The sequence below is a fragment of the Centroberyx gerrardi genome, chromosome 6, assembly GCF_048128805.1.
Source record: "Centroberyx gerrardi isolate f3 chromosome 6, fCenGer3.hap1.cur.20231027, whole genome shotgun sequence".
Lineage (NCBI taxonomy): Eukaryota > Metazoa > Chordata > Actinopteri > Beryciformes > Berycidae > Centroberyx > Centroberyx gerrardi.
The window spans coordinates 17,235,639-17,296,183 of NC_136002.1; the positions used below are offsets into that span (position 1 = coordinate 17,235,639).

General features: G+C 42.1%; 3 protein-coding genes across 7 annotated transcripts; all 3 read left to right on the plus strand.

Annotated features, from left to right (window-relative positions):
- The first annotated feature begins 11,166 nt into the window (after window positions 1–11,166).
- vps53 (VPS53 subunit of GARP complex) lies at window positions 11,167–40,650 on the plus strand. 2 transcript variants are annotated; one of them, XM_071900642.2, is made up of 22 exons: window positions 11,167–11,284; window positions 11,804–11,884; window positions 12,909–12,958; window positions 13,057–13,123; window positions 19,319–19,405; window positions 20,081–20,196; window positions 20,859–20,978; window positions 23,390–23,468; window positions 23,614–23,757; window positions 24,326–24,468; window positions 24,906–25,047; window positions 26,078–26,176; window positions 26,903–26,997; window positions 28,464–28,706; window positions 30,255–30,402; window positions 31,299–31,381; window positions 31,631–31,709; window positions 31,909–32,057; window positions 32,258–32,327; window positions 32,704–32,841; window positions 38,410–38,514; window positions 38,881–40,650. In XM_071900642.2, exons 1-22 carry the CDS (start codon window positions 11,198–11,200, stop codon window positions 39,049–39,051), a joined length of 2,496 nt encoding a protein of 831 aa, XP_071756743.1. In that variant the 5' UTR covers window positions 11,167–11,197; the 3' UTR covers window positions 39,052–40,650. The 2 variants fall into 2 exon arrangements, with proteins under 2 accessions (XP_071756743.1, XP_071756744.1); XM_071900643.2 differs by having other exon boundaries at window positions 26,081–26,176.
- A 149-nt stretch (window positions 40,651–40,799) lies between these two features.
- rflnb (refilin B) lies at window positions 40,800–44,484 on the plus strand. Its single transcript, XM_078284042.1, has 3 exons — window positions 40,800–41,455; window positions 42,058–42,152; window positions 42,569–44,484. Exons 1-3 carry the CDS (start codon window positions 41,258–41,260, stop codon window positions 42,879–42,881), a joined length of 606 nt encoding a protein of 201 aa, XP_078140168.1. The 5' UTR covers window positions 40,800–41,257; the 3' UTR covers window positions 42,882–44,484.
- A 1,656-nt stretch (window positions 44,485–46,140) lies between these two features.
- LOC139912747 (tRNA-dihydrouridine(20a/20b) synthase [NAD(P)+]-like) lies at window positions 46,141–56,429 on the plus strand. 4 transcript variants are annotated; one of them, XM_071900637.2, is made up of 12 exons: window positions 46,141–46,448; window positions 47,552–47,673; window positions 47,900–48,017; window positions 48,418–48,540; window positions 48,722–48,956; window positions 50,973–51,076; window positions 51,260–51,360; window positions 51,813–51,960; window positions 52,241–52,376; window positions 53,802–53,904; window positions 54,083–54,183; window positions 54,963–56,429. In XM_071900637.2, the coding sequence occupies exons 1-12, from the start codon at window positions 46,363–46,365 to the stop codon at window positions 54,996–54,998; spliced, it is 1,413 nt and encodes a 470-aa protein (XP_071756738.2). In that variant the 5' UTR covers window positions 46,141–46,362; the 3' UTR covers window positions 54,999–56,429. The 4 variants fall into 4 exon arrangements, with proteins under 4 accessions (XP_071756738.2, XP_071756739.2, XP_071756740.2 ...); XM_071900639.2 differs by lacking the exons at window positions 46,141–46,448; window positions 47,552–47,673; window positions 47,900–48,017; window positions 48,418–48,540; window positions 48,722–48,956 and adding an exon at window positions 50,198–50,308 and having other exon boundaries at window positions 50,970–51,076; XM_071900640.2 differs by lacking the exons at window positions 46,141–46,448; window positions 47,552–47,673; window positions 47,900–48,017; window positions 48,418–48,540; window positions 48,722–48,956 and adding an exon at window positions 50,202–50,308.
- The last annotated feature ends 4,116 nt before the right edge of the window (window positions 56,430–60,545 follow it).

Here is a 60,545-nt window from a genome sequence, read left to right on the forward strand (position 1 = left end):
TGTACTCTACCATCCTCTATTCTGCTATTATTACCACTACAGGATCTTCTGGGCTCTGATTACACATCCTGGCACACAGACACAAAGCCACAAACACACACACACCTTGCATGCAAGCATGCACCCCCACACTCAATCATACACACACCCCCCTTCACGCTCATTTGCACACACACCTGAATGCATGCACGCAAACACTCCCACACACGGTAATGTTCTGGTTTGTCATGGCAGTTTTCAGCCCAGTCGTATGAAAGAGAGAAAGGTAATTCAGAGGTGAAGCACTAATGTAGAACAGATAACAGGAGAGAAACAGTAACAAACAGTGGCAGGTAAACAAAAAAACAGGGAGAAAGATTCATTTGTAAACAGAAAGACAGAGAGATGGAAGAAGGAGAATGTGAGAAATGGGATTTGATGAAATAGAAATTGTTTTTCTTTTGATAGCAGAAGGAGGATTGTAGAACTTAACTGTCAATCCTGGGTTATGGAGATGTGATATATACTGTATGTGCATGCTTCACCTTTTGCACTTAAACTCTTTGATGCACTCAGGGTGAGGGATTTCAATCCCACCAGTGTATCTCACACCAGGTTTCTCCTAAGCATGTTGTCTGGCTAGTCCTTAATGTCCCTTATGTAAATACTGAACTTGGTAAAACAGCTTTCAGTATCTGCTTCAAGGACATGGAGGGTTGCTCAAAACAGCTTGAAATTAGTTTCACTTATCTCTCTGGGAGGATTCAAAATCTTCGTCCAAGCACTGTTGGTGGAGGAAATGGTATGTTTTTTGTGCTGTGCCTTGTTATAATATGACATACTGTACTTGTTTATTATTTCTATGCATGTTTTTGTTTTCTAAGTTTCAGCCTTTTCTTTGCAGCCAATGTTTTTTATTTCTTTCTGTGCTTTTGTCCAGGGCATCTTTGTAAAAAAAGAGACACAGGTCTCAATGAGTTTTCCCCTGAAAGAGGTTCGAGAGAGAAAGGGGAGGAGAGCGGGTTGAACCTTGCCCATGACCTTGATTTGATTTGGAATGATGCTATCACACAAACACACATATATTCTCACACACACACACAAACACACACACACACACATGCACACATACGCAAGTGTGCGCGTAGGTACACACACACTCTCTCAACTGTAACAGGTTGCTCTCTGTGAGGTCCTAAAAAACAAGGTCACTCCCCTCATCATGGGCCTGCCAACCCCACAGGCGACCATGCTAGCAAGGTTATTAAACTGGCCATCTGTCACTACACACACACTCACACACACCCAAGCACACTCACATGAGCATACAAAAGCACGTGCACGAACACACATGCACATGCATAAACACAAATACGCATATGTACATGCACACACAAATAAGCACACTCAAGCACATTTGTACTCTCTGTCTCTCTCTCTCTCACACACACACACACACACACACACAGGTGCAAGGTGTTAATTTGGGTCTTTAGGGTTCAGTGAATTTTTTTTCTCTCGCCTTACAAAAACAGACATGAACATGCATGCATAGACACACACACATATGCCTGTACATAAGCACAAACATAAGCAAATACACAGAAGCAAATGCACGTGAATTCACAAAGGGTGTTTGGGTCACAAAGTGTTCGTTTGGGTCATACAGTTAGGTCATAATGATATGGCCCCATCCTCAACAGCCTCACATGCACACATACACACACATACATGCACGTTAGAACCCATTGCAAAAAATCAAACATCATAAAACGCAGGTCGATGTGTAAAGTAAAAAATAAAAGTCTTTGAAAATGTTATAATGGCTTGATCAATTATAGTGTGGAGTGAGAACACAGGATACATTTTTGTATTAGTCTAACTTTACCATAACTTTACACACCATTCCCAAAACCGCTTCAAAGTATATGTACGCAAGGTGTAAACTGTAGAGAATGCGCAGCAGTTCTCAAGTCCAGATTTTTCTAAAGCCTAAACTTTGCATGGAAAGATAAATATCCTATACACACAGTCCTACATACAGCCCTGTTTGTTTGGGAGCCTTTGTGTTGTAGTACAGTGTGCCAATTCAGTTGTAGGCTACTTTTCAGCATTTGAAAAATAACATGGTGCATTGACTGTTGTTTTAGTAATGTGTGATACGTACAGGATCTGCCATGGTTACCACTGTAGTACAAATGATGGACAGATGCAGGATAGGGGGATTCATGTTGTCTGCCAATGAGCTGTAGCATTCAACGTTAGCATGCTAACCTTCCCCCCAGCTAAACAGATGGCTGTGTTTACTACTTGTTGGCTCTATTAGCATGCTGTTGTTAGCATGTGGCTAAGAGGCTAAACCTCCCCCAGAAAATGCTCTCTGTGGAAAAGCAGTTAAAATTCAAACAGTTAAACGTAACTGTTGCTAAGGCAGTTAAACAATAAAAATCCCCTGTTAAATTCAAACATGCACATCCCTGTATAGGTTTTAACTGATAGTTGAGAGTTAAAGCAGTGAAATTGTTGTTCCTACCTCTCATTTCCTCTTAAATTATCCATTAACTGTTCACTGGCCTATCAGAGTCGGTGAAGGTGGAGCTTGCCTTTCCTCTCAATTTTCAACATGGCCATAGCAACTAATTTCACTCATACACAGCTTCCCAGAGATGTAAATGAGCACCAGCCTACCAAATTACAAAGACAGAAACAGAATAGTATGGCCTGGCAGAAGTAGTGCAGCGAATGGTCTTCTAGGTTGGTTGTCTACTGTAAACGCAATGTTCAAATTATGAATCCTGATACTGATATTTCAGTTGGCTAGCAAGTGCATCCCTATACGGGAATGGCAATTGTCAAGATCCACATTTCTGTGTTTACAAATTATCTATCCACCTTTTTTCAAAAACGCCACGCCTCTGTTTCGTATTCAAGTCAGACAAAAAATGGAGAGTGACAGATCCATATACAAAATTCATACATTTAATCTGTTTCTGTCTGGCCGCTGCCTTATGCAATAATTTGTACTAATGAAGAGGGAGCCATCCTGCTGCATCCCATGCAGTAAATCTATAAATAAATAAATACATAAATAAATACTTAAAAAAGAGTAAAAGAGTTCGAACAGTCCCATTTTTGTGTGAGGAGTACAGATATTCACAATTATGTTGACAGTTAAAATGAACTATCGTTCTGATTCTCATTCTTTTTTTTTCTTCAGCTTCAAGACAAATATAGCACTAAATCCACCATGACAATTAATCTTGGCAAAATAAGGTGATCCCAGTGCTCTTTAAAGCCCCATATTAAATTTAACCTTGACATTTAAATCCGCATGTTAATTTTAACTGCTAATGTGTGGGTTAAAACCATATGTTCATGCTAGGTGTTACAGAGAGGATATAGCTACCAATGTCTGGATGTTCTTTTCTAAATTACATGGCTTAAGTTTAGCTTAGTTTAGCATGTATGCTGCACACTAGAGCTGTCACAACACTATTTTCACTGTTCAATTATCGTGGCAAAATATATAAGGATGATAATATCACAATATCTATAGCAGCAATCATTAAAAAATAATACAAATAATAATCACTCAAAATTAATCTTTAACTTTGTTTTTTGTTCTTTGGCTACATCCAAGCACATCTACTTTTGTTCAAATATAGAACAAAGAACATCAGTTTCCTAATACAATTTTTATTTTACTTTATGCCAAAACTTTTTCCAAAAAATCATCTTTTTTTTTTTTTACAATAGCACGGAACATACCACATTTTTAATATTTCTGATTTCTCATTCTGAAAAAAAAAAATCTAACTGATTCACATAAATTCACAAAAAATGAACATCACATACAGTATCTCTGTAAATTAATATATAATGAAAAAATTAGGGAGGGAGAGAGGGAGGTGGAGAGAGAGAGGGAGAGAGTGTGTGTGTATGCATTTGTAAGTGTGTGTGTGTGTGTGTGAGAGAGAGAGAGAGAGAGAGAGAGAGAGAGCTCATCTATGGCAAGTTCTTATGAAGGAAGACAAGCATGTTCAGATTGGTGTGAGAGAGAGAGGGAGAGAGCGTGTGTGTATGCATTTGTAAGTGTGTGTGTGTGTGTGTGTGTGCATGTGTGTGTGTGTGTGTGTGAGAGAGCGAGAGAGAGAGAGGGGGGGGCTCATCTATGGCAAGTTCTTATGAAGGAAGACAAGCAGGTTCAGATCGGTGTTCCCTGAAGAGCTAAAAACTCTTTCGGATGTAGCTGTAATGCAAAAGACCTTGCGTGCCAGTTTTGCCAGTCTTGGAAACTCTGCCTCACGAGTTTTCCACCACAGCAGTGGATCTTCACCAGTACTGACGTTGGGCATGGATGTGTACCTATAGAGACTTCTTGGATTGCTGTCTGTTCAACGTTGTTTGCTGCTTCCTCTCTCTCCTGCTGTCTACAAACTGTGATCATTTTGAAAATGCCAGGCAAGCCTTTTGGATCATGAGAGCTGGAAGCACTGTTCTCCTCTTCAAGCTCAACTTGAAATGAGGGTCCAAGACGCATGTGCCATGTTCATCACTGTGTCCATGTCTGCACCTTGGTATCGCTCTTGCAAGCCTGTGCGGATGCCATGTTTCATGTTGCTCACTAGGTTGCTGTCACTCATTCCTAACGAGAGGCAAGTGAGTGAATGGAACATGAAAACACGCAGCAAATTGTCCTCATCCGTCCAATGTCACTGGGGTACAAAGCGAGAGCCAATCAGGAAGCTTATTCGCTGTCAAGCTAGTTGGTAAAGTCGACAAATTCATTGAGTTTACTAGAAATACCCAAAACTTCAGCAACCACTCATTTTCCTTTCTCAAGACATCTTTGTAGAATGGATGCTGTCGGTCATACAGAATCCGCCCGCTCTGCACTTCTGTGATAAAATGTTCCTTGTCCATGTTGGTTTAGGAATGGAGCAGCAACACAAGAGGAGCATGTGGGATTTCAACCAGTGAAAACAATTGCAAACAGGCTGCAAAAGTTTGTACAAATAGACACAGAGCAACCGATTGAGTGTATTTGTTGACGCACGGCTTTGGTTAGGACAGGATGATTGAAATGAATGCACACGACTCTCTTTTCGCTCGTTTGCATCACTTTATATTAGGAACAGGTTGTAGTCCTCTTCAGTCAGGATAGACTCAGTAAGATACTGGAAGATTGGTCTTAGGATAGAGATTGTGAAGTAGGTCTCTGCTGCCTGGGAATCCTGAAAGCTCTGGGTGGCTCAGTATCTTAGATGTGTCCTCAAAGCTGGAGATGTATGTCCCCTTCAGTACAAGGTGTCTTGAGCATCTGTCTGCCATGAGAGTGGCTGCAACTGCAGTATGCTGTTCAACAAACCTGCAAGCATACAACAAATAGCATATATACACAGAATATTAAGTTAGAAAAATACTCAGAATCTATCGCAATAAGCTTGGCGACTGGAGTATGCAGGAAATATGGTGTGTGTGTGTGTGTGTGTGTGTGTGTGTGTGTGTGTGTGTTCAAGTAAGTGTGTTGCATGGTGGGATAACCATTATATTACTTGTCAAATAACATTATGCAATAAAACAAGATTCAGATTATGCCTAGATTATTATGGTCCAAGTTGTTGGGAAGAGGGTTTTAAATGCTGCCTTCATATTGGAGGCAGGGGCGGAAATCACGGGGGGGACAGGGGGGTCCGGACCCCCCCTTCCTGGGACTAACAGAGAGTTGTCCCCCTCAATATATCATTGTAAACATAACTATATAATTTTAAATAATATAATAATATGCATTGAAAGCACTTGTGCTAATTATAGACGCAAAACAATGCGTTTTTAAGTTTCGAAAGATTGAGTCCCCCTCTCATACGCCTCACAGTGGTTTGGTCCACTGCCTACCTGCCTCCCCGAACCCCCACACACACACATTAGCCCTCGGTACGAGTGTGTGTGGAGGATCTCTGGAAGTGTGTCAGTGGTGGCAGACCTCCAGTAAGAAGCTGAGGTTAACTTAAAACAAAGGATGTGTCAGACATTTTTCTTTACTTCTACCACTCAACAGAATAAAACACATTCACAGTTGTAACCAGACTACATTTTGTTCCGTTACCTCGCGGTTGAATCTCGTGCGTCAGCGTGTTGGCACGAGCCGCGTCTCCTAATGCATGTATGTGTATGGAGGCAGGAGGTCTATCCACAATTAAAATCGTCATAACTCACTGAATTTTCGACCGATTTTCAAGCGGTTTGGTTTGTTACAAATGCCAGACATGTATTTATGATACAGGATACTTGGTTAAATTAAAATGCGGGATTTCATACCAAAATACTTTATCTTTTGTAGATGGTAACAGTAATATTTCTATAATATAATATTTAAGATTAACTTGCCCTATGTAATTAGGTTCTAAGTATATTATTTTTTTCTTACTGCATGTAAAATGGCTGCCACTATGTTATTTTGTTCATAATTTTGGAAATAAATGAAGACTTAATTAATAAAAAAAGTCATAATTACAACAAACATTATGTTAAAATATAAGTAAGTTTCTGGCAGGCTTCATAGCGTTCTGGACTTTTACACATTGACAGCAAAACATTAGAGATCTGCTTTTTCGGGAAAACTAAATCTAATTAGGCATATATTAGCTTTAGTTCAGTTAATGGGTGTTGCATCTCACCTACTACTGTAAATAACCTGCATGCTGTGTGTGTGTGTGTGTGTGTGTCTATTTGTCAGCCAGCCAGGTCAGTTAAAATGGCAGAGAAAAGAAAAACAGACATCCGATCATTTTTCAGTGCACCGAAACGCCAAGTAGAAAGACCCCAGTAATATCAAAGGCAATTTGATAAAATCTTCATAAGAAAGGAATGAAGTGCTTATGGAAATGTTTCATAATGGACCTCTATATACATTTAATACAACAGTACTTTTGGCGGCACCTTTGGTGTCCCCTTCAGGAATTGCTCTTGAGAAATTTTTCTGTTTATTGTCCCCCCCAACAGTGAAATGAAATATCCGCCCTTGATTGGAGGCATTGTCAGTAGTGACCCATGTGCTCACAAGGATGATCCTCAGGTAAACATACTTGTTCAGAGATCAGTTGTAAAAGCGAAGCGTTCAGCGAACAGCCAATACATTTTCAACCTCAGCCTTGACTTGTACGTGTTTGGGATCTCCTTTTCAGCAAAGTGTTGTCTTCTTGGGAGACTTAAAGTAAGCCAAAGATCTTGTGATGGCTTCATCCTTACATGCACTAGCCACATCTGCCTTTCTCTTCTTCTCCAGAGACTCAGGCACATTTAGCTGACCTGACCCCCTCGCTTTAGTTTGACCTGACGTCATTTCATGGATGCTGCCTCGCCATCAGGAATGAAAATCAGCTGTCAGTGTCAACAGTTCAACCCAGTCAGGGTATCTTGGCAGTTGGCAAGAAATAAAGGCAGTCATGGCTAAGTGGTATCACAACGGTGGTAATCTCACTCTGTCTACCCTGCTTTCTCCAATCTGGCTATGAGCGTGTTCATATGTTTGGCTCGCTAGCCTGAATTTAACCTGCTCCGGCGCAGCATGTGTGTGTGTCACTTTTAATGGTGATGTAGCCTACACTGGTTAAAAGGGAGCCACCGTCATGAAAAACCTGAGGTTAAACGCTAACCCACAAATCCTGCTTCATGAGACAGGCCCATGGGTACTTAATAATTCAACAACAACGAATGCTAACGTTTGCAAGCATCATTCAAACCCTGTTAGCTGGCTAACGTTACAGTGGGCTGACTAGCTCTGGGTATTCACAAAACAAGCTTACATTACTAACGTTGTACTTGTTGAACTTAACGGAAGCTAACATTAGCTAACATTACTCTACAACTCTCTACATTGCTATGTTGGATGGTGATGGTGGAGATGACTAAAGAGATTGTGTTCTGTCCTTTGGCCACCACTGTAGCTCCACATTCCCTACAAAATTGGGGTGTCGACAATGACGCCATCTTTTTTTAGACCTGCTGTGGCTAAAAACAAAGGCACATGTGGTGTTGCGAGATGTCCCGCTCAGCTTGTGCGGTGCCTGTGTGTGTGTTGGTGTGTGAGACAGGAGAGGTGGAATAGAGACAGGGAGAATGTGAAAGAACTTTGATCAGAATAGTCGCTGAAAGCTTAAGATTTTTCGTTTGCAGCAACCGCTAGGCCCATTATATTATCATATTGATATTATCATAGTCAGATTACTGCATGATATTACCATCTCATTTTTTTAAATATCACAATTATCATATTGTTAAACATACACACACACACACACAAGCACGTACACATACACAGTTTTGTTAGATTTCAGTTCAGTTTTTTTCTCACCTTTCCCAACCTCTATTAAGAGCCCCAGGCACAAAAAAACCCACAAGCGCACACACACACACACACACACACACACACACACACACAGCTTGTCTGCAGTGTTGGCTGTGATCCCTAGTGAGTCGTACAATATGCTGTGTTTCCTCTGTGGGAGAGATTCTTATCGGCCTGCTGACAGCTGCTTTGTCCCACACTAACATAATGCCCCCCCTTCCTCCTCCTCCACCTCTTCGCTCTTCCTGCTCCTCTTCTCTGATTGCTTCCTCCACCTCGCCTGTCTCCCATCACCTCTCCATTCTTCCTTTTTATCTCCTCCTCTCTCATCCTCCTTTTTCTCCTCTCTCCATTTCCCTGCTACTGTCCTTCCCCTTACTCCTGTTCTCTCTTCAACACCCCCCCCAAAAAAAAGCAAATATACAGTATATATACATATTGCAAGACCATATCATTTTGAACAAACACCGCATCTTTCAAAAAAAGAATATTATTTTAACACTTATTTGCAAATGGCATATAATACAATTTAATACAAAGCACTTGTCTTTGTCCTATGACTCATAATTTCTGTCATTTTAATCTTCCCACAGAACACACTGCAAATTGCTTTCAATGTTAAAAACGAGCCACCACAAAAACTGTAAAATCCTAGAGGTGCGATAAGGACTTGCTACACCTGATCACCTCATCTCTTTTTCTCCCTCTCATTTTTCTCTCCACCCCATTGATTTCTAACCCTATAAATAATATCCACTAAAACCTGATACTGCCTCTCCTGTCTTCTCTCTTTTCTGCCCTCAATTCTACTCTCCTTTCCTCGCCTCTCCTTTTCTCCCATACTCTTCTTCCCTCTCTTCTCTCCATTCAATCCTCCTCACCTCTCCTCTTCTCTCCTCTCCCATCCCATCTTACTTCTCTCCTCTCTCTCCTTCCAACCCCTCCTCCGTCTTCTCTACGGCTTTTGTTTCTTCTACTCCTCTCTCATCTCCTCTCCCCTGCTTATTCTCCTCTTCACTGCTTTCCTTTCCTCTTCTCTCCTTCCCTCTTCCCTCTTCTGTCCTGTGTAGTCTTTTAAATACTGGACTTCAAGCTCTCTTATGGTTTTATCTGTTTCACTCTGTTCTTGTTCGGAATAAAACAGAACAGTGTAATGCTTAGAAGCTTAGGGTTTATGAAAGTGTGTGTGTGTGTGTGTGTGTGTGTGTGTGTTGTTCCCTTTTCTAACATTAGGGGGCACTGCTGCTCCTTAAATGGACATCTGCAATTGGGTGCTATGGGTGTCAGGAATATGAACATAATGCCATTGTAGGAGGCCAGTTTCTTTACGTGGAACATGTGGTAGAGACAATTTTAATATAGACATGTGTCATTGGAAAAAGGAGTAGGCACACTGTCAAGGGAATCATGATACAGGGGTAGGGCAAAGGTCATGAAGGATTAAGGTGAGAGGCGGCACAGGGCGAGCAGAGCAGCCCTGACGTCCTTTGCCCTTCCTCCACCTTCTCCTGGGGATCCCAAGGCACTCCCAGGCCAGCTGGAAGATGTAGTCCCTCCATCACAAAGAGTGAAGCCAGCCACCCTGCGAAGGAACTACATTCCAGCTGCTTGTGTATCTGCCATCTCATCCTTTCGGTCACTACCCAGAGCTTGCGACCATAGGTGAGGGTCAGAACGAAGATCAACCGCTAAATCACAAGCTTCGCTTTGTGGCTCAGCTCTCTCTCTCCCACCACGGTGAGATACAACTCCTGCATTACTGCAGCCAATGCACATAACCGCCAATCAATCTGACAATCCTTTTTACCCTCGTGACTAAGACCTGGAGATACCTGAACTCCTCCACTTGGGTCACTTATTCACCCCACACCTGGAGGGGACAGGTCACCTTTTTCCAGGAGAGGACCATGGCCTCACACTCGGAAGTGTTGATCCTCATCCTGACCGTGTCACACTCAGCTGCAGATTGCACACTGGAGATCATGGTCTGAAGACGTTGTTATCCCCAAACAGCTGCCACTCTAATGTCTAACTGGACACTCTCCTGACCTTGGCTACGTCTTGATATGTTAGAACACCACAAACAGGAGAGGGGACAAGGCGCATGCCCACCTTGACTGAGCTTGACTTCATGCCAAGAATGTGAACACAGTTCCCACTCCAAGTGTATAGGGACCAAATGGCTTGCAGCAGCAGCAGCCCTGGCACCCCATAGTCCCACAGCACCTCCCATAGGTTACTTCCTAGTTTGTAAGTTGTGAATATGACTTTTTGCACATTCTATCAGTCAAAAATAAAAGTTATTTTGGCCAGAAATAAAAATGGAAAATGGACCCTGTAACAAAAATAGTTTTTTGGTAGCTGTTTTATTTTAAAAATCAAGTGGCACAGAGCTACTTTCTGCTGCAGAGGCAGAATGAAGAGGAGAAAATGCACATCAGGCCTGTAATTGATGTATTAGGGTTGGTTAAAACAAACGTGTGACAACTTAAACAAAGAGTAAAATAAGAAAATATGAACATACAACAATGCTACGCTAATTATTTACATAGAATACCAAACAATCACATTATATAATAATACATATATATCTATCATTTTTACATCGGTTGTTGACACTGCCTCCATGCTCTTAACCCAATAACCGTCACATCTCGGCAACTGATTTATTATAGATTCTATATGATATTCCCGACTTTCTCAGTCATATTTACCACTTTTATTGGGTCACTCATGTGCGCCCAACCTGTGCATACGATTTCCGACTGCACGTGAAAGCATCGCTTCTCTTATGGCTACGTCGTTCTCTATCCCAGAAGCCTCCTCACCAGGAAGTGGTATGTTCGAGAGCTCTTTGGTTTTGTTTTGACAATGATGGAGGAGGAAGAATTGGAATTTGCTGAGGATTTGGAGGCTATTTTGCACCTTACCCCAGAGGTGCAATTAGCCATTGAACAGGTAATTATTTTTTTTCCATTGCAGTTTATGAGACATGCTGCTGATATCGCTAACCACAGCTAGACAGATAGCTGTTAGCTAGCCAAATCAGCTTGTATGCTTACTGGATGTGACACAGCTGGACGACGATCACTATAAAGTTTACGGAATTACCCATTACATTGACAGTGTTGAGCTTATAGAAAAATGTAACCAGCTTGTCAGACAGCTTCAAGCTTGTGAAGTAGCGTCAGTTTGAATTCATGACTAGCTTGCGAAGCTGTCTTTACCGTTTGCCCTTCGTCGATGGTCGTGAATGATTTGAGGTTCCCTTAGGAATTAATGGCACTCGACTCATAACATATATGTACTAATGTTAGTTGTGTGTGGAATGGTTGTCTCAGGTCATACATAATTGCAAGGCATCGTCAGTCTGCATGCTTTCAAGCCATACAAACTGCCGCTCATCACATCAAGACAGTATATGGCAGTCAGGCATAATTTACCGATGAAATGTGCGTTGTTTTGTTTGTGTCCCAGGTTTTCCCCAGCCAGGACCCACTGGACAGAGCAGATTTCAATGCTGTGGAATACATCAACACGCTGTTCCCCACCGAGCAGGTAAGACCGACTGAGCAACTCAAATGCTCCTGAAGCCTTTGGTCACACCTGTCACCTGATGCATCTGTCACCGTCATCTCCTAACACCACCAATATGTTTCATGATAGGACAGGTATAGACACACAATAACTGGTTTTCAGTTTTCTTGCACTGCTTTCAGATTTCACAGTTTGTTGTGCTCATATTGGGGTTTTAATTCCACATTAGGTTTAGTGTGCGGAAAACACTGATATCTGTTTTAGTTTTAGTATCAGCCCAGTATCTGATAGTAATACTGCCATAGGTGGATGTTCTCCTTTTCCTACTGTAATCTGGACTGCAAATGTGAATATCACTCAGAATTCAATGTTTTTTCATAGGCTGAATATAGATTACAAGGCAACAGCTATTTGTCTTTGTATGGATGAGAAATGAGTGTACTGACCTGAGGCGTTGCTGCTTATCGCAAGAAAATGTTGATGTACTCTTATCTCCATGAGGGGTCAGTGTAACCCTTTAGGTTGTGCTTGTCAGTGACAGTGCTATAGAGGGGCTTCATAGTGTGCATGGATTTGCACCTAATTAGGGTTTATGTGTGTGATAATCAAATAGGTGAGTGATTATGGCAGCCCTGCACATGGGGTGTAGATATAATTGAACTAATTTGTGTAATTTATCCATATTCAAGCTGCGAAGCAAAGTCCACTTGGGTTTTCTAAGCATGGTATTAAATCATACATTGTGTATGCAAAATCAGGGTAGACAGCACAAGACAATATAATAAACTATAATACCTATGCAAAGTAGGACGTGTGTGTGTGTGGTTGGGCAAGGATCTGTCTTGGTGACCTCAAAAGTGGCCAGAATTTAGTAATCCAACCTCCTAGGCCTCCCACACGGGGGCAACAGACAGTACAACATTTTGAATATGTACATCAAATGATTGTGATATTTCTACTTTATAAGCAAGACAAAGTTTTGATAAGTCAGGTATTTCATTTGCCTCATGCTTTCTTGATTTCCTGTCCTTGTATTTCTCCTCAGTCTTTGGCTAATATTGATGATGTGGTGAACAAGATCCGGCTGAAGATTCGGTGAGTAGATGTAACCAGATTATTGCCAGAGAAGCTTGACAGCGTTTTTTTTTTTTACCCACAATGTGACCGAGTGCCATTCTGTGTCATGCTGGCAGGCGTCTAGATGACAACATCAGGACGGTGGTGAGAGGCCAGACCAACGTGGGCCAGGATGGCAGACAGGTGAGTTGAGCTGCAGGTCATGAAGAGACAAGCAGAGATGACAAAAATGATTCACCTACAATCAGTTTCTGTCTATTTGAGAAATGTCACATCTTTCTATGTGTGCAAAAAGGTGGTAAATAATTTTGCTTTGATTTCTGCTATGTTATATATGGCTCCTGGTGTCAAATTTTAATACTGAGGAAGTTCTCTAATACTGCCACTTTATTTTATCCTGGTGTTGGCATGAGAGCCTACACTAATGTTGACATTGGTGCAGCCTTGGTGGCATTGGGCTGTGAGTAGGGATGTCCCAATCAAGTGTTTTTTTGGTCTCCCATCCGAGTCAATTACTATTGAACCTTCCGACACCGTGTCCCGATCCAATATTTTTGTCATTCACTTTTTTAAACAATTAAACAGCTGTGTATTGCAAGCATCACTCGGATTGATCTAAAATCAGTAAAACCAAACCAAGCATGAAGAATATGTAGCCTATAGCATGCCTGCATTTCTTTTATCTTTAATAGTCTTTGTCATTGTTACTATATTCAGAACGGCAATTGGCGCCAATTACGACAGTTGGCGTAAATGGAGCGGAGGGAGAGAAATTAAATAAATACACGGATAGGGATTTGATCGGGCGTCGTGTTGCCGATCAATCAAAATACGCTTTGATCGGGTCTGATTCTCTCGGGACATCAGTAGCTGTGAGGCAGCCTGAGGGCCTTTTGAAGAACAAGGAGAGCCAGCTAGTCAGTCAGAGTAAGGATGCTGAACAGTGGGGTTGCCCTCATCGTCTCACAGATATGATGATTGTGGTGGTCTAAGATGGAAAATGGAGTGTTTGCTATCACATGCTCTTTCTCGCTCCGTCACACATAATGGTAGATACACGGCATCTAGAGCTCACATGCCCTCATAGGGCAAGATGGACGCCCACACACACTATACATACACACCATCAGGCCTATTAAGTGTTCAAAGCAGCATCCTTCTCCTAAAGTTAGAATAGTGCCATTGGTTGCTCCCGACCTAGAAAAATCTGTTCCTCCCCCTCGCCTGCTCTTTCCTCTCTCCACACAGCTGCCATGGAAAAGGACAAGATGACTCAGATTCATCCCCACTGCTCAAACTGCCCCTTTTTACGGAAAACACGGCTGGGAAATAGATTCCCGTACGTAAATACTAAGATTCCTTTTAAACCCAGGCTTTTGAGTCTTGGCATTTTTTGTGGGAGCGCGTCAGAGAAGAAAAGCCCGTCCTGATTTAATCCAGGTCCTCGCTCTGTCAGGGAATGGTGGTTTAAAGGGAACATGACACCTGATGGGAGCGCTGCGTATGTTCTAACCAGTTGAGTTGATTAGGTGTGTGTTGTCGTCGGAGTGTCTGGTCTGGTGGTCCTGTCTTTCCCAGTTAGCTACCGTTTGGTAGCGGAAACGCTCTAAATCCCCTCCAGACCAATAACATTACACAGTCACACACAATAATTTCAGTTTGTGTTTCCAACACCACAAAGCCATTCCAACTTTTCCAGAGGGAAAATCCTTTCTGCAGACGGAAAGATGGAGAGGTGTTCATTTCAAGATGGTGATTGAGACACAGGATAAAGAGAGCAAAAGAATAAAGCAAAACTAGATCAGCACTGTAGACATTTCTCTACTGACTCAGCTCACTCTCTGAGCTAAATGCAATCCACGGGTTGAAACTCAAGATGGTAAAGTTTATGGAAAGGGATGCAGAGGGAATGATAGGAGGAGAGAGAGAGTGGAGGAGGTCTGGGGAATGATTTCTCTGGTGTTTGTTCTGTAGAGAGTCAGCCAGCCAGTCAGTAATATACTGCAGGGCTGGGTGGGTGGAGATGTGGCTGGCTCAGTGGCCAGACCGCAGGGGGCTAATGCAGCTGATATTTGGTGTGTGTCGGGGGGGTAGTGTTACTGGTAACATGCTGTTGTGTTTTGTATCTGTGATGTATTAGTTGAACATGCAGTGTTTCTCTAAGTAGCAGCTGGTAGTGGGGTTAAAGCTCTGTTGTAGGACCCGGGTTTGCTCCAGGTCCCATACCCAGTACCAGTTTCACTACCTGTTGTCATTAAAGATTGCACTGTAAATCCCTTATATTTGTGTTGGGTGAGCAATAAGCTGAGATGATCAATATAACATGACATGACATAACATTTGCTAGATGAATTTATCCAAAGCGCCTTACGTTGCCATGAGTACATACATTTTTTGCATGAATATAGGGGAAACACTGACATGCATATTGCAACCCATTGAGGCAAATATGCATACACATGCATGCCCACACACACAACCCACAAGCCAAATTGGTGACCCTATAATAACCTTTATCATTAACCAGGCTTTCTGACGGTGCTAGTTTTTGGGCAAACTATGTACAATGTACTATGTTCAAACTAATACTTCTAACACTCATTATTTTATTTGGTCAAAAACATCATAGATTTAATTTCTTCCTGCTTGGGAGAGGAAGGCTGATTTGGGGAGTCTCCCGGCCATTCTGAGTGTGTTGGCAGATGCACACATACAAACACACACACACACGCACACACACAAAAAAATATCTGTATCTGGTTGTGGTCTGCCAGCTGACTGTGTTTCCTACCAAGCAGCTGCCAGTGTATTCTGTTCTGGCCGGCCCGTTGCCATGGCTACGTGGATAACCACGTCAGACATGGTACACACCTGCTCCACAGCCCGCTCTTCAGTCAGCTGAGCTCAATATCATGGTGCCAGGGAAGACTTTATTTTAGCATAATGTAGGGCAGCAAACAATCTATCAACTTTCTTTTTTTTTTTTTTAGGAAAATGAAAGAGGTAAAGGCCTTTTGGTTGGATTCTAGATTCCGTGTATAGAAGCCTGGGTTGGAGAAACTCATTAACGAGACCAAACATTTGTTATCAATTACTGCCAGCCATTCACATTCCCGTTAATTTGATTGCTGTTAAGCTTATTGCCATAGTGAGCTGCTGTGCCCAGACACACACACACACATGCACACATTCTCACACTCACACATATGCACCCAAATACTGAGACTGTGCTTACTCCTCCCATGACCAGCGTTCATTTATGTGTGTTTTTGTAGATGTGTATATCCTTTTTGGTGCACAGATGGATGTCCACTTGGTTTTGGTTTTGAGAGGGACATAAGTGTGTGTGTGTGTGTGTGTGTGTGTGTGTGTGTGTGTGTGTGTGTGTGTGTGTGTGTGTGTGTGTGTGTGTGTGTGTGTCCATGTGGAGAGGTGGGGGTCTTCTTAAAGAAACGATCTAGTGTAAATATTTAATGTTAACTCAGGAAGGGTTGTTCACAGCTTGTTTTAGTTTCAGTGCTTTCATCTTCTCAGTGCTCTGTCTGTGGGTCTCTGTTGTTCTGTCTCTTTCTCTCTCGCAGTTTCCTTCTAATCCTCTTTTGTTTTTCAATCACTGTTTATAACTTTTTCTGCTTTCTTAAAAAAATCTGGGTCAATTTCTGCAGATTCTGTCAGACTGTGTGTGAATTATGTGTAGTACCAGTTGATCATTAGGCTTTTTCAGTGTAGTGAAGCTGAAATTGTTGTAATCAGCAAACACTTACTGTGCCAAGATGTTGGGTTGTTTTCCAGGATTTAATATGAAGGCAAAAATTAGCCAATCAAGGAAAACAAAAATGTGACACAAGCATTTGGGCTTCAGTATAGTTTGAATGCAGTAGGAGGGAATTGGCAAGTAGCATGTTTTTTATTTTTTTACATACTTTGTAAGACAGTGCTGCTACTTTGGATACTACTTTGTCAGGCTTGTCTATGTTTTGGACACAAGAAGTGATGCAGTACCCACCATTTACTTGGAAGTTATTTTTTCTGTCTAGTAGAACACCTTTCTCTCTAAGAAACTGTCTGCCTTTAGAAAAACACATGGTGACATATTCTATTGATGTTTAAATGCAACAACGTACCAGGGCAAGCTTCCAAGTTTTAAAATAATCTTGATAGTTTGATCTGATTTATTATGTTTGGGCCTAAAGCTAAAAGTCCTTAACATACCATTAAATAAGCCCTGGACTTTAGAGAGCTGCACCACGGTCTGTGAGCGCTGTAGAGAGAAGGAGGGGTTAAGTGTACAGTTATGAGGGCATCCCATGCCCACTCTGTCTTTCAAAAGACGCTCCCCACTCCTCTTTCCAAACCTCCCTAATAGAGTCTATATGTGCTGTGGAACGTGTCCTATTTCTGTTGGGGCGACACTTATGTGTGTGTGTGTGTGTGTGTGTGTGTGTGTGTTCGCGTGAGAACAGATAGCATCTCAGGCATGGAGGCGCCTGCTGGGCAGTGGTCTCTCTCTGCTCTCCTCAAGGCTAAATGCAGGAAATGAGCACTAGGAAGAAAGCCAGACTGACTCAGCTGAGCCTGTGTGAGCGACAATTGCAACCTTGGAGGGTCCAGGCTCTGCTGCATGCAGTGTGTGTGTGTGCCTCAGATCGCCTCCAGGGCACCTCTTTAAAGATTCAGTGGCACTCCCTTCCTCCTAACGACTCTCACATCAAAGAGTGCTCATGTAACCTGCCTTCAGTTATCCAATTCATTTATCCAATCACCCAACAACCAAGTGATTGCATGAAGAAAAAAAAGGGAAGGAAGATGCAAGAGTCGACTGTTCTGTTAAGACTTTTCACCAATTTCACCTTTACCCAAAGAGTTGCTGAATAGCTACTTAATTAGCTCTGTCCTCCCTGTCTGTCCCTCAGGAAAGACCCTGCTGTCCAGAATCTGAAATTGACTGCTATGAAAATTAGCTTTTAGCTTAGCTTAAGAATGTGCAGCATGGAAATCATTTAGGAGGGCACAACAGGCCAAATGTGTTTCTGCTGTGAACCTATGACCCGGTCATGTGGTCTTCCCTTGACCTTGACTGTGACTGCTCGACACTTTCACCGTGCATAGCTCTTTGGCGCCTTTTAGGAAGGAAAAGGAATCCTCTGCTGTCAATGCAAGCTGAATTAATGTTTGTGTGAGCGTGTATGCACGTGCACACGTTTTTTTCTGTGTGTTTGCTCTCCCGGTGTACTTGTGTGTCTCAGAGGTGCTTGTAAAAGTGGTAAATTCCTTGCGCAGCTGGTACCGGCTGTTAGCATTCCTTGTGTGTGTGTGTGTGTGTGTGTGTGTGTGTGTGTGTGTGTGTGTGTGAGTCTGAGGAGAGCCAAACTTGTGTCTGCACTGCCGCCACAGCATTGGGCCAAGTGAAGCCAATTACCTTGGCATCAGATGGCAGAGCAAAACCTCTGTTCGGGACCATCAAAGAACAGCTGCCATGTCAGATGATAGGGAAATATTAGAATAGCACTTCAACTATCTGATAATTAAACTGTCTAATGTTATTTAATCTGGCCTGGCTTTATAGGCTGTTAAAACTGCTAATGATCTCCTTTATCCATTATAGTGACAGCCTTTATGTAGAGCTTAACCTTATGGCCCATGTGTCTACTTAAGACCTACCGATATCAGATATCTAGCTAGCTTGTCAATTAGGCAGCCAATTAGTTTTAATTTGACATGGCTCCTATTCTGGAGTTGGGCATGGGCATCTGCAGGATAATTTTTTACATGGACCCATGCCAACGATGAAAACTCACTCTGAACAGAATGTGAGAGTAGCATTCTGTTTGGTTTTCCATTTCTCCTCCGCCTCTTCCTTTCCTCTCTTTCTCTCTTGTTGCCTTTCTGCATTCATAGATAAAGTGGAGAGGTATAAAGTAACTACAGCTAGTCTAGTTACTGTACTTGAGTAGATTTCTCAGGAGGGAAGGCACATCAAAGCATATGCAGTGAACAATGACAATTGCACATCAGGGTGTTCCAACAACAGTAATTAGATAATAGCATGGAGTCAAACAGTTGTCTGAATTAAATGGTAGAACATGAGCTCATGACCTGCATATCAGTGCTGCTCTTTGTGCTGTTATTCTCAAGCTAGTCCTACAATATTTCTGTACTGATTTGGGCTGGGCTGGGCTGAGCTGGGCTTGGGTCTTAACACTCCTGGGCCTTTTTTGGTCAGGCCCAAATTTTTTTAGGCCTGCTCAGACCTCTGACACGTAGTGTTGCCTATTTCAAAAACACAGATCACCACGCACAACTTCTCAGTGGTTTCCATATTCTCTCACTTTATTTATTCACTTTATCTGTCCTAATTGCTCTGTTTGTTTTGGACAGGCATTGGAGGAGGCCCAGATAGCCATCCAGCAGCTCTTCGGCAAAATCAAAGACATCAAGGACAAGGCCGAGAAGTCTGAACAAATGGTATGCATGCACACTCACACTTGTGTATGTACACACACACACACACACACACACACACACACACGCATTCAAAGCTAGCAAGTTTGAAGCATACCGGGGATTTGACCCAGCGCAAGGCAGACACAATCCACATTACCCTTTTGTTGCTATAGAGGACAGTGGAGAGAATGTTATTTTAAGTAGAGGTAATGTACCTTCCACATGTGTGTTTGTTCTCAGCAGCCGTGTGCGTGTGTGTGTGTGTGTCGGGGGGGGGGTTCACAGGAAGGCCAGTGGGTTGGGTGGGTAAAGAGAATGAAGGGAACAGTAGCAAGCAGTCCCCTCCCTCAAGAGGCATGTTTAAACAATTATTTCTCAAACCAAAGGGTGTGTCTTTGTGTCTTTTTCCTCCTCTCACTTTTCATCTTGCTCTGTATCTTTCTCTGTGTTGCTCCACCCATCCATCCATCCACCCATCCATCCATCTATCCATTTAACTCTTGTTTGTTCACCTCTCTTGTCCCTTCTATCTGTCCCTCCCCATCGCTGTATTTCTATCCCCTCTGCTCCTCCATGCCCCTTTCTCCTTCTTTCTCCATCTTTCTCCGCTCACTTTCTCCACACATTCTCTCATCTCCCTTCATCTCCGCCTTCTCATTCACCCAACCTGCCTGTCTTGTTCCTCTTCTTGGACAGGTCAAGGAGATTACGAGGGACATAAAGCAGCTGGACCACGCCAAGCGCCACCTCACTACATCCATCACCACGCTCAACCACCTGCACATGCTGGCAGGGGGCGTGGACTCCTTAGAGTGGGTATACTTGCATATCGCACAAAAAGACTGTTGCTTTAAGCCCAAAACTGACTTTCAACAAAACAGAAGAAAGTATTTTAAATGTATGCAAAACCCCCTATAGCTCAGAGATAAACACAAGTGTTTTATTCATCTATGATTCTAGGATACAGGCAGAGCATTAGCTGCTGCCAATGCAAGGCAGGTCCTACATCAAACCGTAATGTAACCCACAAATCAGCAGTTGGATGATAGTTTTATTGCATTACAGACAGTTATAATGTCGACAAAATATGCTGCCTGGGGGTAAAAGCTGCTTTATTGATGCAGCATTCTGATTTAAAAGTAAAACCAGCAAAGAATTCCTCCGAACAGTATGCGCTCATTCACCATAACCATGTTCATCCGCAAAGGGATGAAAAAAAAAACTGAAGCTGCTAAATCATTTAAATCTGTGCTATCTATATCCTTGTGTATGTTTATTTTTTAGTCCACTCACCTTTAGTGTAATTTGTGAAGTTTATTTAGACAGTGGTAAGCTGAGGGAGACAGAGTAGGGAGAGACAGGAGAGAAAGCTCTGTGGTAACAGAAGTGGGGGATTTTACCACTTGACTGTCTCTGAGCTCCTTTTTAATAGTGGATATGGAAATAATTTAAACAATTCCAATGTGTGTTTCAGAGCCATGACCAGAAAGAGGCAGTATGGCGAGGTGGCCAACCTGCTGCAGGGAGTGGTCAACGTGCTTGAACATTTCCACAAGTACATGGGCATACCCCAGATCAGACAGCTTTCTGAGAGGTAACTAACACACACACGCACACACCCACCAGCGCGCTGAAAATCTTGAACTTGTACGCCTGTGCTTACACAACACAGCCGTTGCTCCAGTCATGCAAATAAGCTCAATGGGACAAATGTAGAGCAGGGCTTCATTAGGCCTTTTACATAAGGTATTTTCTTTCCAGATGTACCTCATACATAGAGTGCAGGGTAAGCTGCATGGGAGCAGTTAGGGGTTTGGTGCCTTGCTCAAGGTCACTTGGGCTGTTTGGTGGGCAGCGGTAATGTAACAACAGCTCCTTTCCAGTGGCCAGTTAAGAGCTGGATCACTCCTCTACACAGAGGAAATATTCTACAACCTGTCAACTGAACTGCTGAAAAGTGGTTACAGTATTTATTGGTGTACTCCTAGGCTTATTATAGGGCAGGCAAGGATGGAGGAGGTATTTTGCGCATTACATCCTGTTTATACACACACACACACACACACACACACACACACACACACACACAACACGGGAAGGAAACACACAGAATAGGGTCCTATTATGCCTGCATTTTTCCATTGAGACAGCTTAGGACTCTACTTTTCTTAGGGTGTGTTTGTGTGTCTCCATGTCTGTGCTTTCTTTCTTAGAGTGTAAGTATGTATTACAGTTTGCTTGTGCTTGCAACTCTGTCCATCTATCTACCACAACACATTGTGATCACCAATAAATATGCTAATGTGTCCTAAGTGAAGGTTAAGAACATTTCTGTTTGCATTAGAGAGTCTCATACAAATCCTGTAACCGTTGTTTACCCGCACACACACACCCACACACACACACACACACATACACACACACACACACACACACACACACACACACACACACAGAACAAAGTGCATTGTTGCACTGGGCTTTCCCACAGCTTTAACTGATTCAATTTCCCTTTCTACTCATATTTTCCCAATAACACCGGAATCAATTGAGGACACATTGGCCAACTTGTTCAGGTTCAAAGCGGTGCTGACCCCCTAACACAAGTGAGGATACAGTTCTGTTCTGTTTTGACTGAGGTGTGGCAGACAGTGTTCATACCAAACAACAGCTGCATGGAAGAAGTGACTCCGCTGGAGAAACAGATGATAGGAGAGACTTAGGGAGGATGGGAAGGGAAAGATATGAAGGCAGGGCAGACAGCTGGACATAAGCAGTTAATAGAAAGTATCAAGGCTACTCAGTGAGAAACATGGGAAGGCTGACACATCAGCCAGCAGAATACCAAAGATAGCAGAGGCAGATAGAGACAGATGCACAGACAGACAGGCAGACAGACAGACAGACAATATGTCAGACGAACTGAGGTACCAACAGACATAAAGAGAGGACGAAGGATAAGAAGAACCTCATTAGAGGGAGAAGAACAAATACTGGCAATGGACACTGCCAGGCAGTTGGCATCCATCTTCAATGCTATCTCTCCACCCTCTGCTGTTTATTCTGGAGCATTTTCATCGCTTCAGGCGCAGGCCTGAGTTAACCCTGTCCTGGTCGCCTTCAGCCCACACAGGCTCTCCTGGGACTGGGCAGACAGATAGTCTAAAGTAGACCTCATATAAAGGATTCTCTGTCACTTGTCTTTGTGCTGCCTTTACTCTCCAGGAGCCAGTGTATTCACATTCATAAAAACAGACGTGTGTACATACAGACAAACATATATAACATACAAACTCATGTACTCCTTCACTGATATGAACAGGGATTAAAATTAACACCGACCAAATGTGGGTAAAAATTGGCAGTGGCGGGTAACTGTCAATTCTACCAGTCAGTGTGGGAGGTGAGATTGTCTGATCTAGCTTCTGCATGAAAAATATCTTTGGAGTTTTCCATAGTTTCTACAGTACTGAGGCTGTAATTGGTGGGTGCTATGACACTGCAGTGTCACTGGTCCTGTCTTGCCAGCAAGCAACTTGCAAACTTTCATTGAGTTAAATGAAGTGATGGCGAAGCTAGATAGAAATATTATAACTAATATTTGCATAAAGAAAACAAGCTAGATTGTGGCGCAGCAAGGCTACAGGAAACTTGAACGATAGCATTTAAGAAGAGGAAGAAGACATAAGTGCCTGAAGTTCTCAGTGACAGTGAGGAATGGGTGAGAGGAAGAGGCTCAGTCTAAAATGGGAGTACAGTATGAGTGGAGTACAGGTAATACATTGAAACAAATAAAATGCATTGTGACATCTGTAATCTCATCATCATTAATAAATATGATGAAATGCATGCAGTTACTTTCTCTGAAAGCCTTTGACCATATTTAAAGAAAAATTATTCATCAATCATTAGCCACATTGGCCAGTGAGCCAAAAAGTTGAAGGGGCAATCTTACAAATATTTGTTGCTGCCACATGAAAGCCCCATTCTTTGTCTCCCGTCCAGAGTGAAGGCGGCGCAGAGCGAGTTGGGGACTCAGATCCTGGCAGATTTCGAGGAGGCCTTCCCCTCTCAGGGCTCCAAGGTAAATATGTCACACAGGAATCTGTTTTGTCAGGTTTGCTCAGGTTTTTTGGACAAACAAATTCCATTAATTTAGAATGAAAGATTTCCTACACCCCCCTCTATAATATATTGATCCTGTTGTTTGCCACAACCTGTTCCCTCAGAGACCGGGTGGTCCCAGCAACGTGCTGAGAGATGCCTGTCTGGTGGCCAATGTGCTGGACCCACGCATCAAACAGGAGATCATCAAAAAGTTCATCAGGCAGCACCTGTCAGAGTACCTGGTGCTCTTCCAGGAAAACCAGGATGTGAGTAGGGATTAGAAGAGAAATGTCTGCAATTTTGAGTTCATTGTCTAGATCTGTAATGAAGAAAATTAATTAATGTAGCTGGAGTTCCTTTTTTGGAAATACATACAGTGGACTATGGACACCACTCTTGACAGTGACTGGGTACCAAGACACAAAGGTTGAGTTTAGCATGCAAAAACCAAATTTGTTATATCCTTTGTATTCAAAAATGTTGAGCAAGTTGTAGCTGTTTGTATTTCAATGTATTGAATACAACCAATATACCTTCACAGCCTTTGAGGATAGAGCCATGGAGCAAAGCCCTTTTAGGAAATGGGACAAAAATAAATCCACAGCTAGCACACTCTGTAGTGGCTGTTGTTACTGAAAGGCCATTATGAGCTACAAGGGCTTAGGATGTTGCAGTCTGCTCTTGGCCTTGATAAGGCTGGTGATACAAGCTGCCAATCACTACACCATCAGCGATGATTGTTGATGATTGATAAGCATTGTATCTCTGTTGTGCTCTGCTGTATCTCGTGTGAGCTCTAAGCTTCACTTCCCATTACCCTGCCCTGTTGTTCAGGTTGCATGGCTGGATAAGATCGACCGCCGCTATGCCTGGATCAAGCGGCAGCTGGTAGACTATGAGGAGAAATACGGACGCATGTTTCCCGAAGAGTGGTGCATGACGGAGCGCATTGCTGTGGAGTTCTGCCACATCACCAGGTACACACACACACATGCAACAGGCAGAAATGGGTTGTGGAAATTTTCTGAATTTGGAAGTGAACCACACTGGCATGGCGTCCATGGCATGAGAGTGTTTAGTAATCTGTTGCAACTTTCAGTTCAGTTGGCCTGCATGAGCAGTGACCTAGTGTCCACACCTCTCAGTTTCCTTCCCTCCCCTTGGTGAGAGACGAGAGGAGAGGGATCTGTGTTTGTGTTGCTACTACAGCTGTAAATAAAAGCACACTGGACAAAAAATCTGTCATAGTAGGAAAGCCTGCGTTAGTGGTTTTTATTCACAGGCAAGACTTCTTTTGGTAGGAGGACAGATATTAAACTATGACCAGTGTATTAACAAGGATATATGGAGGCATTTCGAGTAGAAATTGTAGATACAAATAATCTGCATGTGTGTGTACGTGTGTGTCCCTAAGGGTGGAGCTAGCCAAAGTGATGCGAACACGGGCTAAGGAGATTGAGGTGAAGCTGCTTCTGTTTGCCATTCAGAGGACCACAAACTTCGAGGGTCTGCTGGCCAAGCGCTTCACAGGGTGCACCTTGACCGATGGACCTGGAGTGAGAAAAGCACATACACAAACACACATACATAACAATACATGTATATTGACTCCTTAATGAGGCATCAAGGTTCACATACTCAAAATTGCTTCACATTTTTCAAGCTAAAAATGTCCAAACAGAATTGAAGTTTAATGATGGAAAATTGGATCAGATATTGTAATTCCATTGCCCCCCCCTCACTGACAAGCCTCACACCCTACTTGCACAATCAAAGGTGATCCAAGTACACAGTATTTTTTCCCAACAAATTTGTTAGTATACGTTTTACAGATGTGTGTAGCACTGTTCTGCAATCAGATGTTATCACTTGATGAAATGCTTTCAATTCTAGTTCTTTTCAATCCAAATGAAGTGTCATCAAAGCGGTTTGTTCCCCATAGTAAGGCAAATATTTCTTTGATGTTACTCGCTAGAGTTTGTAACACAATAGCGCTTACATGAAACTGCTGATTCATAGCTTGTTTTATGGTTTGACATGGCAGGTACACACACACGCACGCACGCACGCACGCACACAGTACTGTTGGTGTCACCAGTCATGTTGTGTGTATGTGTATGTGAACCAGGACAGGCCAGATTACGACGAGTTTTGCTGGGGGATAATCAGGCCAAACTTGTTCAGTATTAATAATATCTAAGCTACACAGAGGCACTCTTGTCTTCCTTTCAGTTTACACCGCTGAATCTTAGGTTCCATAATTCAATCAGGGATTTGGGTGAGTGGAATGCTATAATTGGAAGTACAGGTCCATCAAAGCCTCCCAAGAAATGGTCTACAGAGGAAGAAAGTGATAAAACAAGGACGTTTCTTTTGAGTTCAGTCTGTTATATACTTTCATAAATACTGCCAAGTCATTTAGCAGACATGTTGATCAATTTATGGTTCCATGAGTCAAGATTATTGTGTTGGCCTGGCTCACCCTAGTGGCAGTCGAACCCCTAACCTTAGCTGCCTCTGCCATGCTCTAGTATTGTTTTCTTCTGCTCAATTGGTAAAGTTGTATCTGTGTGTGGTGTTGTACAGCAGAAGAAGCCAGAGAGCCCTCTCGACTCCACCAACCCCTTCCTGGAGGATGAGCCAGGCGAGGATGTGGGCGCAGAGAAGGAAGAGGATCTGGACAGGGTAAGTTGACCTTGTTTGACCCCATCTGACCTTTTGACCTCTGGAGCAAAAAAGGTGGCACTCAGATATTGCTTCCCCTCACATGGCATGCGGCTATCTTTCCCCTTAGGCCTATAGAATTTTCAATTTCTCGAAATTAAAGGCAAGTGCTTCAATTGAAGAGAATGTAACTGGCCTGCCGAGAGAGCAATTTAAACATTCTCCCCTGCACCGCCTCAATTCAGAGCTATAGTATGCATCTGTGTGGCATGAGTCAGAATATGAGGATCGTGACACATCTCTCTTGGCTGAAGGACGTAGGCACATGACTTAACTAAACTTTGAGTATTGGCTGAGAACTGACCAAGTACTGATCCAATCTATTTCTTGAACAACCGAGAATAAGATAATCAGTTTTGGGTTACTGGACACAAATATTGTTGAGATGAAATTCTTTTTTTTTCATTATATGTTATGAAACATATTGTGTGGAAAGGGCAAAATTCAATTTCCGACAGTTGCTTCAGTTTCCAACATGTTACACGTGGCACTTGGTATCGAATTTGCATCATCTAGATGTCTCCTAATGTTGGATGTACCATATGACCTTTTCTGTCTTCTGTGTTTTGCTGTTAACCTTTGCTCACTGCATAAGAGACAAACCCTTGACCCACTAATTGGAACTCAGTTGCGTTACAGCTAACACCCGTTACTTCACTAATTCCCCTTTTTCCTCCACTCTCTCAGCCCAGGAAGCCCAAAGCTCCGGACAACCCTTTCCACGGCATTGTGTCCAAGTGTTTTGAACCTCATCTATATGTCTACATAGAATCCCAGGACAAGTGAGCAACGCACACTCATACAAGGGGACGTGCACATACACACAGACCGGATTGGGTAGTGGTATACAGACCCAGAATCAGGCGCAGGTTGTGTGTGTGTAAAGCTGGCACATGCATGCTTTTTCCATTGCCCCTTCACCAAGCAGATCCCCATCACCCCCCATTCTCCTTCGCTGCCTCCGCTGTCTTTCCATCTCGGTCCTGTACATGCCTCTCCCTCTCTCTCTCTCACTCTCTCTCTCTCACTCTCTCTCTCTCTCTCTCTCTCTCCACTGTGGCAGAAATGTTTCCCATTAGCTGCATGACCACAGACGCTGAGAAAGAGATCAAAAAAGTGCTGCCACAGCAGATCTCTCCTTTTTTCGCTCCCACCTCTTTACTCTTTTTTTTTTTTTCTTACCCCCTCTCCAGTCCCTTTCTTTTTCTGTAATTTTTGTTTAATTCCTCCTCTCTTCCTCTCTTTCAGTCTCTGGTTCTATATTTTTTCTTTCTTTCCTTCCACTTTTTATCACTCTCTCTTTTTTCCCCTCTTCCTCCCTCCTTTTCACCTCCTCTTCCTCTTTCTTCTACCACCCTCTTTATTCGCACCCCCTCCTTCAGCCCTCCTCCATCAGTCCCTCCCTCCCTCCCCCCAGTCATGGTGGTCTCTCCAGAAACTGAGCACAGTTCTGGGACTGCTGTGCTTCCATGCAGCCCCTGGTTCTTGGCTCTCTGGAGTGTTGAATGATGTTTGTCTGACCAAGGGAACAGTAGACTGACCTATTCTGCAGGCACAACCTCATTTCAATTCAGACTAAAGACCTTAAACAAGCCATGGCCAGATCAGCTTGTCCCCAGTGGGGCATGGCAGGAGAGAACAGTGGCCTGCTTGTTTTGTCCTTGGCTGTAGTTCCTAGATCCAGTAGGATTGGGCCACATGAGTGTGGACCTGTTGACTGTAGTACTGATGATTACAGTATGCTTGGAATATGATATCTACCCATCTGTCTGTCTGCCTGCCTCTGTCTGCCTGTTTCTTTATCTGTTTATTTATTTATTGCAGTTGGGGGCCATTGGTAATGTTCAAGTTCAAGTTTATTTATATAGCGCTTTAAAGAGTGCTTTACAGAAATTGGTTATGAAAGACAAGAATAAAAATGCAAAGAATAGAACAAGACATGAATAAAAATGCAAGAACTGACAAAAAAGCAGAAAAAATTAATAAGTAGACATACACACGGACACACCCACACACACATGCACACAGTCATGAGTATACATACATCCACAGACAACTGATTAATCAAGACAAAAAGCTAGCGAGTAAAAATGGATTTTAAGACTATTCTTAAACAAATCAACTGAATCAGCAGATCTGATGTTTTCATGGAGACTATTATGTTTAATTAAGAGGGGGTTCTGAATTTGATTCCTGTTGAATGTCCCTTGTCTAACCGTGTGTGTATGTGTGTGTGTGTCATCGTCAGGAACCTGGGCGAACTGATTGACCGGTTTGTGGCTGACTTCCGAGCACAGGGCCCCCCCAAGGCGGGGACGGAGGAGGGTGGTGCGGTGCTGCCGAGCTGCGCTGACCTCTTTGTCTACTACAAGAAGTGCATGGTGCAGTGCTCCCAGCTGAGCACCGGAGAGCCCATGATTGCCCTCACAACCATCTTCCAGAAATACCTGAGAGAGTACGCCTGGAAGATCCTCTCTGGCAACCTGCCCAAGTAAGACTGTCATCTCCGGTGGTTCAGTCTTAGTGTGTTAACTTAAAACCAGCTTCCAGCTAAATCTAGCTTTTTAACTTGCAGCTAGTGGTACCCATTGTTTTCAGTGAGGAATGTTGACAGAAACTTTGTCCCATAATCTCATAACGTACCTGTATGATGAAGAATAGTAGACTAGAGTTCAAAGTGTCAGGGTCATTCCATGAAGAAATAAAAGGCAAGCATGTCATGACTTGGTAAAAGGATGCAATGAAGATGAGATCCCACACTCACTAAATTTCCATCTTAGAATGTTTGCCGACACTTTTACTGACATGGTCAAATCTGACTCCAGCTTTGAAGTTGGAATTTATTAAAGGAAGGATGATGGAAAGGAAAGGAAAATAAATCAGGACGGGCTTAGCGAGCCCCACTTTCCTTATTCCCTTCAGTCAAGCTCAGCCTCTGGGCTTTTCCAAAAAAACATTTGATAAATAGTCACTTCATAACAGCAATAACTGTATACTAAAAACAACGTTGGAAGCACAAACCAGCTTATAGTGTTCATTGTCTAATATTCCAACCATTTCCATCCATCAAAAACCATTTAATTTTCTGTGCAATAACACATACCGATTTTTTTTCTCGATTTGACTTTTGACAAACAAGCGTGCCACGCCCAGAATGGTTAATTCTTCCTGCATGGCGATGGGGCTTTTTAGGAGTTGAGTTTGATAGTTAATGTCTTTAGTCCTTGCTGTGTTTGATGGGCTGGGGTTGCATGCTATGTGGGATCTGGAGATGGTTATGTTGCGGCAATGCCTAATACACTACCAGCAAAAACATCTCTGGCTCACTGGCCACATTAGAACCCCTCGCTGGCTGTGGTGTACACACACACACACACACACACACACACACACACACACAGGCACGCTCTGTTTCTGTCTCAGATATAAATGCATGCTAATTACACACTTGCAGTCACTGACACACTAATGTATACCGTATATATAGCCGTGTACAAACACACTCAGGCAGAGAGATGCACTCTCACACTTTGCGAGTATATACACATATAGACGCATGCGGACCACACTCATCTTGTGTGGTGTGCTATGTATTGTTTTTGGGAGGTTTTGAAAGGGGCCCTCTCAAGGAGCCGGAGCTATGTTGTGGTTTTAAACACATGTCTCTGCTGTGACGTTTATTAATGAGGGGGTGGTATGGCCGCTGAAGCCACGTTGGCGCAGCATCCTTTTCCTTATCTCTGCTTCTAGCTGTGCCTGTTGTGTCTCAGTTATAAAAAAAAATGTCTTCCTTTACCTGTGGCGTAAAAAGATACATTCCACTAGGGGTTTTCTCTTATGGCTCAGCAACAGCAGGGGTCCACAGCACCTTAGCAACAGCAATGTAGGGCAAGTGTGAAAACATCCTGGCACCTCTGTTAATTCTTGTAGTTCACCTGTAGTTCTTTCTTTGTCTGCCTCTGTCTCTTTCTGTCTCAATCTCTTACTCTGTCTTGCTGCTTTTCTCTCCCCTCCTCTGTGCTTCCCTCCCTCTCTCCAGGACCAGTAGTAACAGCGGGGGTCTCACCATCAGCAGTCTGCTGAAGGAGAAGGAAGGCTCGGAAGCAGCCAAGTTCACCATGGACGAGCTCTGCCTCATCTGTAGCATCCTCAGCACTGCCGAGTACTGCCTGGCTACCACACAACAGGCATGCACACACACACACACACACACACACACACACACACACCGCACACCGATAGACCTTTCAGTATCTCTTAAATGTATACCTTTCTATTTTGATTTGAACTTTTACCAGGCACTTGTCACATTATTGGGGAGGAAGACATTTCTCACTGAGCTACCACCAGAACTCCTGTTAGCATTGTTAGTGTTCTTACTTGAATGGGTACCACTACCTACAAACTAAAATAACAAACTGTCTTGTGGCTAGCTGTACAATTTAGTTTGAATGAAGAATGCTAACAAAACTGAAGTGCCACCAAAAAACCTCTTCCCTGCTTTGTGACAGGTGCCTGTTGAGGAAAAATAGCAGGCTAAGGTTCAATATTTCAAGGTATCACTTTAGAGAGACTCACTCAGTTGCACCCTGTGCACTCAGAGACAGGTTCTACTTTACAAGCTGATAAATCGATATCCCAGTCACTGAGCATGCAGAACTAAAGATTTATCATCAGTGACAATAGCTGAGGAGCATGAATAGGCAGATAGTGTGGCACACAGCTGTGAGTAAATAGTTGCTTGTCATGGTGGAGGTTACAGAATGTTTGGTCTGAGAGTGTTTCATCAGAGTTTTGAGGAACTCACAGTAACTGTTGGATGATTACAACACAACCTGAATGGTTTCATCAGTGCTGTCGTTCTGCAATATACATACTCACACACACACACACACACACACACACACACACACACAAATACACAGTGCTTAGTCATGCCAGCATGGAAAAAAGGATCAACACAAATTTGAATAAACATAATTTCAAGTACCCTTACATTCTGTGTAATACATATCCTTAAAAAATAAAGTAAGTATGTGTGTGTGCACATGCGTGCATGCTTATTTGTGTTTGTGTATTCCAGCTGGAAGAGAAGCTCAAGGAGAAGGTGGATAAGGTCTTGGTGGAGAGAATTAATCTGACTGGGGAAATGGATACATTCAGCACGTAAGTGACAAACACACATAAATACAAACAATTCTGTTTTCTAAAGATCACTTTTTAATGCTGTCACCTATTCAGCTTTTCTGCTTTTCCTCAGTGCAGTGCACCTTATTTCTTTTTTTTCAAGTAACCCATTTTTGCATGAGCATTGCCAAGTTGGCAAAGGTTTCCCCACATCCATATGAAAACCTGCACAATTCAAAGAATGTCTGTACAAGGCAATTATTTAAATGTGTCCTCTGTGTTTCTCAGTGTGATCTCCAACAGTATCCAGCTACTCGTTCAAGATCTTGACGCTGCCTGTGACCCTGCTCTCACAGCTATGAGCAAAGTAGGCCACACACACACACACACACACAAAATCATCTCAAAGGTCTAGTGTAAATGTGACATCTTAAAATTTTATTAGAAATGATTGTGACAATACACAAGCCTGACATAAATATTCTTCGCACCCTAGTTGTGTCTAGCCTCTGATGCCTAACTCTCTCCCTCTCTCCTTCTCTCCCTCTCTCCCTCTCTCCCTGCAGATGCCGTGGCAGAGTGTGGAGCATGTGGGCGACCAGAGTCCTTATGTGACATCAGTCATCATGCACATTAAGCAGAACGTGCCGATCATCAGAGACAACCTGGCCTCCACACGCAAATACTTCACTCAATTCTGCATCAAGTTCACAAAGTACAATACATACACACACGTATGCCTTCACATACACACGTTTTTTCTGCATCCATAGTTAAGACCTTGCATTGACTACATTGACTCTCAAGGCTCTAACCTTAACTTTAACCCTGCCCTACTTCATACCTAACCTCGACCTACGTATACCCAAACCCTAAACCTAACCCCATTTTTGTCATTTCTCTCTCTTTGACTAGCTCTTTCATCCCCAAATTCATCAACCACCTGTTTAGGTGTAAGCCTATCAGCATGGTGGGAGCTGAACAGGTAAGCTCAATTTCTGCTTCGCTTCACTTGAGATGTGTTGTGAGTCATCATGAGTACATTTCAAGTGTACTGTAAATGTATATGTGCTATCAGGTTGTAATTGCATCAGAAAATACACACATTACATACATTATTATGTGCATTGAAATATTTTTTTAAATCTGGTATGACTGTTAAAAGCTGTTAAGTTTCCCCAGATAGTATTCATCACCTCAGATTTTTGCACAATTTTCACAGATGTGAATTGTAGTATCAGGTTCTGGTCATAGTGATTATAATGCACACAACAGTGCTCATGATGCCTTATAATGCCTCATAACAAAAGCTCAACTGAAGTGTTACCTGAGTTTCTGTCTTGTGTGTTCTACCCCACCAGCTCCTGCTGGACACTCACTCCCTGAAGACGGTGCTGCTGGACCTGCCCTCCATAGGCTCCCAAGTGCTCCGCAAGGCGCCGGCCAGCTACACCAAGATAGTGGTGAAAGGCATGACCCGGGCAGAAATGATCCTCAAGGTGAGAGCGAGGCACTTACTTAACACAAACCCGCTCCAGTGCAGCTGCTCCATGGCCAATAGTAGAATGTTGTAAAGTGTGCTCAGCCTGCCTTCTTTGGATGAAGGTTGGAAAAAAAATTGACCTCAAACTCAGCCTTGCTCCTAAAGCCAATGGAAATGCCGTTAAAGAGGTCCATTTACCATAATTTAAACAGTTTACTTTACATATATAAACTCAGAATGAGCTCGCATTTTTAACTGATGGATTTTAATGAGAACCCAAGTTCGACCCTAAATAGAAATGACTGACTCAACTTAAACTCATTGTCAGGGCTGCTCATTATTTAAGGGACTTCACATTTTATGACATTTAACTTGGGTGGCTCAAGTCATGCCGGCCATTTTTACAACCAAAACTTGAGTTGCTGTCCTTTAATGGCTCGGAACCTTTTTTAGAGCCTTTGCTGTAAATATGCTCCTTTTATCTCTTGTTTGCCATTTAACAAGTGTAATGTTAAAACTCTGACACATCCCTCTAAACATGAACTTTGCTATCTTAACCCCTGGCCAAGAATAGTCTGGCACAACTTGCAGCTAACCACTTTTTCCACTGATTCAGACTCCATCGTAAGAAGAAACAATAGGCTAAATCAACACTGTTTTGAGTGTTTGTGGTTTGACTGGCGAGCCGCTGTTAAAATGTTTGTCTGAGTCGTTTGAGCAGATTATCAATTTAGAGTTTATTTTGGGCAGAATAACCCTTTAATTGTGTCTTTAACCCCACTCAGGATAGCATTTTATGAGCATGTTTCCATAACCTAGTCCATCTCACATTAGGTAGAGGAGGGAATAGGAGTGGAGCTTGTGCACCTCTTTGGTTTAATGAGTGAGACAGACCAAGGCAGGACACACACACACACACACACACACACATTCTCATACACAGCATGTGGTTGACCTTGGGCCAGTGAAAAGGTGTGAGTGGCTAAGTAAATGCGTGCATCCATGCGTCTACTCACGCAAACACAATCACAAACCCACACACCTAGTAGGAAATGTTTACATGCGTCACTCATGCATGTATTGATGTTTTTGTTTTTTTTATTGAGGAGAGTAAACACAGGATTGAGCCAGTCAACCTTGCCCCAGCGTTACCTTATGGGACCCTAGAGGACAGTGGTATGTGGCTGCCGTAGTTTAACCCCATCCTAATTACCAAGAGATGCTTACACATGCACACACACACTCACACACACACACAGTACACACCCGCCTGTCCCTTGATTTTTGTTAGGCTCCCTGGAGGCCTTCCTTCCTTCCTGTTGTTATCCTTGATGTTTGTAGCAGTCAGAGGACGACCTGCTCTGATATCATGCGACATCAGCTCTTCCTCCACTGTGGAGAACAGCGGGCCATCAGCAAACAGCAAAATGTACAAAACTCTTTCCTCACTCTGTCTCTATGGCTGGACTTCAGCAAAGACAAATACAGGCTTGGAGGTAAAGAATTGGTTAAGCAATGTTAAAATCATGGCTGCTGAGCCTTTTGGCGCCTTTATTGATCCAAGACGCATAATTGAAAACGGTAAGATACACATTCATGCTTTGGGCATTCGGTTGCTTGCTTGTAAAATATCCCAAAGCCAGGTCAATGTCAGTTTCAAGTCTGGGCCAAACTGAGAAATATATTCTAGTTGAGATTTCTAAACCCACATTTGAGTCTTCAGCCTGTGTCTTCTCATCTGTATTTCTGTTAAGTCAAGTAACTGAAAGAATGTGTGCAATTGTAGGATACTTTAACAAGATCTAATGCTAAGTGAAGCAATAAGCCACAAGATAATATTAGTGATTTATGGTAATATATACAATGCTGTATTACACTCTACGCTACATTGTCTTACACTCGGGAGTTCTGCCACACAAAATTTGTTTTTGAAACTGTCTCACCATTTTATCAACCCATTTTGACTGTTGTCTACTGGGATGTGAACACATTGTTCCACATGGCTTGTGTAGGTATTCCCTGGAAAAATGCCTTGAATATATTCGTATGCATTCCCTCTTGTCTGCCACACATTAACGGGGCTTTCATACTATAGAAGTATAGAATGCTTTCAGATCAGCCCACTGCTGTCAGCTCTCTATGAATCTGAACGCCAACGGGCCACTTCAGCTGGGATGTGATCTGGTCCTGCAGAACTCTCAAAGACGTGGTTGATGCTGCATGAAGGCCTTAGAGCCATTAACATGCATTGCTATGATAGCGGAGGGTAGAGAAGAACAGAATCCCGTGGCAGAATCATTGTTGAGGCGGGCAAATCTGATACTAGAAGAAATCTGAAAAGAAAACCCTGAGGGAACATCCTTATTACATCCCATATTGGAGAATATTTTTTATATATAGACAAATGAGACAGTCCTAACAAAATGAAAAGGGAATAATAACACTGCAAATTATAATATGAATAATATATAATCCAATACACTGCTGTTGTAGCAGATTTTTGATTTATTTCTTTAAAAGAATAGAGCATGACACATTTAATTACTGGTCAGATGGGCTGTTCCAAAGGAAATGTACTCAATAAGTTGCACAGAATTGACATTGATTGCGAAGGATAAAAGTCCTAGAGGCACAGCTATGAATATGATCATTGAGATAGTACATAGTCAAAGCTTGAAGGCCGGAGATTTTTGCATTCTGCACATGTGGAGATGTATTTTTGTATGTGTCTCAGTATGTCTTTGCAGCCATTCAAGATAGGACAAAATGAATCCATGACTTTAATCTATAAGGGCCTGGGCTTTGGCGAGTGAGCAGGTGTGGGGGTTTTGGCTGCTTTGTTTTGAGATTCAAGGACAAATTGTCAGATTTGCTGGGCATTGATATCATAGAGGGTGTAAAACAAGAGTGAGGAACCTGTGAATAGATCAGAGAGGATGAATCTCCTGTCGAAATGCCTTTTGAAGAGAAAAGATGTTTGAGGATACACTGTAGGTGCTTGCCCAGAGAATATTCCATGTTTCTTCTGGTGACACCAGTTTTCTTGCCGCTTTTGAGAAAGGAAAGGTGTGACAAGAAGAGGGAAAAGAAGAGTATAGTGACTTTGAACCAAGCGTCAAATCGGTTGTTGTTGAATCTGGAAATTATATACTGTATTTTTATCTGATAAATGTCATTAGAGAAGTGGATGTATTGTCGCCAGATATATACATTATGTGTATATTCCATGCATTGCAATTTGCTTAATGGTAGCAAGAAGGCACAAAAGGATGAGTTCTCTGAAGGTGAATCTCTGGGGATCCCATCCATCCGAAACACTTTTGAAAGAGCCTTACAAAGATTTGGAGAGTTTATTGGCCTTGGGAAGAGAAAAGCCATATGAGTAAAGAGAGGCTCTTGTAGTCTGGCCAGCAGTTTGGCCATCGACTTTGTGCAACATCAAGGTGCCTCACAGGTAATTGCTTCCACCTTGAGTTGGGCCTAAAGCTGCTGAAAGACGAACCCCTAGAAAATCAGGTCAATACACAAATTCCTCTACATAGCCTCAACAATAGTTTTCAATTACACTCTATGATGCAGTGTGACTTGAAATCAAATCTGTCTTACCCCCACTAAGAAATTGTGCGATTCAGTTGGGACGATTTGAAGGATCACTTTCAGTTTTCAAAGCTCACTTATTGAGATTTAGCCAAATAACCCACTACGTTATTTCTTGCAGATTCGATTAATTAAGCACAGGAGAAGGTCTGTGAACCGAAAAATTGTTTTTCCACATAATCATGAGGCACCGAGAATAACATTGTGAATCAGTATTCTTTTTTTTTTTATATCTTCTACCCAAGAGAAATGTATATATCCATACAAATCTTCTAGAGGGTTAAATTGGAGCTTGACAAAACCTTGTATTTCTACACCATTAATCTTAGTATTATCTGATATATGAGAAGGCTATACTGTTCACTCAGTCTAATTGCTTTTAAGTGGTGTAGGGTTGAGCAACACAGTAATTGTTATTCAGCAGAATTGAGTTGGGGTGTGTTTGAATTGAAGTTGAATTGTAAGTCCTCCTTTTACAACGTATTTGCCACACATAAAGCCAAAATTGATGAGTTATTGAAATCTTTTATCCTGTGTGCCTGTGTCATTTTACACAAATCAAGACAATGCTATAGACCTTCCAGTTCGATGTAAGGCAACTGAGGCCAGTGTGTTAAAGATTATTCAGCGTTTGGTTGTTCTTCAGTTCTCAGAAGAGAATAGTTACAAATGGTTTCTTTGAGTTTCCCCAAGTACGTGAGATCCCGTACCCCAAATCTCCATGCAGTTGTTGTCAGATTAGATCGATAGAGCCGGGTTGTCTACTATGTCAACCAGTGCACAGTTATGTTCAAAGTACATAGGATTCTTTCTCTCTGTCTAAGACGGCCTCTCTTGGCCAATACGAGGCCTGTGAGACGTGGCTGTTTTCCACGCTCTTCCAGCCCGGCCCACCAGAGCTCCAGCTCTCTCCCACCTCTGAAGTTCTCTTCTGGGGAGTGTTGGAAAGGCAGCCTGCTTCCCCACCCTTGTTCAGCCTGGATGTTTTTTTCCCTCACTCTGTTGCTCTCTTTCTCTCTCTCTGTCTCTCTCTCTCTGCCCATTTCATTCTTAAGCTCTCTCTCCCCTTTTCTTTCCCTTTTTTTACAAGGTCCCTCCAGGCCTTTCCCTTGGCCAGGCTCCAGGACAGTTGCTAAGTAAATCACTCAGTCGGCAGGAGTAGGAAGGAACCAAAGAATTCCACACAATCCTGAGCCTTCCATGCCCTCTCTCTCTCTCTCTCTCTCTCTCTCTCTCGCTCTCTCTCTCTCTCTCTCTCTCTCTCTCTTTCTTTCTCTCCTCCTTCCTCTTTCTCTCTTTCTTTCCCTTTCTTTCTTCTGATTTCTCCACACACTTTCCCTCCCTGTTCTCACCTGCTCATGCCCTTCTGTCCCCTGTGCAAAATGAGAGTAGTAAAGCAAGAAAGGATGTGAAGCGAGGGAGAAATGTTTTAAGAGATTGTTTGTGTATGTGTGTGTGTGTGCACGCATATGCATGAGGTTGGAGAGGGGGGGGGTGTCTGTCAGCCATGTGTTGGTCTGCCTGCTTTGTAGCGGCTGCAAGCAATGCTATCCGATCCACGTTTTCCACCCTCTCTCTATTGTTGGAAAAAAAGAATCCAATCCACAAGGCTTGTGCCCCATTTAACTGTTTTGCCTGGTCTCAACTAATGCTGATTTTTGCCCAGACTCATTATAGCTCCAAAATAATTACCGGTGAGGCTAATTCTTGCCCACTCATGCATGGAGTAATTGGTCTGTAAAAAAAAAAAAAGAAAAAAATAAGCGAGAGGAGGGGGCTCCTAAATATAGCCCCATAGTTTTTTGTTTGCAGCTTGAACCACTTGCACACTGTCTGTTGTAGTCCTCCCCCTCTTCCTCGTTTGGTCCGTAGCTGCCCCATGTGGGATCATTTAAAGATCTCTTGGGTCGTCCCATGATGGTTCACAGGAAAGGCGGGGGGGGGGGGGGGGGGTTGGAAGCCAACATTAAACTCCACTCCTCCACAGGTGGTGATGGCCCCACATGAACCACCAGTGGTGTTTGTTGACAACTACATCAAGCTCCTGGCCGACGGCAACCCCGAGACCTTCCAGAAGATTCTGGACATGAAGGTCAGTTGGTCTGGACATACAAGTGTTTTAATTCTCTCTCTCTCTCTCTCTCTCTCTCTCTCTCTCTCTCTCTCTCTCTCTCTCTCTCTCTCTCTCTCTCTCTCTCTCTCTCTCTCTCTCTCTCTCTCTCTCTCTCACACACACACTTTGTTTCTGTGTCACCTGTTTTCATGTTTCCCACTTCCTCCTGTTTTGCATATGTTATGTTGTTTAACTGTGATGGGAACCAAAGCACTACCTCATTTAGAGCTTTTGTGGTTCCTCCTCATTGTTTGCTGGTTTGATCATTTCCCCTCCAACAGGATATTTCATGCATTCTCTGTGATGTTTTGTGAATTTGAACACTGTTGCAACTTGCTCACATAGGGTCTGAAGCGCAGTGAGCAGAGCAGCATGCTGGAGCTCTTCAGGCAGAGGCTCCCCACTCCTCCCTCCGGGGCCGACGGCGGCCCCTCTCTCTCCTTCAGTGCCCCGACCCCTGAGCAGGAGTCCTCCCGCATCCGCAAACTGGAGAAGCTCATCAAGAAAAGACTGTGAACAGACTTGCACACTCGATACCAACCTCGAAACTCAGAAAGGCTGCAGGCCGAAATGGTCCTTTCCCGTCTTACCCTCAGTTATTCATCACAAAGACTTTATCATGCTCCATTCAGTTACAGTGGAGAATTGCAGGAAGAGCAAAAAGTTGACTGATTATTCTGACTGACATTATTATGAGCCCAAGCTGAAGTTGGATTATGAAGAAACTTCCTCAGCTGCTACATGCTGTTGGCACACGTCATTTACTTCTGTAATTTCCCACCTTTCTTTTCATGACACTAATGTCTGCGCTTTGTAACACTGTAAAATCTGCTGTACATCACACACTCAATACATTGCTGCACAGTGTATTTGCACTCAATAGACTGAATGCAGAGCTATTAACTAAGAACTGCTCAGAGCGCCACTGGCTGCCACTCTGGCACATATCCAATCCAGAATGATTACAGGCAGGCTGACCTTAATTAAAGTGAATGTTCTCTGAATATCCCCATTTATCTCTAGGATAGCCATGGTCTGTGACAGCTATTTTTATTTCAAGTGGGGGATACCGGTTTGCAGTTTGCATGGATCTCTGTGATCCATTAAAGTGGGCGTACGTCATAGGGGTCGGCCGTGTTTGTGTGAGCGGTGTCCCACAATGCAACACTGACTCCGGGTTCAGAGTTCCCAAGTCTGGAACAAAGAGGATCTTTGGCTTTCGTGCATCCTCGGTTAGACATGAGGTCGGCTTTGTCTTGGCTTTTGAAACTCCCCCTAGGTTGACTTGGAAATTAGAACCAGCTAGCTCAAGTCTATTAACTTGGGCCTTTGCCTAGGAGGGAGGGAGGGAATGAGTGAGTATATGTGTATATGTGCGAACGTATGTGCATGTGTGTCTGCTATTTGCTCTTCACCTATAAAATAGTTCAAAATCATCTTAAATAGTTTCATCTTCATGGTTTGTGCTAATGTCTCTTTTGCATTGACATGGACACAAGGGATTTGTTTGTTTTAGTGCAAGAGAGACAGACATGTTGTCCATGTATCCATCCAGCAGCACATTGTGTGCTGTCTGAATTCCCTTGTCAGGCCCCTTGAGAAGTTCTCTATAATTTGATGAAGAAAATTTCATTTGATCATGAAAAGATGTGCTGAGACAGCACACAGAGAGGCTTGTCTTGACACTTTGCCAAGCTCTCCCTGTCAGTCTAAAGCAGCTCCCTCATATCACCTCATCAATGTCAAATGCTTCTCAGTCTTAGGAGAGATAATGAAAAGCGTTCATTTTGAGGTCTATTCTGTGGTTTGAAGGACTGTCTGGTAACTGATTTTGATGCTTGCAGTGCCTCTCAGCTTGGAAAGTCCTAGTAAATCAAATAGCCTAAATATAATGCCTAATGTTATAATTGCATTTAGTGTACACATTCCTGCCTTCTGTTGATACAAAATGTTACTTGTTTGTATTGTCTGAATTGTATACTACACAAGAGGCAATTGTTGAACACTATTAAAACTTTGCCATAAGTTATTTCGTGTGCTCCGTCAAATGAGTGTATGCTTCAATTATTTGCACATGTTTTGCACAATATCAGGAAAAAGCGTTCACCTGATTTTCATCACGGTCCAAGCTGTATTTTGAATGAGGGGCAGGGAAAATTCCCATGTCTCGTTTCGTTGCCGCTAATCCTTCCCCCCAATCAGCAGCGAGTAAATGCTTTAAAAAGGCGTTTCCTTTCCTATATTTCTGGAAAAACAATGAGACCCTTTGAGAGAAGAGAAATTTGAAGACGAGCAGCGGGCGGGACGCCCTCAAATCCCTTCTCCGGTGACACCATTAGGATTAATTAAATTTGTCAATTTGGACAGGATTTCTCTCTACCTCCCATTTTTAGTTTTACTGGTAAGTTGGGCTATGCTTTGATGTTTTGGACTTTGAGAGTAAAGGACACGTGTTAAGTTTAGTTCAGGTGTTTTGGATGCGGTTTGGAAGTCTGGATTTGCGGCGGTCGGGGAACTGAATCACCGGCCGGTTGATGAACTTCCCAGCGGGCAGCCTTGCACGCTGTCCGGGCAGAGGTCGATAGTCGCACCCGAGGGACCTCGCAACAAAACCCGTGGACCAAAAAAGAAAAAACCCACGACAGGAACTTGCAATCTGGAAGTTCTCTCTGTTTCGTAATCCGCATCTTTGTCGCTGGGGTTGAGTAACTTTGAACCAGAAATGGTGGGCAGGTTGAACTTGCCAAATGTATGTGAAGGAGATCCGCTGGACATGAGCTGCAGGGCTGAACGAGGACTGGACAGCCCGGACTCCGGGCTGCCCCCCAGCCCGAGCCCCAGCGCCTGGCTGCTGCCTGTGTGCGCGGAGAAAGCCGGGGGCATGAGCCCGGTGTCCGAGGACGAGGGAAGGGGCTGCCTGGTAGGTACTGCTCCCTGATACTTTCACTGTAGGTACACTGAAACAAAAATGGTAAATTATGACTTCCCGAATGTGATCACCATGAGGCAAACAACCACAAATGAACCAAAATCAACTAATGTTTTATTTTTTACCCCATATAATGTGTAAAACTGTCCTATATTAGTTTGATATTATGTGTCTACTAGGAATTTATCTAATTGAGATTCATGTCTGCCTGAAAAGATGGGTAAACTCTATTCTAAATAAAAAGGTGGGTAAACTGAGTTTAGGTGTGGACCTCCAATACATCCCTGGTTACATTGCATCAGAACAGATAACCTACGTGTGGGAAGTTGTCGTTGAAATTGCTGCTGCCTCTCAGCACATTTTAATGTTATTCATTTCAGGTCATACAATAGTGCCCGTTGTTTTGCTGACTCATCACGAGCCAAATAATTAGTCCATGAGGGCCAATAACACTGTCGGCATCTCTACACAGGGCTTGCTACGTGTCCCGGCCAATTGGGGAAAGTGGGTCACGTCAATACTAAATGGGGCCAATGAGCACTTAGCAGTATTGGCTCCTTATGTTTTGACTGTCGGCTGACTTTACATTGCAGGTTCCAGTTTTACCTATTGGATCTTTTCCCCAGCTGCACCCGTTGTCCTTCGGGGAGGGAATAGCACTTGATCCATTACCACCGAAGGAAATAAGGTGGGGAGGCTATAATATGGCCTATTCTGTTTTGCATTCCTGGTCTGCATTTTGAGGAGTGAGAATATTCATACCATTCAAAAATGACTGTAGTGGCACACTATGAGGATATTAAGTAGGCTATGGTGTTTTTGCTTTAATATGCACCACGACAGCCAACAACTAGTTTAACTTTGTGAGACTTTTCTAAAGTAAAGTTTACACAATCAAAAGCTTCCACAATCAAAGCATACGAAAGACACAGAAACAAGCACAAGCAAAGAAGAGGACAGTGACAAAAGTGAAGACATGGCCAGTAGGGCTGGGGTGGGATACAGGCCCTGGGGGTAAGGGGTAATAGGTTGTAGTGAGGATATGGACTATAGGCTAGTTTCTCTCCGTTGTGCTCCGCTAAATAAACATAAATCTCCTCACAGATACACCTCGTCGGTGCACTACGACTCGGCGCGTCACTTCATCCAGGACGTGTCCCTGCAGCCGCGGGGCCAGGGCCTGGAGCACTACAGCCAGACCGTGGTGGCCCTGCCCCACAGCACCTGGCGCCGCTACAAGACACAGCTGGACTTCCAGCCTCGCCAGCGGGTCCAGCGCTTTCAGAGCACCACCATCATCTACCCCAAGCACACCCGGGCCGTCTACACCACAGAGCTGAGCTACGACTGCCGCCGACTAGCCAGACGCTTCCTCTCCAGCGTGGAGCTGGACAACCGCAGAAAGCTACCTCAGTGAGGGGAGGCAGGTGGTTGGGGACAGGACGGGGCGGTCGTTCCCATCGCCCCTGTCGGTCACCAGGCTGACTGCCATGGACCTGCCGTGTTGTCTTTTTACAGCCGTGTAGCCTGCTCTCCTTTTTTGAGTGTCCATCCCTAGAGGCGGACAGGAAGCCTTTGTGCTGTGTGAGTGTTGCAAATGGCAGAGATATAAAAAATTTACATGAATGTGTCATTTTGCTTCAGTTTGTAGCTAGTCCAAGGTTTCCAAAGGGACACTCATATTGGATTTGTTTTAATTGGCTGTTGATTTGTAGATTGGACTCATATGGACTGAGATGAGGAAGAGGAGGAGGAGGGGATGGGGAGGATGGAGACTCTCCTATCTGCCCTCTGCAAAGTCACTCTTGTCACATTTCATCAAGTGGGCAGAATGATTCGTTTTAAAATTGAATGGCGAGGCTCAAATTCTAGAGGATTGGGAGCTGCCCTTCAGTCACACACACACACACACAGGCAAACTGCCTGTAAAGCTGTTATGGAAGAGAGGAGCACTTTTAAAACTGCTAACCTGTGGTTCAAGGCAACTAGTATGTTAGTAGGGGGTGGAAGGGCAATGAAGTTAAATGTGGTGTTGGAGGTTTGATGCAGACTAAGGAATCACCAAGTGAGAGTTAGGTTTGTATCCATACAGAGGGTGTGGTGGTGAAGATGCTACACATGTCGGTGTCTTCCTAAATCACAGGGTATTATTGGGTGTTTCTGCACAACACTAACATAAGCGAAGCCCTTCTCAAACCTTCTTTGATGGCTCTAATTCATGTATTATGTAAATGTGGGCAGACTGAGGAAACTTTTCTGCTCATTTGGGTGCACAAGTTGCTACAAACTGAATAGGTAGGTAGTGTAGATGGAATGTGAGAGTGTGGGTTTTAACTGAGAAGTGGATAGTGTTTTGGTGTCTAGCTCCCACTGGCTTACTGGTGGAAATAACAGGCTGCATTCCACTCCTATTTCCCTTTGGCTTGATTCTGTTGAAAATTATGTATTTATTCTTCTGGACTTCTATGATCTGGGATTTCATCAGCCGACTAACGGGTCTCTGCAGACTTGTCGAGGGACATATTTCTGTGTGCCTTTATTGATGTATCTATTGATGCTTCTTTTTGATTTTAGCTACTTGTTTAGTGCCCGTTTGAAATAAAAGTGTTTTAATTCAATAAAACAAGTGTTTTTTTTTGTTGGTTTTTTTTGAGCAGGTAGTCCCTCATCCTTTTTTATAAAGTATGAAGGCAGAGAGGGTTGGTTCTTGGTTGTCTGGGTTTGGAAAATTCTTTACATTAGCAAATATTGACCATAGGAATAACATGCATGAGTTCTCAAAATGAGTGGTGTTTATTAAGCGTCTATCATAATGAGGAGGGATATTTTCAAGGTAGTGCTGCTTTGATGCTCTCTAGTGGGCAGAGAGGGAAATGCTTAACAATAAAGCTTGATTTTGTTTAGGAGCAAAAATAGATTTTGTTTTTCAAACCGAATATTCAACATTACAGATCTTTATTTGGATGCTTTTTGAGATTTTCTGCTGACTTGAGTGGAAAGAGACTGGAAAGCTGGGAGAGGTGACATGGGATGCAACTGAAGTTATGGTCCAACTTCATATTCATGTTATACATGATGAGTACATCAACTGTTTACTAACAATCTGGGATGATTTCGCTAATTGTTAATGTCAATAACGAGACAGTGATTACTGACAGAGTATAAAGTCTAATTTTTGCTGAATTTGTATTGGATGAAAATTCTTTTGTCTAATGTCTTTTTACTGATTCCATATGCCGCAGCTGATCAGCAAAACATTTTAGACGGCTTGTAAAAATGTGGAATGTTTCAGCACACATTGCAAAAATAGAAGTGCTGCGCCATTCTCATTTATTTATGATAACTGTAGGTAGCTCCATGATATAGTAATAAGGTCAGAGAAACCAAAAGAGGTTAACTACTCTGCTATACTCAATATATTCCTCTTTTCATACATTCCCCTATCTATAAAAAGTTTATAAAGTAATGCCTAGTAGTCTTCTTTGTACTGGAAAGGTATAAGAGAGGGCTGTTAGTTATGTGTTCTTCAGTTTGAAAAGAGAAGGTCAAGGGAGGCTGAGCCAGTATTGTGATATACCTTGTAATTCAACAGCTGGATATTAATAATTCACAAAAATCATCTCAAATATAGCTGTAAACCCTGAAAAGCAAGTGTAACTGTCTGTATATTTTAAAAAGAATTCTTACCTTCTTACGTTTGATCTTGTAATGACTACATAATGTAAAGTATGCAGTTATAGTTAACAACAAACAGTTACAGTTAGAAACCAACACCCTCAGTTCTGTAACTAGAGTAAGTAATAGAACTGTTTAGAAGGACGCATGCAATTTTGAGAGAAATGTGTGCATTGATAGCATCAGCACTGCTACCAGGAAGTTGTATCCAGTTTCTCAAAAACCAAAACAGTGGTATGAAAACTTTTTGGGTGACCAGCAGGAGTCTTGGTTTATGATAAAACAGTAGACTATGAAAATCCTTTAACTTAACCTAAATTTCAGAACAATCAATAGAGCTAAAGCCTACACTGTTCATAAGGAGTGGAAGTTCAGAAATATTAAATCCATGAATGGTCTTAAATTTCAATGGTTTTCTTTTTCTTTTTGTAGCTTAGGAACATTTCCTAAGGGAGGGAACAAGAAGTGAAAAAACACTTGTTCATCATAATTCAAATCAGTATATTTCATATCAGCTATTCAAGATTTTTGTGGTTTTCATTTTGACTTTCATTTGATTTGGGAGCATGCATGGTCTTTTTCAGCAGAGCCCTACTTCACAAACGAAACAATGCAATGGCATCCAAAAACGAAGATTCATTTTCTTAATTTATTTGAAACCCTGAGATCTCAAGTATAGAACCTCCTTGGTATTACCATCTGAAGGCTGATGTGAACGGTATCTATGAGTGTAAAGCTCGTATTTACTGTTTTCCCATGGGACTTGAATGCAGCATTGGACTGCTGCCGGTTCTGTGACGTATGCAATATAATCAACGACCTTAAAAACATTACACCGAATTGTAAAAACAAAAATATTTTTATTTCACGATGTATATTTCCCTATATAGTGTGTGTACTCTGAAAAAAAAAAAAGAAATCTTAAAAATTGCCACACATTGTATTACGCGATATGGTTCAAAGTTCATGTGAAAATCGCCGTAAGCACACGCCCACAACAACCGCGTGGTTTATGTTTGGTTCAACGCAGGGTCCTTACCTAGATTGTCAGTTTTGTCTTAATTTGTTTTATGTACGTTGGATAGTGACAAGTGGTCTTTCCCGTCAATACTAATGAAACAGAAGGTAGACTCAGACTGCAGAACATGAACTAAACGGTTCCCCACTCTTGGATATTGAGCTAGCTAGCCGTGCTAGCTGGCTAACATTGCTGGTTGAGAGAAATGAAGACATCCGATCCCAGTATCATGGACATGTTCGAGAAAGGAAAAGTCCTGAAAATATGTGCCCCGATGGTCCGATATTCAAAGTAAGTTGAATCTCACAGCATCACTTTATCAAACCTACACATTCTTCTTTACAGCAACAGCTTGTAACAGCTTGAATTTAAGGAGGAAGAAGAGTTGCACACTTCACCATATCCGCATCAGGGCGGTTTTGTTTTTGTAATCTCCTTGCATAACGTTATCTTGTTATTGTTGAGTTCATTTGGTTTCTGGTATTTACTAGTGTCTTTGTTTAATTTGTCATCCATCCTCTCTTTGTCTCGCTTGCACAGTTTTTGTATTTCGTTTTCTCAACTATTTTAAGTGTTTTATCATTAGTGTGTATGTGCAAATTAACGAATTTGAAAAACCTAAGGGTCATCTAACGTTACTTTCGTTTAAATTGTCAGAATCAGGTGAAAATGTAACTTTTTTTTGCCGTTGTTTTGATTGCGTCTCCCATTGTCAGCTGACAAAAAGACTGAATAAAGTCATGTTTTCTTGCAGGTGACAGTGAAAATGATTCTCCCATTTACTGACAATAGAGCAGGCTTTACATGATATAGGTTGTCTTGTTTCCAGCTCTTATTAAGTTTTTTTTGCTTTGGTAGCAAATAAAAGCTCTTTCGCACTAAGGAAGGTGCATTTTGGCTGCCACTTATCAAAATGTACCTCAAACGAATCTGCAAGTACTCTTGAAATCGGAAACATAACATGGTAACGTAGCAGGTGTCACTGGATATTCATCGTTGTTGATGGCAGCCCCTTCCTCTATATGAGATGGGTCTGTCTGACTGCTGGGAGCAAACTGCTTTCCTGATGCAGTGAATAAATATAAAGTGGAAAAAATGCTCCACTCTGAGGAAATGACACAGTACATGAGGAGAGTAGATTGAAAAGACACACACAGACAAAGAAACATTTCTGACTGTCTTTGTAGCACTAAAAAACATGTAAAATGCCAAGGCGTGAATATACTTTTTTGAACATCTATAAGCGTTTTACCATGTATACTGGTTGGTCTTCTTTCAAATGTGTTTCACAAAGTGCGCTACGAACATGAGTCAGGGTAGGCTTGGCTGTTTACTGTGTGTGTGTCTGTTGCATAATGATATGCTCATTGAAGTCCTTAATTATTTCTCCTCAGGCTGGCGTTCAGATCCCTGGTGAGGAAATACGACTGTGATATTTGCTTCACCCCGATGATAGTCGCTGCTGACTTCATGCGATCTGTCAAAGCCAGAGACAGTGAATTCACTACCAATGAATGTGAGTTAGAAACATTGCAATATGAGTCGCTATAGTGCACTACCATTGTCTATAAGTAGCTGTACCAGCAGATTATATTAATTCCTTCACACCAGAATGTGAATATTGTCATATAATGAGGGTGTTATTCACTGTGAGGCTTTCAACATACTGCCACCCTTTTTTATTTTGAAATGATGAGTGTAAGTGTTGAACCCCGCCGTTTGTTTTTCTGTCTCTTCATCAGCTGACCGGCCCCTGATAGTGCAGTTTGCTGCCAGTGATGCCCAAACTCTGGCTGACGCAGCCTGTGTGGTGGCACCTTTCTCAGACGGAGTTGACCTCAACTGTGGCTGTCCCCAGAGGTGCAGCTAGTGACAGTAGGCCCTGATCCATTTTGGCCTCCAGTTACTTATTACTTGGTTGTTTTACCATTTTAGTTTTTAGAATGGATCAAAAACTCACAGATGGATTGTTTGATGTTGCATTACTCATGCAGTAGATTTGAATACGATGTCATCAATGATGTGATTTTATTTCTTTATTTATTAACACTCAGTATTTGTTAGTTTTAGGACACAACTATTTTCATCCCCATTAGTTCCTATTTTTTTCTTTTTTTGTTTAGAAAAAAAAAAACAGTCCTGAATATGTGGCATTGGGATGGGTCAAGCCCTAGCCCCCCTGTCCTAATCTGTATGAGTTTAGTTTGCCTGTGTGTTTCTTGCTAGATTGTTTGATCAGGTTTGTTGTTTGTGTTTTCAGATGGGCCATGTCAGAGGGGTATGGTGCGTGCCTTATCAACAAGCCTGAACTGGTGAAAGACATGGTCAGACAGGTCCGAAACAAAGTGGACAATCCCAACTATACGGCTTCCATCAAAATAAGGTGAAGAGTGGGAAACCGTTTTAGGTTATACCTGCTCATTTGAATTTATTATCCATCAATAAAAGTCTGTCAGCTCCATCAGAATATATCTTAAAAGACACACATTCAAGGGACGAATACACTTGTCTGTCGATATGGCTTGCAATTGCAAACACTTGAAATATATCTATCTCACCCGCAGAATTCACAAGGACCTGAGGCGGACAGTGGATCTGTGCCAGAAGGCCGAGGCAGCCGGCGTGTCGTGGATCACAGTCCACGGCCGCACAGCGGACGAACGCCACCAGCCGGTCCACTACGATGCCATAAAGACAATCAAAGACAGCTTATCGGTCCCCGTCATCGCCAATGGGGACATAAAGTACCTCCGCGATGTGGAGTCCATTAACCAGCTCACTGGTGTTGATGGTAGGTTTGTTTTTAGCAGAATGATGCTAGTGTATTCAATTATGTTGCATTTTTTAAACGTAAAGTAACCCTAAATTATGTCACTAGCAGTCAAAGTGGGAAGTATTCAAATGACAGATGTGTAAATAAAAGTATTCCTTTCTAATTTGTCTTCTCCTATATTTCTTCTGGTTTGCTGTTAAGGTGTGATGGCTGCGCGGGGGATGCTTGCTAACCCTGCCATGTTTGCCGGGTATGAAGACACCCCTTTGGAGTGCGTATGGGACTGGGTGGACATCGCAGTAGAGCAGGGCACTCCGTTCACCTGCTTCCACCACCATCTTATCTACATGCTGGAGAGGGTTAGCTCCCAGCCTGAGAGAAAAGTATTCAACTCTCTGTCCAGTACCTCAGCTGTAATAGATTACCTCCACAACACGTATGGATCAGCACAGGATCTGGGGACATGAACATAAAAAAAAGTGCAATTTTTAAAAATTTTAGCAGGTTTGTTTTATTCATTTTTTGTGCCAAATAAAAATGTAAGGGTGTTGGATTACTGGTGTCTGTCTTTAAGATTACTCTGTTCGAAATATTTTGTGGTGGATGTCCTGATTTTACCGTCACATACACAGCAGGTGGCGATATAGGTTTGCAATGTGCCTAAACTAAAGGAAAGAAGACCTTAAATCCCTGAGCAATCAAAGGATCAGTTTCCCTGCCCACTTTTCTAGCTCCAATCCAGTCCAACTAGAATTTTTTCTTATTGTCTAAACCAAACCCTATTTGGACCTTAGCAAAGCTAGTTATTTTAGACCCTAAACAGGAAACTGCGTCAAAGCCGAAGCAGAAAGCGTGCTACAATAAGACCAGAAGTAAGACGATTTTGCCTTCAAAGTAAAGCCACAAAATTAGGAACTCCTGGAATACAGTAATAATGAAGTATGGAATAGCACAATTGTAGCAATATAGTTGGTGGAATCATAACAATAAATACCGAGTGAAATAATAGATGTTAAATAAATGTTTTGTTGTGTTTTCCCAAGAAGCCTTGTCTCCAGCATCCTCAGCACATTATAGCCAATTAATCGTCTGTGTCCTGATTCACAGGCACAGATAGACCAACCTCCAACCGCCTGTGACCATGAACAGTTTTAAGCAGGAAAATAAAAAAACAGAAACTAACTTAAAAAACGGTGGAACGCATATTCGTCGATAAAGGTTTTATTTTGAAGGTTGCGAACGGAAGTCATACTCTATCCATCCGCGTTAGCTTTGCACGACACACGCTGACCAAACAGGAAGAGTGAAGTAACCGGGTAACTTTTACATTTCCAAAGTTAATACGTATTGTCTTAGTTAATTATTTGGTGATTTACTGGTAAGTTGCACATTTTTGTGTTTGAACTGAATCGAGAACTGACTTATAAACCTCATAAACCCTTTTAAATGTTTATTTCTAAGCAGGTGTTATAAGCTAGCATTAGCTTTTGGTATGATTTTGGACAAGTTGGGAAGATGTAAAGAAAACCTCTTCAGTAAGAAAGGCCTGCATCACTGAATTTGCATAAGTAAATAAAAAAAACAGTTTTAGTGAGTATTCGAACGCTGGTGCTTCTCGATGTCACATATTAGCTACTTGTGATAGCAGTTATGCACGTTAACCTAACATGTTTGACAAGTAACTTAAGCTTATGCGATAGCTAACTTAACGTTTAGGTATGTGAACTTTGGACAGAATGGCTAAGGAGCTTAAGTTATCACCGTTTCTAAACAAAGGCTGGACTGTTGACCAAGTAGAAGTAAACCATATTGGTAATATCCACATGTAATGGTTGCCGGATGCTTGAGCTTGATGCCTAGCCTAGTGAGCTACACCTCACATCCAGCTGTAGCTTTCTTGTTTTGTTTTATAGCTTTTGTATCTTCGGGTCAAAGAGTCTGGTTAAGACCAGGTAAATCTGAACGAATAACTAACCAGTTAATTCCTGAAGTCGTATTTCAGTCAGTGTTAAGTTAACTTGACATGTCATTTTCTTCAGTAGGTCTTGTTGGAGATGACATTGCAGTGGACTGCTGTGGCCCTCTTTCTCTATGTGGAGATTGGCATTCTTGTCATCCTCTGTATACCATTCATCTCAGCTAGGAGGTAGGCAACAGACACTCAACATGCTTTGTGCACATGTCTTTCCCTTCAGTTTTGCCATAGCAGAACATGGTCCTTCAAATTTGTACGGTGATTTGAGTGATTTTGAACCCAAGATTGTGATTGTTCAGTGGGTTTTTATCTGTGTTCCTGCCTGTGTGTGGGTGTTTGTGTGTGCGGTTGCAGATGGCAGCGTATTTTCCAGCTGAGCATCTGGAACAGCGTGGCGAGGTTCTGGAACAAAATGTTTCTCACCATGATCATAATCCTTATTATTCTCTTTCTTGGTAAGTGAAACATCAGCAGTGTCTTTGTTACAACCTTGCAGGTAGGTCATCATAACTCCTAGTGGGAGTTGTGATTCGCTGTAGGGCCACTTTAGATGGGAACAAGATCTGACCTTTGAGAGCTCTAGCCACAGAGAAATCTCTTTTATTATGTAAACGAGCAGATACTTTCGCCTTGGCAACATACCGTCTGGCCGTACAAGTGTGACACAAAATATCTCTGGTTAAAGCTCTGCTCAAAGCCAGATGTGAAAGCCACATTTTAACTTGGTCACTAGAAACCACATGAATATGGACAAGCAACTCTGATCCATCGTCATAACTTTGCAGTACTAGGTTCCATCTTCAGTAGAAATTTTTAAGTAGTTGGCTATATGCTGATGCAAAAAGTTGTACAACACATGAGACAAAATTTTTGGTTGCAACACATCACTTGCTCCTTTTTCCTCCAGATGCTGTGCGTGAGGTGAGGAAATATTCGGGTTCACAACACAGCAAAGATGCCAAGCTGCACCCCAACATGTTTGACCACCTGCACATGAAGCTGTTCAGATCCCAGAGGAACCTCTACATCTCTGGCTTCTCTCTCTTCCTCTGGCTGTGAGTCTTTGCTCTCGCATAATTTAACCTGTGATTATACTAACACACAGAGGACTGTCTATAGTCTTAGGCTTGTCACATGTCACAGCTTCAAAAACTAGTTCTGTATAGTAGTGCTATTCTTGTTGTTGGAGTTGACTGTCATTACAGCTGATCACGCGCAGGTTTCCCATCCATATGAGCCATTTTAAATAAGTAAACATGATCTGTCATTCTAGTGATCTAACCCTTGAACCAGGTTTGCCTTTAAGCCCTGTTTTATGTCACTCTCTTCCTGCAGGGTCATGAGGCGAGTTATCACCCTGATTAACCAGCTGGCAACAGTGTCTGGCACTACTGCTGTCCTTCAGACACAGGCTGAGAGCGCTAACCAGGCTGCCAAGAAATACATCGAGGACAATGAGCTGCTAAAGCAGGTAGGCTTCATACTGGTTGGGTGAACACTCAGAGATATCTCTGTTTGATAGATAATCCACTCCCAAACCTAAAGCTAGACTCCATCTAGGGTTAAGGATGCACTTTCTGGGGCATTTTGATGTAACCTGGGATTACTGGGTGTTTTGGGGTTTTTCAACATCAAACACCCTCGGTAAGGTGACAGAGCCAGAGGTGATCAGTCCGTGGATTGCTTCTCTTGATCCACAGCGGTCTTGAGGCCGTCTGTGCAGCCTCTGTGGTTTGTCTAATGGCCCTCTTGTGTTTGCCTAGGATGCCCAGTAGACTGTAGGCCCCACAGAGAGACTGGCCTGTGAGCCCTCGTCCTGTTCCTCTCATTAGCCTCCTCCATCCAATCCTCTCATTAGCCTCCTCCATCCAATCCTCTCAGGATAGTCACCTCACCTGTTATGCCGCACACATTCTGTACTCATCATTGATGTCTCATTTGCATGGGTTAGTTCCTGTTGATCCTGTTGAGGTGCTCATCCGTCCCGCCTTGTGGTTTCGTCTTGGGGTATTGTAGAAAGTAAATGTAGATTCATTCAAGGATGGAACTTCAACAGACTTGTCAGGTAAACCCAGTGGTATAAAGTGAGTTTAATTTAGTCAAGACACATGTGAATCTCCATCAAGTTAGAAAAGAGATGGAGATAATAAGGATCGAACAAGCTCAACTTATATAGGGTTTAAGACAGAGAAAACGTGCTGTACTCGTTTGCTTAGATCTCTTCAAATCTTTAAGGGTGCTTCCAGCCACAAATAAGATACCATCAGACAATAAATATGTAGGGTGAGCACTCACAGTTCTCTTCTTACCATTTTATTTTTGACAAAAATATAATGGTAAAAAGAGAACTGTGAGTGCTCGCCCTACATATTGATTGTTGTATAGGGTTTAGTATCTACCATCAGGGTAATTACTGTCCACTGTAATGTTCTAAATACAGTACAGACTACAGAGTTGCTTCCTAATCTGGGTGTTTCATGGTAAAGTGTAACCTGTACTGCACCGGTTGCTGTCTCTCCAAGTTGTTCACTGTCTCTCCAGCTTTCACCACTCTATTCCAAGTAGTCATCCAGCCTAGTCCTGAATGTCACTGTTTTAGCCACGTCGGAACGATTTCCAGATACATCTTTTGATGCGCATAGATATCAGACATCATCAGTGATATATATAATCATAAACTTGTTGTTGATCATGATGTTAACAGTGTATACTTAAGATAAGATGAAGGATAAAAATGGGGAGATAATGTGAAAATTTCATCCTTTCAGCAGCAAAGGCTAGAATGTAGATCAGAATGCAACAAATAGCCTGCAACATATTGAAGATTTATGATACAGAGCCTAAGGACTTGAAACAACTGATGTATTTCATATTCACGTCACTTGATGTATTTCAGACTCTGATGGAAGGGAAGGGTGATAAGGCCACTGCAGAGGGCATGGAGCTGCTGAGGAAGGAGGTGGAGAAGCTGAAAATAGAACTGAAGTCCTCGGGGGACGGTTAGTATGCATGCACACGTGCCCTAATGTGCTTTTGTGGCTCTCAGACATGTGACAGACTTTATTTTTGTGCCCTGATCTACCATGTTTATAAAATAATTGGGGACTTGAAAGCTGATGGATAAAGACGATGAGGTGGTTTGAAATGCGCTTGTGTTGATGTTTGTTTCCTCTCCAGACCTGAACAAGTCCCAGTCAGAGGCAGAGGCAATGAAGAAGCAGACAGATGGCCTGGCCAAGGAGTACGACAGACTGCTGAAAGAACACCAGGAGCTTCAGGTGATGATTAGCCACAGGCAGAGCAGGACATGATGGGACATAATGACACAGTTCATTCCAAAAACCGACCAGCTACAACTGCTAGCCAAATTACATATTTAGAACCTCAAATCGATGGCTGGTTACCTAAGTAGCAGGTACAGTAGAACAATTTACCAGCCTCAGTCAAGATTTACTAGCACTTTGTCTAGCACTTTGTCACCCTGCTCACAGCTATTTGTGTGATGACAGGCTCTACCCAGATATAGTCATTTCAAATTTCATCAAGATCAAACTAGTCCAGATCAAGCAGGCATCCCCAAGTGGGAGGCTTGATTAGTGGTCCACATGTCACTGAGAGCCGTACTAGATAATTAGGATAACATTAAATTTGAAATCTTATTCTTACTTATTTGTTTGGCAAGAGTTAGATCAGAATCTTAAAGAAGTAATTCAGGTTTTAAGAAGCCTGTCCAATTTATCATCAACTGGGAGTCTATCCAAAAAGCACTCGGACATGTGCTTTGGTTGTTGAGACGCTGATAACAGAAGTTGTTGGCAACGCTAGTGAAAGTCATTGAATCCCAACAAATTATTAACATCTGCTTCCAGAATCTCAACCATCAAAACACGGCAAGTGGATTTAGATGATTGGAATGGGCTACCAGTTCATTGTGCTCATCTTTTTAAGCACAGTAAAGTTTTTAATGTTTGCACCTCCCGTGGTATGTAGGTATGGTATGTAGGCTCACATGTCAACATAATATCTCTGACGATTTGTTCTCATTCTCTCTTTCCAGAATCTTCAAGACAGTGGAGACAAAAAGGAGGACTAGTTATTGTGAAGTCCATTAATGTTAAAATGTTTACTCTGCAACACAAACACGAGAGAACCACTGCATCACACGCTTAACCTGTCTGACATCTTGGGCCACAGCTCATATCACAAAAACAGGACTTGCTCCTCCAAAGTGCAGAATTTGACTGACATCAGTACTGGCTTTAAAGCAGCATGGAGTTGAATTTTATAAGGGCACCAGACTGGCCTGGATGGAATTTGTATTTTCAATAGAAATATTTATTCCTTTCCTGGTTCTGCGTGGTGCAACATGACTAAAAGTATCGTCTCTCTAGTGCAGATGAATTCCTCAAAGTAATTGGGAGGATTTCAGCCAGTAATTGACCCATGTCTGATCACAGAGCACCTGCTAAGTCAAAGATATATGTGACAAGGATGGGTGTTGTTTTATTGTTCTGTTATCACTTTTTGAGGCAGTTACACATGTCAGAGTGCAGCGTTGGCCATAGAATATTATAAATGGAAGCTAACGCACTCAAGTACTGTGGTGAACAGCTGTGAATGTATTTTGATGCAAAAGGTTTGCTACTTTATTTCTGTATGTAGCAAATATACCCGTTGCAGTCACTTTTATCTTATGTAAATTTAGTGTGTGCTTGCATGGCTATGCAAATGAACGTTGTGTGTATGTATAGTATTTCACTTGAGCATGTTTTTCCATGAGGAGAGTAAAGTCATTGTTAGACAAATCAACTTGACAGTTTTTTTTCCATTCCAGCTTATATACTGTACTTTATTTTAATTTTATTTCTTTTGATGAATCTGTAGTAGTGGTGGTGGTGAGGTTCCCAACATCTGGCGCTTACGTTTGTTTTTTCCCCTTAGTTGCAACATATGAATGTCAAGGAAAATATGCCATATGATGTCTGTGGACATGAATAAGACAGGATTTGTGCAGAATCAGAAAATCAGATGGAACCCCATGTGATTTTAAGATCTGATGTTTTTTTTCTGTCTTTGGCCTGACATAAAAAAAAGACTAACTCTGGGTTACATGGACAGATTACAAAACAGATGTTCTTGTGTAAATTCCTGAGCCAGAGATGGTTCCGATTCTTGTTTATCTGCTGCGATGTTTGTTAGGAGCTTTCAGCGTTGTTGAAGTGCCAGAGTCTGGCAGCTAGACTGGGAAGAGTATGCTGTCATGAAAGGGGGGCATTAGGTTGTCGTCATACTGCCGTGATCCAGAGCCTCGTCTGTGAAAGAGGAGATGTGACTGAGAGGCTTCAAAGTTTCCCACTTCTTTCTGATAAATGTTGGGATTATAGCGTGGCTTTTCAGAGAGACTGTCTTACATCCAGCTTCTGTTAGTAGTGCTCTTACAATACCATGAAAGACAGAAAGCACAGATTGAAGTGCCTTTCAAATGACTGTACCACCGTTTATGTAATAAAGATACATTTCTTTATGCTGTGCCTATCATTATAAAAATATTTAGGTTTTGAGTATGTACATTTGTATTTTTTAAGCACTGCAATTAAACAATGGCACCCACAGGTCATTTGATTGGATATTAAAAGTTTTATTTTTATATTACATTTAAGGTATTCTTTGAAAATTTACAAAAATAATCCAAGAAAATTATGTACATTCTGATTTTTTTCTTTAAGTAAGAAATGCCTTACATTATTGAGATAATGACTTCCTTAATGCTTCCTTGACACCTGGTGTGGCTGACAAAATCGGTATTTGGCCACCTGTGTCTGAAACTGAACCAGTATCCAGAGGACAGTTCAGCCACAACATAAGAAGGGTTTCATTCCAAAATGATGCATATCTATTTCGAGAAAAATAGCCTTTTAAGATGAAGTAATGCATTATATTTACAAATAGAGCTAATCATTTTTAAAACATTTGTCTTGAGATAGCTGGTCAGTTCTATCTGGTCCATCTTTACTTTCAGCAATGTTCAGGGAAATGGGTTCTGATTTTGAAATGAAGCCCTTCATGAGAACAAAAGTGATCGGAAAACCTGAGAATAGACCATGATATTTTTGTTCGTGGATTTTGGCACAGGAGTACACACACACACACACACTAATACATCCAACACAACATGGAAACAGACTGACCAGTAAAATGTATAGCAATGGCTGGAGACATGACTAGTGTGGGAGCAGAGCTTATACACATCAGCACATGAATGCACACTGGTTTTTGGGCTTGTATGCCTTAAATTCCCCACTAAGACTGTGGGACAACGTACAGTATATCGTTAATCAGTGTTGCAACAGTACAAACGAACAAATCAAACCATTTAAAGTGTCCTCCTCATATAAGGCACAACACATGACAACCACTGGACACAAGAGCAAGTCCAACTCAACCAAAAACCATTTGTTTCTAGCATTAATGGTTGTTCAATACCGGAGCCTGCTGAGGCTCATCGAGATGCTTCTGAGTTAGTTCAGTCTAATCCGAACTTCCAGTGTTTCATAGTGGCATTGACTAATATTTATGTGCTGTGTGATTCTAATATAACAGTGTTTGTTTTCCTCCTAACTATACCGTATCTAGACCTGAATTTTGCCTGTTTGGTACTAGTTGTTTCTCTATATAAAACAATATGACACTGCCACCTTGTGGACTTGATCAGGATTGAAATCACAGCTCCTGCAGCCTCCACAATCTAGACACACAAGCAAAGAAGTCAGCAGATCTTGCTAAAAACATTTCCAATCCTTTAAAGTATTTTTCTATAAGCAACTTTTATGAATAGCAAAGGAACAAATTCACATGTCCAGAAAGTGCACAACACCAAATAGAATACAATCAGACTCAAGTGAGTGTTGAAAGTAAAAGAACAAAAGTCTTTGAAATAGAAGAGTTTTATAGAAGAGTGTAAAGAAACACAGTCATGTTCCCTCTGGAATCTAAACGTGTAAAATGTAAGGTGAAATGGTATTTATACCAATAAAATATCCATGGGTTTCAGATGTGAGAAAACTGCTCTGTACTAGCAGCATGGCAGACAGCACACATGATTTAGAGGTAACTGTTTAGTGATTGAGGCACAATTGTTCAAATCAACACCTGACAAGCCCTCTAAAAGCTATCGAAAGACATGTTCAGCCACACATATCTCAACAATAACCTGCTTGATTATTTTCCTTAAACATTCTATCACTATTTATTTCTTTTCTTTCTGAAGGCCCTGCTTTTGTCTGGTGAACATCGGACCATCTCATCATCATCATGTTTATTTTTTTTAGCGTTGTGCCTCTGTGATATATAAAGGCCACTTTTCTTCTTCTGTTCAAAAACTCCAGTTGAAAGAAAAATCCCAAAAGGCAGCTTAATAAGTGCTGGTGTTCAGAATTATACTCGTTTCTGCAGTAAAATGTACAAGTCACATTTCCCATCTGATCTCTTGTGCCACCGTCAAAAATTTAAAATATTGATACATTTTCTTTGTAAAGAAAAAAAAAACAGCATGTACATTCGAGAAATATTTCAGTCATATCAAAAAACATTTTTTTTTTTTTTTCTGTCAAATTCACAAAACCTACACAGGTCCAGCAGTACAAATATAGAATCTATGCTTTATAAGAGATGATCAGACACAACATGTGATTCCCTGCACATCTCATTTGTGTGTGTGTCCATGTCTGTGTGTATATATATGTCTGTATGTATGCATGTGTGTGATTGAATTTGTTCATCTGTAAGTGTGTGTGTGTGTGTGTGTGTGTGTGTGTGTGTGAAGGAGACTTGGTGTCACAGCCGTGTCTCCCTCTCTGTGCTGTTGTCCGACGTTCGCTGTGATTGGTCAGAATTAGAGATTACGAACTCTTCCTTCCTGAGCGCCTCCAGTTCTGTTCCTCCGTTGGCCAGAGCTCCATGAACGGCGTTCCTCTCCTCCCTCCTCAGCTGTCTCCTGAGGAGAATGAAGCCCGGGACGCACAGGAGAAACGAGATAGTCCGCAGGCTCAGAGTCAGGCCCAGGTACGCTATCCTGAGAAACGAGCATGTTGAAATTCATTAGAATATAATTCTAATGAGGTTTCATTGATGCTGCCGCTGGTGTTCTAGCTGCTAACCTCAACCTCTAAAAGCTGTAATGTTGAAGGGTCTGGAACTTTTTAAGTCTACAGTAATTCAGTTTTTAGTCCCTTGAACTAAATTTGGTCACCATGCAACTGGCCAAAATTCTGCTTTCTGTACTGTATCTGTATTGGAAGAGTTTCATTCAAAAATGTTATATATCTACTGTCAAAAAATAAATAAATCTCTGTGAATCATATCTTGAAATTAACGTCAATCCATGAATGAGAGAAACGCTCCTGTTCCCCAACACAGGTGCAACATCTCTTTCATCTCTACCATCATGGGCCTCATAAGTATTGGTCAAAGAAAGAGAAAAGCCAATTAATCTGAATGTTAAAAATGTCGGCAATAACGTCAAGATGATAAGGATCACAAAGTTATGATTAAATTTGCCCCATGATACAATGTTGAAAGGTTCAACATATTTTAACACTCAATCTAAGCATAGTGCCAGTTAAGACAGATGAGAGTATCAATTATTTAAAAGTACATGTATGCGTGTGTAAAGTGTTCTGAACATGCAAACATTTGATGTGCATGTGTGTATGCATGAATGCATTGCTCTGCCAAATAAAGTAAATTGCAATAACAATACAATGTAAACGTTTTTGTCCTTTTTCTTATGCAATCTTGTTTCTCTCCCATTGATTTCACATGTTCTGTTTATACGTCTGCTGTAAAATAAGAAAAAAACATCACTTGGGATACTGAGTTTCATTTCATTCATTCAAGAGAGTTTGAGAGTTCAATTGGACATTCACTCTTGTCTTCAATAGCTAGAATCAAGAAAAATAGCTTGTCCTGACCCCAAACAAACCTATGAAAACAAACCAATATGATAGATACCTGTTCTGGTCAATTTACGAGGTGAATCAGAAATATTTCAATCACCTGTCTCTGGCTCCTGCTTTCTAAATTGACACATTACACCACCTAGTGTGGTGGTACATTAGCAATGGAAGGTTTCTCAGGAATATGGTTTTCAATTTATCTTGGAAATCCCTTCTATCACATGAAGATAGCACATGGACCCATTCATAAGCCAGGCCTCTTACAGTTATATTTCACTTTGCTGGAATATATCATTTTTACTCAACATATCTCCACAGGAGTTCATTGAATGGTCAATCATGGTCCATAGTCACCACTACTTTCTGTGTCATTTTGAAAACTTCATTCTGTTTCTGGATTTTTTTCTAAATGTAATTTTGTCTAAAGGATGATTCGGTGTTAAACCTTCTATGGAGGTTTGTGTGCTGAAAAATGAAAATGTTCTACCAAAAAGAACTGGATTTATGGCTTTAAAGATCAGTTTATACAAATCACCCTTTGATTCTTCACTACTAGCCTATGTACGGTAACCATGATAGCATGATGTGCTTCTTGGACCCAGTTAGAAATAAAGCTTCAGTGTCTTATACTAAGGGAATGTTGAAAAGTGATGAATTTGGGCAGTAAGACTTCAGGCTGGCCTGGA

Excerpts from the sequence above, each read along its gene's own strand:
- rflnb (XM_078284042.1), top strand. The coding sequence starts at position 41,258 with ATGGTGGGCAGGTTGAACTTGCCAAATGTATGTGAAGGAGATCCGCTG. Across the intron at positions 41,456-42,057 it reads ACGAGGGAAGGGGCTGCCTG|GTTCCAGTTTTACCTATTGG; the intron begins GTAGGTACTGCT and ends TTTACATTGCAG. Across the intron at positions 42,153-42,568 it reads TTACCACCGAAGGAAATAAG|ATACACCTCGTCGGTGCACT; the intron begins GTGGGGAGGCTA and ends ATCTCCTCACAG.
- LOC139912747 (XM_071900637.2), top strand. The coding sequence starts at position 46,363 with ATGAAGACATCCGATCCCAGTATCATGGACATGTTCGAGAAAGGAAAA. Across the intron at positions 52,377-53,801 it reads ACAATGAGCTGCTAAAGCAG|ACTCTGATGGAAGGGAAGGG; the intron begins GTAGGCTTCATA and ends GATGTATTTCAG. Across the intron at positions 53,905-54,082 it reads ACTGAAGTCCTCGGGGGACG|ACCTGAACAAGTCCCAGTCA; the intron begins GTTAGTATGCAT and ends TTTCCTCTCCAG.
- vps53 (XM_071900642.2), top strand. The coding sequence starts at position 11,198 with ATGATGGAGGAGGAAGAATTGGAATTTGCTGAGGATTTGGAGGCTATT. Across the intron at positions 20,197-20,858 it reads GGGGGCGTGGACTCCTTAGA|AGCCATGACCAGAAAGAGGC; the intron begins GTGGGTATACTT and ends TGTGTGTTTCAG. Across the intron at positions 28,707-30,254 it reads CTCTCTGGCAACCTGCCCAA|GACCAGTAGTAACAGCGGGG; the intron begins GTAAGACTGTCA and ends CCCTCTCTCCAG.